General features: G+C 60.4%; 4 protein-coding genes across 7 annotated transcripts; 2 read left to right on the forward strand and 2 right to left on the reverse strand.

The window, feature by feature from the left end:
• Nucleotides 1-1,258: 1,258 nt before the first annotated feature.
• Nucleotides 1,259-8,891, forward strand: LOC128818938 (CYFIP-related Rac1 interactor A-like). Of its 4 annotated transcripts, XM_053998755.1 has the most exons (13): nucleotides 1,259-1,432; nucleotides 3,724-3,926; nucleotides 4,070-4,154; nucleotides 4,643-4,723; nucleotides 6,497-6,618; nucleotides 6,695-6,800; nucleotides 6,977-7,113; nucleotides 7,216-7,293; nucleotides 7,409-7,525; nucleotides 7,620-7,699; nucleotides 7,794-7,920; nucleotides 8,084-8,154; nucleotides 8,264-8,891. In XM_053998755.1, exons 4-13 carry the CDS (start codon nucleotides 4,654-4,656, stop codon nucleotides 8,325-8,327), a joined length of 972 nt encoding a protein of 323 aa, XP_053854730.1. In that variant the 5' UTR covers nucleotides 1,259-1,432; nucleotides 3,724-3,926; nucleotides 4,070-4,154; nucleotides 4,643-4,653; the 3' UTR covers nucleotides 8,328-8,891. The 4 variants fall into 4 exon arrangements, with proteins under 4 accessions (XP_053854730.1, XP_053854729.1, XP_053854728.1 ...); XM_053998754.1 differs by lacking the exon at nucleotides 3,724-3,926; XM_053998753.1 differs by lacking the exons at nucleotides 1,259-1,432; nucleotides 3,724-3,926; nucleotides 4,070-4,154 and adding an exon at nucleotides 5,928-6,007 and having other exon boundaries at nucleotides 4,638-4,723.
• Nucleotides 8,892-12,962: 4,071 nt separating this feature from the next.
• TRIT1 (tRNA isopentenyltransferase 1) lies at nucleotides 12,963-27,484 on the reverse strand. The gene is made up of 11 exons (XM_053998872.1): nucleotides 27,322-27,484; nucleotides 21,809-21,951; nucleotides 21,304-21,400; nucleotides 20,961-21,109; nucleotides 19,957-20,099; nucleotides 19,637-19,748; nucleotides 19,448-19,560; nucleotides 18,384-18,461; nucleotides 16,765-16,874; nucleotides 16,333-16,450; nucleotides 12,963-13,563 (listed from the first exon to the last, which is right to left on the reverse strand). Exons 1-11 carry the CDS (start codon nucleotides 27,475-27,477, stop codon nucleotides 13,424-13,426), a joined length of 1,359 nt encoding a protein of 452 aa, XP_053854847.1. The 5' UTR covers nucleotides 27,478-27,484; the 3' UTR covers nucleotides 12,963-13,423.
• A 1,995-nt stretch (nucleotides 27,485-29,479) lies between these two features.
• On the reverse strand, nucleotides 29,480-34,476 carry MYCL (MYCL proto-oncogene, bHLH transcription factor). Its single transcript, XM_053999094.1, has 2 exons — nucleotides 33,771-34,476; nucleotides 29,480-31,487 (listed from the first exon to the last, which is right to left on the reverse strand). Exons 1-2 carry the CDS (start codon nucleotides 34,273-34,275, stop codon nucleotides 30,922-30,924), a joined length of 1,071 nt encoding a protein of 356 aa, XP_053855069.1. The 5' UTR covers nucleotides 34,276-34,476; the 3' UTR covers nucleotides 29,480-30,921.
• A 4,750-nt stretch (nucleotides 34,477-39,226) lies between these two features.
• Nucleotides 39,227-47,922, forward strand: MFSD2A (MFSD2 lysolipid transporter A, lysophospholipid). Its single transcript, XM_053999019.1, has 14 exons — nucleotides 39,227-39,327; nucleotides 39,416-39,538; nucleotides 40,048-40,172; nucleotides 43,324-43,447; nucleotides 43,593-43,671; nucleotides 43,837-44,009; nucleotides 44,118-44,208; nucleotides 44,690-44,811; nucleotides 45,052-45,135; nucleotides 45,848-45,931; nucleotides 46,219-46,331; nucleotides 46,517-46,660; nucleotides 46,835-47,011; nucleotides 47,344-47,922. The coding sequence occupies exons 1-14, from the start codon at nucleotides 39,250-39,252 to the stop codon at nucleotides 47,399-47,401; spliced, it is 1,575 nt and encodes a 524-aa protein (XP_053854994.1). The 5' UTR covers nucleotides 39,227-39,249; the 3' UTR covers nucleotides 47,402-47,922.
• The last annotated feature ends 5,807 nt before the right edge of the window (nucleotides 47,923-53,729 follow it).

Consider the following 53,729-nt stretch of genomic DNA (forward strand, 5'->3'; position numbering starts at 1 on the left):
GCCGTGGTGCTGGGATGATGCCTGGGGGTCATGGAGGGCTGACCACACCGGCAGAGCACCCGCTGGAGCACCCAGCTGAGCCCAGCACCCAGAGAGAGGCACCCCCAAACCTGCATGAGCCCAGGTTCGAGTGGGATATTGGCCCTGGGTTTGCAGAGGGGACAACAGCGTGTCTGGGGAGGGACATCGCTGTGCAGGCAGCGCTGGCTCCGCCACAGCCTTTCCCTCCCCACTCCTGCAGCAGTCCCCCAACACCCACCCCCGGGGCGCAGAGCTGCCAGGGCGCTGCCGATTCCTGAAAACCTCCCTAGCCAGCGGCTCCAAGGAATGCAAAGGGCTGCAGCTTCCCCCAGCGGCTACGGGCTGCAGCAGCACGGCCCGGGGGGCTGCGCCCGACGGGGACGACCCCGCAGCCCCCTCTGCCTCGGGCTGCTGCAGCCGGGTCAGCCCCCCACAAACTGCGGGGGGCTTGGGGAGCAGGAGTCACGGCCGCTTATCCCAGAATCCCGACAGCTCTTGTCCCTCTGCACTGCCAGGTCACCCAGCGGTGACACTGCCGGTGCTCGGGGCACTGGTGGCTCAGCCAGCCCCTCTGAGACCCCCCCAGCACAAAAGCCGCTGTAAAGGGGTGAGGAGCTGCTGTCACGCACCCCGTGTCCCTGAGGGACAGCTCTGGGTGCCACTGGGCAAGCTGGACCTGGGGTGACCCTAACACTGTAGGGGGGGGGTCCCTTTTATTGTCCCCACTGTCAGCGCTGGCCTGGGAAAAGAGGGGAGTCGGGGTAGAAAAGCAGAAATAGCCCAATTTTGGGGTTCCCTTCCTCCTACATCACCCCTGCGGGAGCAGCTCTGGGCTGGTTCATGCCACCCAAACCCCTTTTGCCCCGTCCTGGGGGAGCTGATGAGGCACATAGGGTGCTGCCTGCCCAAAACAGGGGTTCCGGCACGTGGGTCTGGTTTGTCCTCGCTGCGGTGGCACCAGGTGGGGTCGGTGCTTGTCCCCCTCCCCCGAGAGGGGACCGGGGGAAGCGGTGCCACCCATGGGCTGGGGCAGCAGCAAAGGAATATCTGGGTTTCCCCTCGCCCTGCCGGGAGCTGGGGCTGGCTCTGACGGGGGTGGGGGCGACCTTCTCGATGTCCCCAAACCCAGGGAGCGGCAGCCAGAGCTCTCTCCCCGCCAGGCCGCAGAGCTTTGCCGGCCGGCACGCAGGGGGTTAAGCATCCCCGTCTCCCTCACACTTGAGACGTCACCGTCACCAGTGGCGTGGGGGGGCCGGGGGGCTATGGTGGTCTTTGTGGTGCATTCGGCAGCTGGCGCAGGGCGGCTCACGCACACGGCGGGCGGCTCGTCCCCGCACCCCGCGCTCGCCAGCATCCGCAGACTCCCGGCCGCCGCCACCGCCTGCCCACGCCGCGGGCTCCCACCGCCACGGTGAGCGCGGGCCGCCGCGGCCGCGGGGACAGGGCTGCCACCAGGCCTGAGAGCAGGGCGAGGGGTGTCCCCCCGGGACCCCGCCAGCAGCCCCTCGCAGCCGCCCCTCTCTCCTCTTTGCACCCCCGGCGCGGTGCTGGCCGGACCGGGGGTGCTGGGCTGGGTGCTGGTGGGGTGGGCGATGCTGGGGTGGGTTCGCCCCTCCTGGGGCTGCTGCAGCCCCGCGGTGGCCCCGGGTGGGTGCGGGCGCACGGGTGGGTGCCCGCCCGCGCCGGCGGGTGCTGCGGCTCGGCTCCCGGCAGCCCTGCGGTAAATCCGGCTGCTCAGCCGCAGCCGCAGCCAGGCACGGGGGAGCCCCCTGCACCCCCCGGCCCCACTCGAGGGGGGCTCAGCCCCATGGGGGGCTCACACATGCCGCCGGCCAGGGAGCTCCCCAAACCGGGGGGGGGGGGGTCAACGCGCCGAGACCCCCAACTCCACCCTGCTCAGGGCTGGGGGTGCCCCGGTTGATCCTGGGGTGGGATCTGGCCCCGGCACCCCGATTCCCAGGATAAGCTGTGCCCCCCATGGAAAATCCTTCAGGCACCGCGCGCCCGACCCTGCAGCGGCTGCGGCGGTGCCGGCGCGGCCATGGGCGGGGGGCAGCGGCAGGGGGGCAACGGCGGCGGGGGGCACCCAGCGGGCACCCGGCGGGCACCCGGCGGGCGGGGGGCTGCGGGGAGCGGCGCCAGGTCAAGGGGAAGGGGCAGGCAGCCCCCGGCCGGGGCTGCGGCGCTGCACCAGGCTGCGGTGCCCAGGGCGATGCTGCGCCGGCAGCAAAAGGGGCACAGCCCCAAACCGGCCTGAGCCCGGGGGCGTCGCTGCCCCTCCGGCGTGGCCAGCCCGGGCACTGCCGGCTCGGGAGAGGGATGCTCCTGGACGCAGGATTTGGTCCTGCCTGGAGCAGGAGTGGGGGTTCACCCCATCGGCTGGGTTGTCCCCATGGAGGTGACACCCGCCGTGGGTCCCCATGGGGCAGGGTGCTCGTGGGCAGCAGGGAGAGGCGGCGCTGCAGGAAGAGGTGCAGGTTCTGGAGCAGGGCTGAGGTGCAACGAGGCCACCGCAGGGAGGGACAGAACCCGGGGCCACCTCGGGTGTGGCTGGGGACAGGGAGCCTGCTGTTCCCAGCCCTCCTGTGTCAGCACGTTCCTCTGTGAGCACTGCTGGTTTGGGGGTGACTCTCCCAGCGGATTTGGGGCGCACAGTTCCCCCAGTTCAGCAGTGGGGGGAGCCCCTCGCCCTCCCTCACAGCCCCCCTGGGAGGGATGTGCTGTCCCCCCAGACCAAGTGTCACCGGGGGGTGTAAGCACCTGGGACCAAAGAAAAGGCATAAAACAAGGGCTGAACCCCAAGCGGAGCCGCTCCCCAGCCCAAGGGGCTGCAGCAATCCCCAAACCAGCACCTGGCACCAAACCCCTGCACCACGGCTCTGGAGTCACCCCAGGGTGTCCTCGCACTGGGAACCCATCCGTGCCCCTTCCCTGGGCACAGGCAGAGTTCAGCAGCGACAAATCCCAGCCCCAAGCTGCCCGTCAAGGACAACGGTGGCACGGGCACAAGGATGCCCACACCCTCGTCACAGCCTGTGTGCCAGTACCAGAGCAGAGCAGGTGCCGATCTCCCACCCCACCGACTGCCCCAGCACCCAGGGACCCCCCCAGCACCCAGCTATCCCCCTGGCACCCCAGGGACCCCCCCAACACCCCAGGGACCCCCCCCCCCCCCATCACCCTTCCAAAACACCCCAGTGCTCAGCAGGATGAACCTCGGGATCACTGCACCACAGCAGCTCTGAGTGTGTTCGGTGTACCCCAGTTACCCCAAAAAACAGCTGCATTTAGGGCTTGTGCAGCCCCAGTGCAAAGCCACCACTTACTGGCCCTGGGAGGAGGAAGAGGAGGAGGAAGGCAAAGCCCTCACTGTTGATGCCAAGGGTCTGTGCTGGGGCTGAGTGGGGAGCTCTGGGCTGGGGGGGGTCACAACCCCATTCCAGGCACGAAGCCACCCCATCCCTCCCCTGCTGCTCCAGCTCTCCCTCTCCCCTTCCCCAGCCTCATTAATTAAACCCAAGCGCTTAATTATGACCTGCTGATCCCCCGGCTGCTTCCCCCTGCCTGCTGACACCGTGGGGCCAGTCCTGACCCCCCCACATCCCTGTAGGAGAGGTGGGATGCAGGGAACTGGGGGAGCATCCCGTTGCCTGCAGGATTTGGGTTGTGGCTCATTGGCGGCATAAAGGGATCTTCACACAGCGCTCAGGAAAGAGCAAAACCCAACCACTGGAGCTGGGAAAGTTATCCCTGGGGATCTTGGCCTCTCCAAGGAGAGATGGGCACAGATGGCTCCACTCTGGGGTTATCCCCAAGCTGCAGCAGGTCCCACAAGGGGTGAAGAGGGATGGGGATGCTCAGCCCGATGCCTGCTGAGCTCCTGGTGGCAGTAAAAAATAATCAAGGTAAATAAGGCGAAGGCTGGGGGCAACACGAGATGGAGGGGAGATCCAGTGTCCCACCGTGCTTCCCCTCCGGGTCACCCACCCATGGGTCCCCAGGGCAGGGTCAGTGGGGTGCCCTGACCCTCTTGCCCTCCTGCCCACAGGTCCCCGCCGGCCCATGAAGTGAGGCAGGCGGGTGGCACAGCCCCTGCTCCTGCCGTAGCCACCGCTGCCACACCAGGCACTGAGGTAAGGACCTGAGGGCACGGCCGTGGGGTGGGTGGGATGCTCTGGTGCAGGCACCAGACCCCCAAACCGGGTCTGTGGGGCACAATTCCCACTTGGGGTCTTCCCCTGTCCATGGGGGATGCCCAAGCCCCATAACCCAGGGGAATGGCATGACACCATGGGGGTCACCTGGGGCTGCCCCCCATCCCTTGTGGATGCCAGGGTTGGGGAACTGGGGTGTCTCAGGGGTGGCAGCCTGGCCAGGGGTGCCCCAGGAGCACAAGGCTCCCAGACCCTCAGCCCTCTTCCCTTCCCACCTCTGGAACTGGCAGAAGTGCTGGGAGAGCTGTCACATTCCAGGGAATGCTCACAGCTGCGTGCCCAGCCAGGAGGGATCAGGGTGGGCACAGGGAGGTGCCGTGGTGGAGGCCCTTGGGGGCTCGGGGGTGCCAGGGTGTCTGGCTGGTGGCACCGGTGCTGTTCCACTCTGTTCTGTTTCTCTCGCTCAGGTCTGCTGGCCATGGGCAACCTGATAAAGGTATTGGGCAAAGATTTAGAAAACTGTCCTCATTTTTTCCTGGATTTTGAAAGTAAGTCCCATGAGCAGGGTGGGCATGGGGAGGGCGCCAGGGCTGCCACCGCAGCTGCTGTCCAGAGGATGGGGACAGGCACAGTGTCCCTGAGCAGCCCCGTGTCCCCAGCTGACTGAAAAAGTCTCCAAAATGGGTCAGGGGACCGGGACCCCAGGAGATGCCCCATCCCTCAAAGAGTGGGGCAGATGTCCTGGCAGAGTGGTGGGATGCAGCAGGACCTGGCCCGGGACCACCTCAGGCACACACCCACTGCTGTTAGCTGACGGCACTGGTGGCCGTGTGGCATATCTGGTGACACCGCCAGGACAGGGACAGCCTGCAGGCTGGGAAAGGAGGAGGGAATGATCCGTGCCACCTGCGCTGCTGGGGAAGGTCAGTGCGGTGGCTGCAGCCTGCACCGAGGGATGGGGAGCAGGGATCTGCCTCAGCTTCCCATGGATCTGGGCTAAGGGCCAGGAAAGGACAGCTCTCGGCCCCCCAGGCTGGACACGGGGGGTACAGGACACGGTGGCCATTGTGACAGGATGCCAGGCCGGGCACAGCCCCAGGGCTCTCCCGGCTCCCCCTCCCGCAATTCCTCCCAGGGCACAGCTCAGAGCAGGAGTGAGGAGAGTGAGAAGAGTGCAGTGGCATCTGCTCGCCCCAGCCCCTGCCCCAGTTCCATCCCCAGCGGGGGACAGGACGTGCACAGCTCCCCACACCACCTCTGACTCCGGGACCCCCCAAAATACCCAGGGCTGGGGTCACACAGCCCCCCACTCCCACGGCGAGGGACCTTCCTGCTCCTCCTGGCTCCTTTGAGGCGGCACAAACCTCTCCTGCCTCCAGTCCCCTCCACAGCCCCCTGGCACAGTTCTGGGGGCTCCCCAGGACCCCTCATTTCGGGGCTGGCTCTGCACTAGAGTAGGGGTTTGGCTGTAGCCAAGACTCCAGGGACTTCAGGGACTTCCCGGCGGCTTCTCCTCCCTTCGCTCCTCCCTCTCCATCACCCCATCCGCCAGCGCTCATCACCATCGGGGGGGAAGAGGCTGCACCCGGGGCCGGGAGCAGCCGCGGCGTCACCCCCGGAGCCCCCCGAGCCCCCGGGGAGCAGCGGGGGGAGGACGGGGCTCCGGCCACCGCCGCTGCCCGCAGCCCAGCACCTCTTCCCCGGGCTCCACCTCACCATCATGCTTTTTTCCTCTTGTTTCTTCTCTTGCAGGTTTCACATGGGGAACCTTCTAAAAGTGTTGACTTATAACGAACTTGACCAAGGCCCTAATTTTTTCCTTGACTTTGAAAGTGAGATGGGATTTTTATTTTCCGTTTTTGTTTCGTACTTATCCTGAGTTCCACATCCACACCATTTTGAGTTCTTTGTCCCCCGTCGCCCATCGCATCGCGCCCATCCCAGACGTCCTCCCCCCACCTTTGCCATCCGGGGGTGTCCCCGGGGAGGGGGGCCAGACCCGTGGCCGGGGGCTGTCGCTCCGCACCTCTCCCCCGGGGCACTTTGCAGCCTCTTGGGGCCGAGGGCTGCTCGGGGACCCCTCGCGGTGAGCAGGACCGCGGGCACAGGGCAGCCAGGACTCACCCCCACCCGCCCCCCGCTCCACGGCTTGAGCTGAGCTCGGGCAAGGAGAACGGAGCAGGGGGACAATCCGGCCAGGAAGGGCTGCGGGCCGGCGGGGGAGCCGTGGCGTGGGGTGCTGGCACCCCGCTCTGGCTCTCGCCGCCCCGGGCCCCGCTCAGAGCCCTCCGGGTTTCTCTCCCCGGGGCGCTGCCCTGCAGATGCGCAGCCGACGGAGGCCGAGACGGCGGTGTGGAACCAGGTGAACGCCGTGCTGGAGGAGGCACAGACCATCCTGGCCGAGCTGCAGTCCTACACGGGCGCCGGGCAGGAGATCCGAGAGGTGGGTGCAGCCCCGGCGGCCGCTGCTCGCCCACCCTCCGTGCCTTGGGGCAACCGCTGGCGCTCTCCCCTCCCAGGCCATCCAAAACCCCGGGGACCTGCGGCTGCAGGAGCGCGCCTGGAGCGCCGTGTGCCCCCTGGTCGCCAAGCTGAAACGCTTCTACGAGTTCTCCCTGCGGCTGGGTGAGTGCCTGAGCTCCCCTGCATCCCTCCCCGTGCATCCCGCATTCCCACCCCCCCGGAGGCTGCGGGAGTCCTGGCCCCGGAGTGTGTACTCAGCTCGGGATGCTGCGCTGTGCCTCAGTTTCCCCTCGGGGGTTTGGAGGTGCAGAGGGGGACCGGGAGTGCTCTGTCCCCAGAGAACGCCCTGCGGAGCCTGCTGGAGGCACTCACCAGCCCCCCCTACGCCCCGACCCAGCACCTGGAGCGGGAGCAAGCCCTGGCCAAGCAGTTTGCCGAGATCCTGCACTTCACCCTCAGCTTCGATGAGCTCAAGGTGCCTCCCTGTGCGGGGCAACAGCGAGGGGCGTCCCCACGCCGGGACCCTGTGAGCCAGCAGAGTCCCTTGGGACCCCTAACCCTGGTGTCCCCCCCTCAGATGACCAACCCCGCCATCCAGAACGACTTCAGCTACTACAGACGGACCATCAGCCGGAATCGCATCAACAACCTGCAGGTGGGAGGACTCTGCTGCTCCCCCGGCCAGGGGCAGCCTCCCCCAGGGGCTCACAGGGCTGGGAATGGCTTGGGGGGGCTCAGCCACCCCAGTGACCTCCATCACACCCCCCCAGCTGGATGCAGAGAGCGAGGTGAACAACGAGATGGCCAACAGGATGTCCCTGTTCTACGCCGAGGCCACCCCCATGCTGAAAACACTCAGCAATGCCACCACCAAGTTCGTTTCGGAGGTGAGGAGGGCTGGGGGGACCCTCAGGGTGGGCAGAAACCCCCTCCAGCCACCACACATGGGGGAAACAGCAGCTGGGACCTGTTGGGTTTCAGAACAAGACCCTCCCGATCGAGGACACGACCGACTGCCTGAGCACCATGGCCTGCGTGTGCAGGGTGATGCTGGAGACCCCGTGAGTGCCCCACTTTGGGGTTTGGGGGGACATCCCGGTCCTGGGGTCCCTCTGCCACCCCGCCCAGGCTCAGGCAGCCTCTCTCCTGGCCCAGGGAGTACCGGAGCCGCTTCACCAACACCGAGACCCTGCTCTTCTGCATGAGGGTGATGGTCGGCGTCATCATCCTCTACGACCACGTCCACCCCGTGGGGGCCTTCGCCAAGACCTCCAAGATCGACGTGAGTGGTCTTGGGGGTCACAGCTGTGGGGTCAGAGCCGTGCCACTCACCCCAGTGGCTGTGATCCCCGGGGTCCCTCTCCCTGGCTTGAGCAGTGAGGAGGAGGATGGGGAGGAAGGGGGAACCTCAGGGATCTCACAGCCCCTCTCTCTGCCCCCATCAGATGAAAGGCTGCATTAAAGTCTTGAAAGACCAACCCTCAACCAGCACCGAGGGGCTCCTGAACGCTCTGAGGTGAGACGGGGGCTTGGGGACACAGCGGGGAGGTGGCGTCCCCCGGCAGCGCTGTGGGGTGGCAGCAGAGCAGGTGGGGGGCTGTGACCTGTGTCCCCTCCCCGTCCAGGTACACCACTCGGCACCTCAACGACGACACCACGTCCAAACAGATCCGGGCCCTGCTGCAGTGAGCGCGGGGCGGCCGCCGGAGCCGCACGTCACCGTGTCACCGACGCCCATGACCATACAGCTCATTTTGTACAGAGGGAAAAGGGACAACGAGGAATACACAGAAATGTTAAAAGCAAATCAAGACGGCCCCGGGCCGCCCTCCCCCGCCACGCCCCCCCTTCCCACCCCCAAATCAGCACCCGCTCCTGGACACGAGGTGTGGGTGGCACCGTGGGGACACCGCGCCGGGGGGGCCGGGGCCGGGCAGGAGAGACCCGGGCAAGGGAAGTGCTGATGGGGCTGGCAGCAGGGTGCCCATGGCACGGGGGCACCTTGGGGAGGGGGCAGGCGGTGCCCCTGTCCCCATTCTGGTCCCCAAGCGGAGGAGGAGGGAGAGGATGAGGAGGAGGAGGAGAAGGAAGAAGTATCCCTGTGGATCTGCACTGACTCTGGAGGAAAAGGCTCAGTCTCACCTGGTAGATTTTTAATATGAGAAATTAAATCCACACTCACCTCTTCTTTTCTACATTTTTTTTTTTTTTGGGTGTGAAATAAAATGACATTTAATCTGTTCGTGGCCGGAGCGGGGCCGTCTCTGCTGTGTCCCATCCCGCGCCGCCCCAGGGACCGTGTCGCCTCTCTGTGACACCTGCGGGACAAACCCCACCTCCCACAGTGACCAGGAGGGACAACAGCCCAGGTGCCCCCCGAGTCAGCCCAGCCAGGACCCCCTCCTTCCCCGGTGCAGACTGGGAGGACTGGGGCTGCTGGAGGCCGGTCCCGGCTGCCAGGACCGGTGCCTTTGCCGGCAGGTGGCCCTGTGACACCGCGACAACGCAGCCACGCCGGCCCCACCCGTGCCAAGCCAGCCCTGGGGGCACCCACCGGGCATCGCACCCCCACCCGCAGCCCCCCGAGCTGGGGGAGACCCCCGCAGGGCAGGACGCCGTGCCAGCCCTTGGCTGGGTCTGTGTCACCCCCCAGGGGACCCCCAGGACTGTCCTCAGGGTGGCTCAGAGCCGAGTCCCCTGGGATTTGGTGTCCTGCCAGCCCGCTCCTTCCCGCCGCCTTTCCCGCCGGGCACACGGCAGCTACGGGCACCGTGCCCCCCCTCTGCCCTGCCCGTCCGGGGGGGTGACAATGGACACCCCACGGGTGGCACCACAGACCCAGAGCTTCGTGCAAGGCGGCTCTGGCAGGCTCTGCCTCAGTTTCCCCACTGCCCGCTGTGTGTGCTGGGGGGCACACGGGCAGTGTCCCCACGGCTCCCCGAGGTGGAATTCCTCGGGGTGCCACCATAGGGACACCCATCCCACCCACCTGCAGCCCCCATGTCCCCAAACCTCCATGGACCCCTTCCCCAGACCCAGGGCTGCCCAGAGGGGAGGGGGGGGAGGGGGGACAGCCCCCAGCCCTTTGGATTCTGGCATTTCCTGGGCCCGGTGCCAGGATCCCGCCGTGCCCGGCCGGGTTTGCCGCCAAATCCGCCGAACTCCCGCGCGGGGCGGGACGGGGACACGCTCTTGCACAACCCCGGCCAACAGCTCCTTTTATTTTTAGGCTCTTGCAACATTTGGCTTTGCCACAGCCACCTGAAGCGCTGCCAAGGCATCGGATGGGCCACAGGCTCCCCAGCGCCCTGCCCTGCTCCCGAGCCGCTGCACGCCCCAGCCGTGCCTCAGTTTCCCCATGAGTTCCTTTGACGCACTGGGGCTGCGATGGCAGCGGTGCCAGCCAGCCCTTCTGAGCCCAAATGGACCCCGAGGGCCCCGTTAAATCCCCCCGGTGCTCCACGGCACGAGGATCCCACCTGGGAGCTGAGGACGGGGCCAGGACACGGCTCAGTGCGTGGCTGCAGCTGCTGCGTGTCTGCAGGGGCTGGTGGCCCCGGGTGACACCGTCCCCCAGACGGTCCCTGGCCCGTCCGAGGAGCGTCCCTGCAGTGTGGGAACTGGGCTGGGAAGAGGCAGGACAGCGTCACCACCCGGGACTCTCCAACAGGAGTCAGGGGACAGCCGGATCCTTTAAAGCCACCAGTGAGCACGGGCACAGACACCAGCTGGTCACCGGTGCTGGGAGAGGTGGCAGCTGTGTCCGTGTCCCAGTGCCGGTCGGGTCCTGGCACAGAGCCCATAACATCCCCCCTGTGGTGCTTGTGAGGGGAGGGATGAGACCAAATTCGTGCCACATCCCAGCCCGGACTGTCCCCAGCGTGGCACTTTTCAGGGCAGAGCAGGTGGCACATGCCACCCTGGCAAAGGGCAGCACTGCATGGATGAGGCTTTTCCTGTCGGAGCATTTTGGAGCCAAAACCGGGTGAGACAAGGGAACCAAAAAGGGACGTACAACACCTTGATCATCACGGACACGTGAGCTCAGAGCTCTGGGGACAGTGCCACCCATGAGGGCAGCAATCAGGGGCAGCTCGGCGTGGAGCCCTGGCAGGGGCTGCTGGCGGCAGCACACAGCGGGATGCAGATGAGGAGGTGCTGCCCGTGCACCTCTCGCTGCTGGACACGAGGATTTGGGCTGCCACGGTGCCAGGGGGACCCCTGGATCTGCCTCTGCCAGCGGCCTGGGGCAGGAGCACACCGGCACCGTGTCAAAATGCCGGTGTCCAAGCGAGGGGACTGCCCCGGGGACAGGCAGTGCCACCGGGATGGTGCCCGGTCAGCGAGGACACGGAGCTCCCCCAGCTCGGGCTCTCAGCTCCATGCTCAGCCAGACCAGGGTGCCGAGGACTTTAATTGATGGCGAGCCAAGCCACGCCGGGCCTGTTTTCTAATCCCAGTGTAATTAATGACCTTATCTTTGGCCAAAGCCATTTAGATTAAGTGGCTGGTGTGATGGGCTCGGCGGCTCCGGCTGCACAGATGGAAGAGCCGCGTTTGTCTGGGGATTAGCGGAGGGCAGATGGAGTGAAGTGCCATTCCCCATCCCCAAACCTCCCGGCACTGACAGCAGCCTGAAACCTGAGACCACAACAACTTTCTCAGGGACTGGCGAGCGATTCCTGCATTGTTTGTCCTTTCTGCAGGGCCCAGAGCAGCAGGAGCTGCTGCCAGCACCAGGAACTGGTGTGACCCTGCCAGGAGCTCCCAGTCCCTGCCTGGAGACCTTAAAACAGCAGAGGTACAACACACCGAGAGTGACATCCTTTGGAGAGCAACCCCCGGCAGGAATGCTTACCTGGCTCTGCTCAAATAAAGTTCTCAGTGGCAGCCCACAGCTCTCCAAGGAAGAGAACCCACCTGTATCATGGTGCTGAGAGCATCAGGGCACGTGTCCTCCCTCCACTTCCCTCCACTGCACGGACAAGGAAGTGTGGCACTCCCTGTTCACCTGGAACACCTGGGAACCAAGGGGGAAAAGGCCTGGGAGCCCCTGCCCCCCCTGCTCAGCACAGCCCATCCCACTCAGGCTGCTGAAGAGAACAGGCTACTGTGGAAGAGAAATAACACGAATCCATGGGGATAACAAAGTTCATATTAAACCGATTAAGGATATTTAATCCACCTCTAACAGTATGGACATCTGACTGCACTCAGGAGCCCGAGCAGATAATCCTAGCCCTCCTTCCCAGTGCTACCCCAGTGATCCCAGCCTGGCCTGGGGAGATGACTCAACATCTCAGAGCTGTCTGTCACAAACCAGCTCAGCACAGGGGGCTCCATTCCCAGCTCACACTTGGTCCATCCAGGCTGGGAGAACACAATTCCACGGCCTCGTGGCCACGTGCTCCAGCACTGGGCCGAGCCCACATCCATGGGTTGAGTCAGCATGGATGGCAAACAAGTCTGGGCTGGAGAAGAGGCTCAGCTGGCACTACACAGACCCAGCAACACCGCAGTGCCCGGCATTCCAAAGCTGGTGCCCAGCTCTGCCCAGTGCCAAATTCCCAGCTCTTCCCTGCACATTCCCTTCAGTCCGAGCTCCCACACGCCATCACACAGCCCAAGGCAGCCGCCCCACGGGGCACTACAGGAATAATTCCACGCCGAGGAACACAAACTGGAGGTTTAATCTAATCCCCACCAAAGCAGGAATCTCCAGAGCCCGCGCCGGCAAATCCACCCACGCAGCTCTTCCCTGGCAGGATGAGTCCTGGCTCTTGCCACATGGCACAGCACAAGGCAAAACTTGTGTTCTACCAACCCTCAAACCCTCCCAGGTTTGCATTTGCCAGAATCCCAAACGGCCTGGAAAGGCTGTCCTGGTTTCACCAGAGCGGCATTCCAGGCACAAATGGCACTCTCATCCTCCAGGAACAACAATGGACACCAACTGCCTGGCGGACACAGCACCAGGAATTTGCTGCTCAGTAGCTTGGATTCAAATTCGGGGCCAGTTCCCAGTGCCAAACCACAGTGTAACCCCCCGGGAATTCTGCCTTAACTAGGACAGGCTCATCTGTTGCAAACTCGATGAGATCATTTCCAAGTTCCTGTTTAACAGGTGCCAGCTCCTCCTGCACCTGCTGTGTGCACAGGGCTCCCTGCCCCCACCACGCTGGGAACATCTGCTCAGCTCCCTCAGGAGCTGTGGAAAAGGTGACTGGGAGAAGGAACCAGATCTCCTGCCCTGTGCCCTGAGCAGGGAACTGGGGCCAGGTAGAATCAGAGAGCAAGGAAACCACGCTTTGTTAACAGGGAGGGGAACCCACAATAATCCTGCAACTTTATTTGCATGTAAAAGAACAAAAAAAAAAATATCCTCTCCACAATAAAGGCAGGCAGAGCTCGCTCGGCTCCGGAGCTTCGCTCCCGGCCAAGCTGGAGGAGTCGGGGTATTTCTGTCTCTGAGATCTACACAACCACATACCAGCAGCTCAGCCATTCCAAGGATGCACTCTGGCAGGAATTCACACTTTGCATGGGAGAAGCTCCCAGCAGCCTTGCCCCGGGGCCCAGCCCATTCCAGGCAGGGCTGGGGGAGCATGGGAACGCAGCGGGATGAGGCCACATGAAGAGGATCCGATACAGCCGGCGGCCTTTGCCGTCACACACCTGCCTCACCCAAAAAAAAAAAATGACTCAGCTCCTTGGTTCAAGGCTGCCCAGGACTAAGGAGCTTCCTCTCCATGCAGGTGGATGCACAGCTGCTCCCTCTTCCAGGCTTAAGGCAAAGGCAGGCTGCCATCCTCATCCGAGGTCTCTGCGTCCCCACTGTCCCCCAGGGTCCCTCTGGCCCGGCCGGGCTCCTCCAGCTTCCTCCTCTTCTTCAGGTGGTGCAGGTGGGATTTGGACCGTGTGTGAGCTAGAGGAAGAGGCAAACAGAGCATTTAATCTGTGGAATTTGGAGGAGGAAACAGCCAAACCTCCCACGCAGGGCAGAGCACCCTCCCTTCTCAGCCTCCCGTACAATTCACTCCCAAAGAAAAGTGAACTCCCAAAAACCCTGCCCTGGCTGCTCCTCTGGACACTTCCAGGGCAAACTATCAGGGCTCAGAGGAAGACAAAGCTCCCAAATCTCCTCAGGAAGAACTGAGAGAGGGAAAAATCCTGGTTCTGTGTAAGCAGAAGAATCCAGGTTGTCACTCCCAACAAGTCTGCTGCCAGCCTCCCCAGGGAAGAGGGAATGTGTTTCCCAAGAGGCGGCACTTTGCAGGCTGCAGGTGAGGTTGTGCAACTCCCTGCTCCCCATGGAGAGCTGCCAGGATCATTTGTAAGCCTGGATCACCACAGCACTGGGAATATCCTGTGCATCCTACAGGGCAGCCAGGGAAAAGCCTGGAGCAGAATTAAACTTCTGAATAACTGCAGGGCAGTGCCCCAGCCATGAAAGCACTGCAGCAGGAGTCAGATGGGAACAGAGGGGTAATCCCAGGGATTCGGCTTGGAGCAGCAGGAGCTGCATTTCTCGGTGAAATCACATCCTTAAGGACAGCCAAACCTCCTTATCAGCGGTTTTATCTCAGGGGAGGCTTTGTCTGACCATCTTGGTGGGGTGGTTTTGCCTTTTCCAAGAGATCAGAGCAGCAATTAAAGCACAAACTTTTCAAGCAGGGCCTTAATTAAACGAGGGTATGTGCTCTGCTGAATCAAGGCCCTCAGGTGTTTTCCAGCCATTCTTTTTCTGCCAAAGGATGAAATCACATGCAAAGCTGCTGCTTTATCACAATGCTGGAGGGTCACCCTCAGCCTGAGATAAAGTCTCACCTCCTGCAATTTGTCACAAGCAACACCAAAGCTACAGTGGCTGGCTGAGGAAGCGCCAATTGCTGCTGCTCGCTGGGGAGTTGTGCTCTTTTTACAATATAAATTGTAAAATCAGATACAATTTTAAAATCCCCCCGAGCCAGCAGGGCACTGGGAAGAAGTTCCCAAAACTCTCCATCACCTGACCTAAGAAAACAGACCACAGTACAGATCCACCCAGTTCCCACCACTGTTTTCACCTTCCTTTTCCATTTTGCAGGCACAAGTAAAACCCAGGATTTGGAGCAATTTTCTCCCACCATCTGGGGATCTGAGCCCAGTTCAGCTGGATACAGAGAATAACAGCTGGTCCTGGCTGAGGGAGGCATTGTCACCATCGAATGGTACCTGGGGTGACATCCCTAAAGACATGGAGGAATTTGGGGGGACCTCAAGGAGCTCCCACTCAGTCACAGAACTTTCTGGACCTCAAGGATGACAGGGGCCCTGAGAGTTTTCAGTTCTGGACAAACAGAGCTCCTTCAAAGCACCTCCTGAGACAGCTGGGACTAGATAAAATAACAACTGCACTTTACTGATCTCCTTGTGAAGAGCCTCCTACTCAGAGCAGCTCCAGTCTTTGCTTTCAGCACTTCCCCGCCTCAGTCAGGAATAAGCAACTCCTTCAAACCCAACAACCTGGGAAATTTATCTTTGGTTGTGTCTGCATCTGCTTGTTTTGGCTGGGGCAGAGTTGATTTCCCTCACAGTAGCTGCTCTGGGGCTGTGTTTGGATTCGTGCTGAGCACAGGGTTGATAACTTGGGGATGTTTTGTTGTTGCTGGGAGCTCTGGAACTGAGTCAAGGCCTTTTCTGCTCCTCACAGCAACACAGAGGGGGCTGGGGGTGCACAGGGGGTTGGAGGGGACACAGCTGGAGAGCTGACCCCAGCTTACCCCAGGCCACACAGCTCACACTTCCTGGGGGGAAGGAGGACAAAAAGGGGGGACATCAGGATGATGGCCAAAGTCATGTTAGATGTGATGGAGCCCAGTTTTCCTGAGGATGGCTGAGCATCTGCCCAACCATGGCAAGCAGTGAATTAATTCCTTGCTTTGCTTTGCTTTCTCTATTAAACTTTAACTCAACCCACCAATTTTCTCACTTTTACCCTTGCAAATCTCTCTCCCAGACACAGAGAGTGGGTGAGTGGCTGTGGGGGGCTCAGATGCTGGGGTTAAACCATGACCCTGCACATCCTGTGTTTGGGCAACAAGTGGAGATTTACCAGTTTCATTTCTGCAGCCAGTTTCTCCATGACTTTTTGTTTCTGGTTCTCAGCATGAGCCTCCCAGCACAGATAAATTCACTGACTTAATCTGATTCCAGCTGAGCTCTTTTAAAGTAAATCTATGGAAAATAGAAAATCCCTTTCTATTACTATTACAGCTAGGAGTAGTTTAAAAAGAAAAAAAAAACCAAATAAGTAGGAAATATTGGAGCAAAACGGAACTATTAAAAACATTAAGAAACTTTCACTTACACAACAGAATTTTAGAGGAGAGAGATTTGCTCTGTGCTTTTTGAGGAAGCATCCACAGTGTTGTGAAGGACCAGAAGCCCTGACTAAACACAGCAGCTCTGAGCTTGATGCCACCTATAGATCCCTGGTGTGACGCTCTCTGTGTTTTCTGCGTGCTGGGAAGGGAGGGAAGCCCAGGGAAGGGGGGAATCCTGACAGATGGCTCCTGTGGCACAGCTCCTGCAAACAACCCTTGAAAGGCCAGGATCACGAGCTGGGGGTCATCAGGCCACAGGGCAGCTGCTCCATCACCCCAGAGAAGCTCAGCCCTCCCAGGTGCCCCCCTGTGCCCAGTCTGGGCCCTACCTGCCCACTCCCTGTCCCCGATGATGAGTCTGTCACAGAGCTCACACACGCGATGGCTCCGCTTGTTCTCCTTCTCGTCGTGCTCCATCCTCAGGGGCTCTGCCGGGGGCTCACGGCCCTGCAGGTCAAATAATGCCTCAAATTGGGCTCTGCCACGAAAATTTGCCTGTGTTCACTTCCATAGAGTTTGGGATGGGAGCTTGCCAGACTCAGACGCTGAGGCTGGCAAGGCAGACAGTGGAGTTTTACCATGTGCAGCACTGGGCACTGGGGAAAATGTTCAGCTGAGACAATGAACTTCTACTACTGCAAGGAAATGCCAAGGTTGGGCATGTGAACAGCCAGGCCTGCTCCAGGGACAGACTGTGTGCCAAGTGAGAGGGCCTGGAGACCACAGAGAAGTCAGTCAGTCAAAGCCCAGCTCCCCAGTACCTGGATGAAGCTCTCCACGATCTCCAGGGCAGGTTTCAGCACATCCTCCTCCCACCGCTGGAGATCAGACACCTCCAAGCCATAAACTGGGGGCACATTGGGCCCAGGACCTACAGAAACACAACGAGGCAGGTCAGCACCAGAAACCCTCAGCACCCCCTCCTAGAAGCCAGGGGGAGCAGAGGAATCTGCTTTTTCTTATCAGCATTCAAAAGCCAACAGCACCAGGCTCTCCAGAGCCAAAATTCTCTCCTGCGAGCAGCAGGAACACCTCAGGACTCAGGGAAGCATCTTCACAGCCGGCTGCCCTTGGGAGAGTGTTCTGGAATCTGAGTGTGCCAACAGCCCATCACAACAACAAGCACCTCAGCCCAGCCCTGGTCCACAGGAGGCTGGGAGGATGAAAGAGCTGGATCCAGGCACAAAGCCACCACACCGCGCTTACAAGGAGATGCAGGCATGGAGCCTGGAGAGGGATCTGAGCGTGCAGATTCCCACTCAGAGCTGGAACTGATTGTACAGGAGCTGATGCTCCTGGTTCCTGGCAGGAGATGCTTTACTAATGATAAGGGACAGGTTCACAGCCACCCCTTTGGTCTCCCCTGGCCCAATGCCAGGGCACAGGGCACTTGCTGCAGCCTGGACAGGGTGAAAGAGCTGCCAGCAGAGAGCACCTGCTCCTGGGTGACCTGGCTGCTCTCCACGGCTCACCTGCCCTCCATGGGCACCTGGCTGTCCCTGCCTGGACAAAGCCATCAAAGGCTCCACGTGCCAGTCCCCAGCAGGTGCTGGTTTTATTGCTGTGCCCACAAACAAGCCCCTGACAGGCCCATCTGAAGCACACCTGCCACCAGAAAGGTGAGCCGAGCCGCCCAGCACACGGCTCTGCCAAAACTGCACCTCCTTCAAAGTCCGTCTTTTTTGACTCGAGTTTCTCCCTGCCTTCTCTCTTTTTTTTTTTATTTTTATTATTTATTTTATTGTTGTTTTGCCCCTGCTGAGCACCTTTCAACAAGTGCCCGGCTCCCAGCTGCTGCTGCTGGCCCTGCTCCAAGGCTGGGGCTGGGATGGGGAAGTCCTGCTGGCTCGCTGCCACTGCACAGAGCACGGAGCAGCCACAGGGCTCCTGCTCCTAATCTGCAGGGCAGCTGTCAAATGGGCTTTGCTCCCTGCCAGGAGCCTGTGTGGGTGCGTGGGGACCCCCTCCCTGAGCCCCTCAGGAGCATTTGGCAGGATAAGCTGCAGGGATGTTGTGACCATCATCATCATCATCTAGCGGCGCCTGACATGGGGCTGAGCCTCTGCTTAGGATTTTATCCCTCCTGATGGCACTGCTGCTGTGAGGGGATGGGGTACACAGGTACAGGAGGAGGAGCTGGCTCTTGAGTGTCTGTCCTATGAGCAGGACACTTCTCAGGAGGGGCAGGAGATCTGCTCTGCAGCCCAAACCAGCAGGAAGGAACTGGGGGAGGCAGAGCCTCGTGGGTGGATGGGGACACTGGGTGGCTCCTGGAGGGTCTGGGTGGGAGCAGACTCCCAAACACAGGCTGCCCCAAAGCACCAGAGTCCCCTCTGGAGCTGGAGTGGGGCATGAGGAGAGGTGGGAACAGAGGACTCACGTTTCAAGAAGCGGTTCCGGACCCATTTGTTCTGCTTCCGGGCATATCTCTTGGTCACCTGCTTGAGGGCCTGGATCCCTTTGGAACAGAGGGATTAAACAGAAGGAAAAACCCCAAGGGTCAGTGAGAAGAGGCTGTCGGCTCCAGGGGAGGGAAATCACACAAGAAAGAAGTTTGTGCTGGGTGGCACCATGAGAATTATTTTTACTGTCAGTCTGGGGGTCTGTGCCTGCACTGAGAAGAGGCTGGACAAGGTACCCCAAAGATCCCTGAATAAACAGAGGATACAAAGAGCCCAAACCCTCCACCCTGAAGCTTTTAGCAGGTAGGACAATCTGCTCAAGTGCTGCCCTGCTCTCATAATGTCCCATTTTCTGCACAAATGGAGCCCAGGACTGCTCATCTCACCCAGCAGAGGATGATTTACCACTCTACAACTGTTCAATATTTAGTACCAGGCTTATCAAATCCCTCCTAATCATCTCCCAAGCAGACACAACAAGCTCCTTCTGCATCAGACTTGTTTTCAAGCTTTTTATCATTTCTGTGATTTCTTCAGTCTCCACTTCCACACTGAACCCTCCTTGGCACTGATGGACTTTGCCTGGGTCCTCCCTGTGTGGAGAGCAGCTCCCCTCCAACATCAACCCAGACATTCCAGAATAACACACCACCAAAGGCTGCATCCCTGCTGACTGAGCCCCACATTCCTTGTCACCACAGAGCTGCTGACATGCTGAGTTCTGCTTCATTCCTCTTTTCTAGCCCTGCTCTCCACAGCACTCACACCCCAGCTGGGATCCCATCACCCAAGTGGACCTGCTCCAGATCCCAAGTCGTGCTGTAACCCTGTGCATCCTGCAAGGAGGTCTGAGGGGAGGGAGGGGCTGTTCTGGGTGTGCTCAGAGATGCTCTCCAATCACTGGAAAATGAGTCCCTGCCCCTCTGGGCTGGCAGAAGTGGGAAATGCAGAGAGAAAGGCGCAGCTGGGGCTGTGACCTTGGTTTAGAGCATCTTGTGGTGTCACCTGGAGCTTTGTGGGGCACACAGGGTTCTCCTCCCACCTTTTTCCAGCAGCAGGGCACTGGTCTCGGGTGAGCAATTCCCTTCACTGACGAGGTACTCGTGGAATTCCTTGAAGCCAATGGACTGGAAGATGCCGTGCTGGTAATCCTGCCTGGAGAACCAAAGGCAGGGGTCACAGTGGGAGACCTCCAGAGGGAGGAGCAGAGAGGATTTGGCTGCTCACCCACCGGTTCTCTGCCACCTTCTCCTGGTTGTAGCGGCGGTGGAAGTCCCGCAGCTCCTCCAGCAGCCCCGCAGCCACCATGTCATCCACCCGCTTCTCCAGCCGTGCATCCAGAGCTGCAGGAGGAGAGCAGGACACGCTGAGCCGCAGGGAGCCGTGTCCTGGGGGCTGCACAGCCTGCCAGGACAGGAGTCAGCACTGCCAGGCTGCTGCTGCAGCTGAGGAAGGCAGAGCCTGGCAGGTCAGGGAGTTCTCTGTCACACCCACTGATGCCAGAGGAACACCCACTGATGCCAAGGGAGTCAGCCCTTCCTCAGCTCTCACCTGCCTGGTCTGCATGGAGCCACAAGATGCAGGAATGTGGGTATTTCAGAGGCCCACCTAAGGGCCCCCCGCCTTCCTCCTCCTGCTGCTGGTGCAAGATTTCACTGTGGGGGATCCCTGTCTCTTCAAACACTTGGAGGCTCCTGGAAGCAGAGACACACAGAGCTCAGAGGCTGGGTGAGAATGAGCGTTCCCATTCCTCCAGCAGCCCCGGGGGCTCCAGCAAAGGGAACCGCAGACACTCGCCGAGATCCAACCCTCTCATGTGGGGGGAGGGCAGGTTCCAGCCCCGTCCCGTGCCCGGCATCCACGCACACCCAGGTCCTGGGGGTGCAGTGCTGGCACCTAAGGAGCCCAGAGCACAGCCACCCACTCCTGCCTGGCAGTGGGACAAGTCCTGCAGGGGACAGGCATCTGGCTCCAGCCCTGCCCTTTCCAGCCAGGCAGGGCTGCAGGGAAGGGACCAGCACTGAGATGCTGCTGTGGAGTTTTACCACCAGCCCAGCCCGGCTCAGGCAGGGGGGAGGGAGCCCAGCCCGGCTCAGGCAGGAGGGAGGGAGCTGGAGGAGCTGCGCTGGTGCCCCACCCTCCATCCCCCTGCACCGTGCGAATGGGGTGGGCGGTGTTCTGCTCCCCGGGGCCAGGGCTCGGCTGGGACCGAGCAGCAAGCCTGGTCTTGCTGCCGTGCTGTTCCCACAGAGCTCAGCTATGCTACTCAGCCAGCAGGGCAGCTTGCTCTTTAAATAGCTCCAGACAAACCCTGCTGCTGCTGGGGCACGGAGCGGGAGCAGCCCCAGAGCACAGCCCAGCACCCCAGAGGCAGCCTAGGCTGGGGCTGTGTGGCCAAAGGGCTCAGATCCCAGCGAGTCCCCAGCACCGGCTAAGAACCCAAGAGCATCCACCTGGGGTGGGAATGCTCATCCTGCCGTGCTCCCAGGCACACAGTTCCCTCGGGAAGGGGTGCTGGGCCCTGGCACCTCCTGTCCCTGGCACGCCAGGCTCACCTGGCCACCTTGCGCTTGTCGTGGGGGTGCAGCTTGGCCGCCATCTCTGGGTCCACCTGGCTCAGGCGCCGATGGAGCTCAGCGCTGTCCAGCTGCTCCAGCTCCACTTTCCTGTCACTGTCTGGCCTGGGGGCACTGCTGGGCTTCTCCTGTGGGGCACAGGACAGCCCTGAACCAAACCCTGTGTAAGCAACAAGATCCCCCAGAGCCATGGGGTGAAGGAGGGGTTTTAGGTTCTCCTTGCCCCTCTCTAGCAGGGACAGCACCGTGCCAAATTGCAGGAAGTCTGCCCTAAACATGGGATTCATCCTTTCCTGAAGGGATTCACAGCCCCCCACAGTACCTTGGTGTTGATAAGGACCTTCCAGAGCAGGGACTCGATGTAGTAGTTGGTTCCTCCCACAACAATGGGGATCTTGTCCCGGGCAAAGATATCTTCAATGTGCCAGAGTCAAGGAGCGTAAGCAGAGATGCAGAGCAGGGGTAGGATGTGGGAGCAGCAGGCTGGGGCTCAGATCCCACTCTCCCAGCCCCACGGAACCAGTAAGGCTGCAGGACAGGGTTAGAGGTGTCCCTCATCTCTCATTACTCTCTGTCACCTCTGCCAGCCACCACCAAAACTCAGGGACACCCCAGGACTCTGAGGGAGAGCAACCCTCAGCACAGATCTTCCCTGGGCTGTCCTGAGGGTTAGCTGGGTAAAAGAAGCCCCAAGCCCCTCTCACCAGCAGAATCTTCTGGAAAAATAGAGTCAGTTGGGATGTGGAGAGCCCAAACATTGATCCCTCTGGCCATGGAGGGGGGAAGCCCATTCCTGCTCAGCCAGGCAGGCTGCAGCATGATAGGATATCAGAGGCACAGCTTTGTCCCTGAAATCCACCACAGTGTAGTTGGAGACAAGGGGATCCACAAAGCTGATCATGTGGTGTCTGCAGAGACGCTGCTCCTGCGGGGAAACCTTGTTGGTGATGATGTCCAAGCCCTTGTACACCTGGGGAAGAGAAGAGCCTGTCCTTCACCTCTGTGTCCCCTGAGACCTGCGCTGACCACTTCCCCCTGTCCCAGTCACCCCTCCCAGCCCCTGCTGGTGCCTGGGGCAGGCAGCACAGGCAGGGCACAGGCAGGGGCACGGCAGGGGCACGTGCCACGTTCAGGCAGGGCAGCAGGAATCCTGCCAACACCTGCTCCTGCCAGGGCCAAGCCTCCTCTCTCTGCTGTTTGTTCCTGCCCACGGGAGATGAACCGTGGAGTCCAACCGCTTGTGACTGCTTTCCTGCTTATTGATACAACCCTGTAATTAGGGGTGGGAGGGCTGACTGAGCTCTTGGACAGTGCAGTCAGAGCCTGGACAGTGTCACCAGCCCAGCACAGAGCTCCAAAATTAGGGCCTCCAAGCTGCCACCTCCTCATCTGCTGCTGCAGCAAAAAGCTCAGGTGTGCTGTTCTCCAAATGCTTCCAGCACAGCACAGAGTCCCACGTGGGGACAGGGATCACTGCTTCCTGCAACACACAGAGATCTCTGTGGATGCAACACACAGCTCCATGGAGCCTCCTAAACACACACAAACAGTCTCAAAAAAGCCTGTAACATGCTGCCTGCTCTCCCTGAGCCTCACGGATACAGAAGGCAGCAGGTCAGTGATCCCAGGGGAATGAGGCACTGTCCTGGCCAAGGTACCAGGAGACATTGGTGAGCGCAACCAGCAGCATCTCACACGTCTTCATCCTCAAAATGGGGATACACAACCTGTGAGAGCACTGCTGAGAGATGCTGGCCCTCAGCTGAGAGCAGAGCAGGGAGAAAAGCCACCCAAACCAACTCCTCTGCAGCGTTCCTGGTAAAGAGCCAAGGCAACCTGGATCCCAGCAGATGCACCAAATCCACCCTCCAGGTTGTGTAAAGCACTGGCCACAGCTCAGCCTGCAGATCCAGGGGCTGCAAGGGCTGGAGCTGCCTCAGCTGGGTGTTCCACCAGCAGAGTCCTTCCCAGTGAGAGCAGATTCCAGGCAGGAGAAGGGAGCTCCTCACGCTGCTTCCCATGCAAACACAACCCTCCTTAGCATGGGGAGCTGGCAGCTCACAGTGGGGCACATAAAGCCTCTCTGTCCAGCCCAGCTCTGTGCTGTGCCCAGGATTGAGCAGGAGGTGGCAAAGGAGGTGCTTTGGAAGGATGTGTTTAGTTCTCAGAGCCTTCCTGCTTAAGAGAAGTCTCCCAGCATGGGATAAACCAGGATGATGGGGAAAAGGACTGGAAATGGCTATACTCATTTCCTCCTCCATCCCCCCTCAGAAACCACCCCAGCCAGACTACAAGAAATAAATTTCCCCTTAATCCCCTCTGAGAAGCTGCCAAGCCTCCTGCTGCAGCACGGCCTCCACCCACTGCTCCCCTGGTCGCAGACAGGAGGACAAGGTGACACAGAGGTGACCCACGGGCACCAGGCACAGAGAGGCAGCGAGGGACGACTCGAGGTTAGTGGAGCAGGGAAGCCCAAGCCCTGCCTGGAGCAGTCATGCGAGCTGCTGGAGCTGCCGGGGCGGCTGAACCAGCTCTGCTCCCACCTTGCTTAACTCCAGCCCTGGGAGAGCCAGGGCTGGCTCCTGCTCCCATCCCAAAAGGCTCGCCCGGGGGGCAGGAAGCGAGGGGGAGAGGGAGGGCAAGCAAAGCCTGCAGAAAGGCAGCTGCCCCAGGGGACGCTGAGCAGGCAGGACGGGCCCACAGGCAGCTCTGCCAACGTGCCCCGTGGCTGCAGGCAGCTTATTGATCCCTGGGCTGGCAGCTCCATTCAACACGGGCTCCAGCCGGCACAGAAAGGCTTTGAATTCAGCGAGCTTTGGCTCCGTGCCTGCTCTCCCCATTTCCAACCCTCCAGCTCCTCCAGTTCCCACTGCCTGCCTGAAATCACAGTGAGCACAGAGGGCTGACGGAGCAGCTCCCAGTGCCCTGCACTGGCACACCCAGGACACACAGCCCAGGCTGCTATCCTCGGCTTCTCCCAGAGATTAAACACCGAGAGCCTCCCCGAATATCTGGCAACAAGGGGAGGAATGCGGTGTCAGTGTGTGGGCTGGGAGGAAACAAAGGCAGCCTTTTACACACAGGCAGTAAGCCCCGAGAAGGTTTCCACCAGCTGGCTGTCGGCAGGGCCTCGCACCGAGACGTCCTCCTGACACTCATTTCTATTTTCAGCCAGCGGCTCAGATAAGCCTTTGTTGCTTTCTAAGGCCCCAAAACAGATTAGCAGCAGCCTGGAGCAGCCGGGCTCCGAGACACGGAGCACAAGCCAGCACTAAAGATGCTTAGCCTTGGCGGCGTCCTCCCACCTCTGCGCTGAGCCCCCGCGCCGGGCTGGAAGGTCAGCGCTGCCCCTTTGGAAAAAGTGGGGAAATTGAGGCAGGACACACAAACCCCCGTGATTTTCAGGATCTGCAGGCTGGGAAGGCCAGGCTCCCCCAAGTCTTTGTTCCGTCACTAGTTCTGTACATCATTCCAAACTCTGTCACCATGCTCACCCTGAGTGCAACAGACCCCAAACACATCCAGGCCATCCACATCCAGGAAAGCATCAGGATTTCACAGGGGCCAGGCTGGAGAGGGGCGTGGAGGACCCAAACCAAGAGAGGGTGCAAGGAGAGCACGATTGACTCCCTACCCTGACCCCTGCAAAGGCTCTGGAGATGTCCTGACTCCACACACTGAGTGGCAAATGTGTGCTACAGCAACTGCATCACCACTCCCAAGGGAGAAATCCAAAAGGGGCAGTGGAATCCAGAAGGGACAGTGGGACTGTGACTGGATGGGGCCCTCATCAAGCTAGCACAGGGATCCCTGCATGTTCACTGCCAGGAATGAAGAAACAGCACTGGCTTCACCCTGCCCAGCTCTCCAAGGAATTATTTACTCCTCAACCAAACTCACTGGGATGACAAACAGCAACAGAAAGGACAAAAAGAAAGATTAAGAGGCCAGCAGATTAACCAGAGCTCCTGAGCTGCAAGCAGGCAGCAGTTAAGTCTGTAATTTGAGCACAGCCATGACGAAAACACCCTGGAGATGGATAGAGGGGTGCCTGTGTGTGGGAACAGGTGGGCTCAGGGCTCCCCAGCCCCTTCCCCAGCCTGGCTCCCGCTCCAGCAGCTGCCCAAAACACTGCCAGCATTTGTCAGCGCTGCTCGGAGCCCAGCAATGAATGCACAGAGGGGGCTGAGGGTCGCTGGCAGCTGTCAATCCCCAGTGAGCAACGGGATTTCCAAACCCCGGCAAGTGTCCCGCGAGGACAGCAGAGCCAGCCCTGCGTGGCAGGGGGACACGCCACGGGGAACAAAGGCAGCGGGAAAGGAGCCCCGGCTGGGGGGCTCCGGGGGTCGGTGGAGCGTGGTGGGGGCCACGCCGGGGGCTGCCCCGCCTCGCCAGCACGCTGCATTACGGGATAAAGCAGCCGAGCTGCTCGGCCCTGGCTCCACAGTCACGCTAGAATGAGATTAAAAGGAAAGCAGGACAAGAGCCACCGGAGCCTGGATGCCTTCGGGCGCCTGCAGCAGGGTCCTCCCCGCGCCGCCTGCATTCCCATGGTGGGGCCTGAAAGGAGCAGAGCACAGAACGCACGCTTCAAAATGTTCACCAGCGGGGATTCAGCTCTGCAACGTCCACCAGTGGGGATCCAGCTCCAAAACCTCCGGCAGCAGGGACTCACGGCGTGCCAGGAGGCTCCAAAGGCGCCTGCAGAGCTCGGGATGCAGCAGCAGCCTCGTGGCCACAGCATGGTTCAAGCCAGCAGCCACTTCCCCAGTGTTAAAGATGGGCAAAGCTCCCGCCCTTCACGTTTTGCCCTCTCAGGATTTCAGTTCAGCTCAAGCCTCACTCCTTCCCCAAGAGCTTAAGGGAAATATTCCATGAAATTAGTTTCTGATTGCTTGCCCCAAATTCAGGAGACTGAGGTTTTAAATTTAGCTCAGTGGGACACAAACAGTGACCAGGTAACAGGGAGGTGGGCACAGGACAGCAGGAGTTGATCTCTGAGCAGCACAAAGGGTGTTGCTGGCAGAAAACACCATTTTACGTAGAATAATAAACATATTTATCATTCAACTTGATGGAAAGTTCAGGCACTGTTCACATAGGAAGTGAACAGTGAAAGTGTGGATCAGTAAGGAAAATATTTTGCTAAACAACAGCTAAATTGTTATTCTTGTGGAGGCTGAAATGTCCATCCTGTGACAAAGCTCTCGTAGCTGAACAAAATTAAGACCAAAAAAAAGAGTTTTAGCTCCTCGCTGTTGACTTATCCCAACCACACAACTGATATATTCCACACTGCTGCCTGCAGTGAGAGATGAGACAACAGACACTGTCACTGGCAAGTAGAAAGTAAAAATTTTAACACTCTTCCCCAAATCTCCTGGTGTCCCTTTGCTGATGCCAGAGGATACCACCCTGTGTGTTGCTCACTACCAAGTTACTCCAGCTGCTGCCTTCCCTTACTCAAACCTTTACATCTCTCTGTAGCTTCTGGTGGGTTAAAATTAAAACACCTTCACTCTGGTTTCATTCCAAAAGGTGAATTTATTGGGGATGAGGGGCTTAAACAAACACTTTGAACAAACTCCGCAGTTTTTGGTTGTTGAGAGCCCAGAGGGCAGGGAGGGGACACAGAGGCACTGTCACACGAACCAAACAACTGCCCAGCGGGATGGGCACTGGGACTGGGGAACTGGGGACAGGACAGGGACACTGGGACAGGGACACTGGAGCCGGCACAGGGGCAGCAGGATGGGCTCCAGGGCCGGGACAGGGGCACCGGGACCGCATTCAGCGGCAGGATCCATCCCATGGGCTCTCCCCTGCACGCACCCGGACAGGGGCCCGGGGGAACCGGAGGGAACCTGCCCGGAGCCTCCGGGGCTGAGCCTCTGCAGGCCCCGACCGGGCCCTGCCGCCCCTCCAGGCCCAGCTCGGACTTTCCGCGGCACAGCCCAGGCCGCCCCTGGTACAGGCCGGACCTCCGCCGGTACAGCTCAGAGCCCGCCCGGTGCAGCCCAGGCCTTCCCCGGTACAGGCCGGACCTCCGCCGGTACAGCTCAGAGCCCGCCCGGTGCAGCCCAGGCCGCCCCCGGTACAGGCCGGACCTCCCCCGGTACAGCTCAGAGCCCGCCCGGTGCAGCCCAGGCCGCCCCCGGTACAGGCCGGACCTCCCCCGGTACAGCTCAGAGCCCGCCCGGTGCAGCCCAGGCCGCCCCCGGTACAGGCCGAGCCGCCTCCCAGCGCCCCGGCCCAGGCCCGGGCCCCGCCGGGGCTCCGGGCGCGGCTCCTCCCGGCCCAGGCCCGGCCGCGGCCTCCCCGTGCCCGGCGCCGGCCGTACCTGCATGGAGTCGGCGCTGACGATCTCCCCGCCGAGGCGCAGCCCGAGCTGCAGCGCCAGCGCCGATTTCCCGGTGCCGGTGGCGCCCAGGATCACCACGAGCGGCCGCGGCGGCCGCGGGGCCCGGCCCAGGCACAGCGCGGCCGCCGCCGCCATGGCCCGGCCGCGGACGGGCGGGCGGGACGGGGGCGGGCCGGGGCCGGGGCCGGGGCCGGGGCCGGGGCCGCCCGCGGGGAGGACGGGGCCGGGCCCCGAGCTCCGTGTGCCCCTGCCCGCCGGGGCTCCCCTCCGCAGCCCCGGCCCCCTCCGTGCCCCTTTGTCCCCCCCCTCGGTGCCCCGGGTCCCCCCAGCCAGCCCGGTCCCCTCCCGGTGTCCCGGGTGCCCAAACCCATCCCCGCTCCCGCGGGCCCTTTTCGGGTCCCCCGTTACCCCCCCAAGCCCCTCACGCCCTTGCCCACACGTGGGGCTCTGCCCCGTGGTCCCTTTCTCAGGACCGGGTGGGAAGGATGCTGTTGCCGTAGCAACGGGGCAAAGCGATGAGCAGCGGGGCTGTTGCCATAGCAACGGGGCAGAGTGGGATGATGCGCGGGGCTGCTGCCATAGCAACGGAGAGGAGCATGTTGCCGTGGCGACCGCAGCTTCCACTGAGGCTCGTCCTTCCCCTCTCCATGGCAACAGGAGGAGATGGGGAGCGGGCCGCTGTCTCCGTGGCAACAGAGGGGAGGGAAAAGGGGAGGCCGTTGCCATGGCACCTCCGCGGTGCTGCTCTCCCTGGCAACACACATCCCTCGCCATGGCAACAGGGAGAGGGAGGCTGCGGGCCAGGGGGGTGCGGGCAGCCGGCCCCCCTCGGCAGGGAAGGGATTATCGCCGCCGCGGGAAACTGTCCTAAAAATTTGCCAGCCCAGGCGTGAAGGCGGCATCGTGCCCACAACACCCCCGGGCCAGCGTGGGGACGGGAGGGAAGATGTGGTGGGCAAGCAGAAGTGGCTTGGGGGGGTACAGCAAAGAGCAGGGCTTTAGCAGGGCTGTGTGTATTAAAAAATAACTAATTCAGGCCCTGGCAGTGCCGACTTGTGATGATTGCAGCTGACACTCACAAACTGTAGTGCTGAACAAGCGAGAAGGAAAGCCCTGTGTGCTTATTTTCTTCACTTCATAGCACTGTCAGTCTCCTTCCCTCATCCTGACCATGACGATATGAGAGGAGACACGTGCTCCAGTAACCAGGGAAGTTTCAGGTAGATACATATGAATGCAGGCTTTGGGCAGGAGAACTCAAAGGTGTTTACAAGCTGCAACTCAGTTCCTCAGTTTGATTTGGGCTTTGGGGACATCTCCCACTGGTGACGGTCTCAGCTCAGTCCATGGATCTGCTCATCACTTCCAAGAAAGATAATTAATGTTTTAAACTTCCTACGTTCAGCACAAAAAGAAAAAACCCAATTTGCTAAAACCCTCTTCTCGGGAGGGTCACCATGAGTGAGAAAAGACACCAGACTGGGAGGGTGACTGTCACAAAACCACAACAAAAACAACCGTTTGAGGGGCTGGCACATCTGGGCTGTGTCTCCTGCGCATGGGCGAGGTGTCAGATTTAGGTCACCCCGCTCTCTGGTTAAGCTGTGGGTCATGGGAGCACCCTTTAATGCAGCTCTGAAAGGCTGTGACACCGTGTGATGCAACACAGAGCGTGAAACGCTGCTGGAACCGAAGGGATGGGTGTTTTTGTGTGTGCCACCGTTGTTTAAGGCTGGTTTCTCCCAGGTGATCGAGGCTCCAGCAGCAGCTCCTGGCTCCTGACTCCTCAGCAGTAACATAATCCCACACCCCTCCTGCATTTAGAGTAAGACTTTTGCTGCCAGGACAAAGGAAACCCAAACGTGTCAGGTTTGGGGGCAGCAGGGAGAACACACGTATATATCATTTCATCCACTTGGCAGCTCTGGGATGTGGAGCTCTCGGCAAGCCGGTGGATTGCATTCCCCCCTCCCTATAGGGTTACTGCCAGACACAGCCCCTGACCTGTGGGGCAGCGATCACCCCACACCCCCTGCCCCAAAACCCCATTAGTGGGGTTTACAGTTACATCAAAGCCTTCTCCCAGCCCAGCCTGGGCTCTCTGCCCTTCCTTGCCACTAAAACCACTTAAAAGGAGGAAAAATAATCCAGGTGATTCATTTCCCTGGCCCCACCACCACCACCACTTCTTCGAGCACTGGGAGAAAATCAGGACAAAGAGCTCAGTCTTGGTGCAGCTGAGCCCTGGGGCAAAATAGGTTAATTAATTAATTTTTATTCATGCCCAGGATACCCCAAAACCCAGAGCAGCCCCCCCAGGAGCACCAAGGTGATGCATGGAAACCCACAGCCAACTGCATGGAAAAAGCCAACCCAGGCTGTTGCAAACTTATTTATTTATGAAGTATGAGGTAATGAAGAAAGTGCTAAATCCAACCAGTGTTAACTCTAACGGTTCTCAGCAGGTCAGCAGGGACCCCAGGGTGCCATCCTGCAGGACCACCCCTGCCAGCACCCCTGGGAGGGGACAGGGGACTCTGCCACCCACACACCCCTACCACAGACAGGGCAGCAGGAGGGCACAGACAGGGAAGGCAGAGCAGCCCCCTGCAAAACCCAAAGCTTCGCTGGGGATTTTAAGTGGCTGCTGGAAGGAGAGCCCACAAGGGTGGGAAAAGGGGTCACAAAGATGGGAAAAGGGATAAAATTCCCTGTTATTGCAAATGGGCAGTTTGGAGAGCTGCAAAGGGGTGAATGGCCTCTGCGAGGACTCAGCTCAAGGGTCCAGCAGGAGCCAGCCCCTTCCTGATCTCCCTAAAGTGCAGCAGGACTGAGCCCTCCCCCACAGCAGGAAATCCCCCTTAAAAAAAAAAGTTTTTATATATTTATATATGTATATAAAAAAGCAAACTCTTTACCAATACTTCTCAAAAAGTGGTACAAAAATACAGTATAAAAACACAGGCTCCAGTATAAGACTCGCAGTTACAGCAGCAGTTTCTAGAACATAAAATCCAGGACCAGCTACTGCGTGAAGTGACACGAGGAAGTGAGGTACGGTCCAGCCGAGCAAGGGGATTGCCCACGGGGTGCTGTTCATCCCAGTGAGAGGCACATCCTGCCATCACCACCTCCATGGATCTATCCAGAGGTGAGCCCCGTGCTGGGCTCTGAGCCTGCCTGCTTCCAGGGGCCGAGGCAGATGTGGCTGCTTGGGATTTTTAGGGCGAGGTGGATGCCCAGGGGTAGCTCCCAGCGATGCTGTCGGTGGCAAATGGCAGAGAGGGGTGCAGGGGCTGCTGGGGAGGGGCAATAAATTTGAGCTCTTGAACTGGAGCAGTCACTAAGGAAGCTTCACAGCCGGGACAAGGCAAATTTTGGAATACCCAGTGCCAGGAACCAACCCCAGGTGGGTGATGCCATTGGGGTCTCTGCTCCGGACCCATTCCCACAGCCACTGCCACGTGCTCCAGCCCCCGGGGGCCAACAGTTCGACAAGCAACCAAAAAATAAAAAAAATGTGCAAATTGAGAAGGAGCTGGGGGTTTGTGGGGACCAGGGTGGGGGGCACACCGGGTGCTAGTGCCCCTTAAGGTGAGCAATCCGTTTGAGCAGCTGGGTCTGGCGCAGCTGCAGCTGCCGCTTCTCGGCCGCCATCCTCCTCTCGGCGCTGATGAGGGACTGCAGGTACTCGGAGGATTTGCTCAGGATCACCACTTTGGGGGTCTTGGGGCAGCTGGCGAGCCCGGGCACCTGGTCCCGCAGGGCCAGGAAGCGCGAGCGCAGGTCGTTGCGCCGCTTGCGCTCCAGGAAGTTGTGGTTTTTCCTCTTGGCCAGGTCCTCGCTGTCCGAGCCGGGGTTGCTGCTGGGTTTTGGCAAGCCAGGCTCAGGCGGGGTCACGGCAGGGGCCGGCTCCACAGCGCTGGGTGGCTCGTCCTCCTCCTGGTCCTGCTGGGGTGACTCGGGCTGGGGACAGGAGTCTGGCGGCGAGCGGGCGGCGTAGTTGTGCTGCTGCTGGTGGACAGAGATGTGGAAGCGCTTCATGCAGGGGTCCAGGGGGTCGGCACGGAGCGTGATGGTGACCGGCTTCCTCAGGCCGAGAGATTGTCTCTTGTCCACGGTCACCACGTCAATCTCTTCACCTTCTGCTCTCATGGAAAAGAAAGAACAAATCCCCATCAGCTGGGAATGCCCAGTCACACTTTGTCACCTCTCTGGGGGTTCCCACAGCTCCCTGGAAAACGTCCCCACTAAAGATTGCTCATGCACTGCAAACTCTGCGACCTCCAAAAGGGATTGAGCGATTTAAGTGCCCCTTCAATACCATCACGTGTGAAGGAGTGGAATTCCGGATCTCCCTGTTTCCTGGGCCTGGTCCCCCCAAAATGGACTGGGAGGCTTTACTTCCGCCTCACTTCAGCACCAGGAGCAACATGTGTTCATCATAAAGGATCATCAGGAAAGAAACACCGAGCCCTCCTGCGAGGTGGGGGGGAGCTGGAGGAGCAGGATGCTGGGACAGCCTAGTTCCAAAGTTCATCCCGGTCGGGTGCTTTCATGGCCCATTGGAATTGTAAATGAGGGATATAAGGGCAGAAGTACCCTTTGTTCCCCTTGGCTGCAGCTTCCCACCTCGGTGACTTGTTACTTTTCACAAGTGATAAAGCCCATTCAGCCCTGGCTTCCCGGGGACAGAGGGGACAATCCCCCACTGTGCAGGGAGGGAGGGAGAGGTGAAGAGGTCCCTACAGCAGACTCTGAACCTCAAAGGCATCTCAAGCCCAGAAACAGAAAGACCTAAATAAAGCATAATTGGCCCCATTCTGCCTGCTGGCACTGCAGTTGTCCCATCCCAGCAAAGCCCAGTGGCAGGGAGCTGGCTTTGGGGACAGCGAGGTGAGCAGACTACAGACACATCCGCCACGATCGCTCTCACTTTAGAGGACGGGCCTCCAACTTTTTTCCTAAGCTTTGGGAGAAAACACAGCCACTTGCTAAAGGTCCCTCGAGATGCTCAAACCGCCACCAGCATCGTGAGCCTGGGGTGGCCTGAGGGGGCCAGTGGTGAGCTTCTGATAGCGGCCCCAGCCGATACCCCAAACCCTCCAGGCTCTGGGGTTCAGCCCAGGAAGCCCAAACCCCCCCGACAGCGGAGCTCGTGGGCGGGGGGACACTCATCAATCAGTGTCACAGCCCGCGCGGTCTCAGCCCCGCACACACACACGCTCATTAATAAACTCAGACCGCCTAGCCCCGCCCCCCGCAGGCGCCCATTGGCTGTCTCACGGGGCCGGCCGGCTGCTCGGCCATCCCATTGGTCTGTGCTGCTGTCCATCAGCGCGGCCCCTCTCATTGTTTGCAATCTGTTGCTTTTTGTTCGGCGCCCACGTGGCGCGGCCGGACCCCTCCGGGACCCCCGCGGCACCGGGACCCCACCGGCATCCCCGCGGCCCCCGCAACTTTGGCTTAAGCCTCTTAAAGCCCGCGACCTGGCTTATAGTCAGACCTGGCTACTAATGGCATTTAAGCCCCGCGCCGTGACTCACCGGCGCAGGTGGCGGCCACCGGCAGATTTATTAACGGGGTCACGGAACCGCGTCAGCGCTCCCACGGCAGCCGAGTCAGCCCGGCCTCCGCGGGAGCGAGGGAAACGAGGCACGGGCCCCGGCGGGGCTGCGGGGCGGGGGGGTTGTGCAGAGCCGCAGGGTGTTTGCCAATAACACCGAAAATTGGCGTGAGATTGGAGAGATGCGGGGCAGCGGCACCGCTCTGCCCTTGGCTGGGGGGTGTCGGAGGTATCCCCGTCCAAACACCCGCACACACCCCACGCGGGACAGGCAGACGTGCCCCGCGGCTGGGCTGGGACACGCCACAGCCGGGGCGGCTGTTCCTGCCCGTCCTACCGAGCCAGCGCCTCGGGGGACACGCCGCTGATCCCAAACCTGCTGTCCCCAGGGCGTATTTTGCCTTTTGTCCCGAGGGAAGCCCGTCCCGGGTGGGCCGTGGGAGGAAGAACGGGGAGCAGCCGAATTCGCGAGCCGGCGGCAGAGCGCGGTGCAGCGCTCAAACCCCCAAACTTCGCAAGGTGAGCTGCAAACTTGCCCTTCAACCTTCCCACGAGGTTTCCGTGAGGCCGGGATGAGGGAAAGGGACCACCAGAGTCCCACGCAACAGCCGGAGAGAGCCCCACGCACCCTCCCGAGAGGGACAGGGGCTTCCCGAGCAGAAACCCCGCGGGAAAGGGGGACAGCCGAGCCCGCTTTGTTCGTGGGGCCGGGACCGGGGCTCGCTTGGAGTCTCAACAAAGGCGCAGCCCGGCTGGGAGGCTCCCTGCACACACGTGTGTGGACACGCGTGTTCCCCACGCCGGGCTCCAGCCGCGCTGGGGGCAGCTGGCAGCTCGGCGGCGGAGCGGCTCCATCCCTTACCGGAATCGCTCTGGCCCTCGGATCCCGAGGATGCGGGGATCTTGCTCTCGGCCAGCGGGCAAAGGAACACGGCAGCAGGATCCACGCACTCGCTGACGGAGCTGCTGAACCCAAAATCCTGCGCGAAGGACGGTTTGTGCGGGGTGGCTCTCTGCGTGCCCGTGGAAAGTTTCTCTGTCATCGCCTTCTCCAGTCTCTCCCGCGCCGAAAAACCGCTCCACATGCAATCCTTGAGGATGAAAGCGCTCAGGTTCCCGAAGATCTGCCCCGTCCCTATGAGATACTCCGGCTCTTCCCCGGCGAGGCAGTACCGGGAGAGCCATCCCGGGCGCTCCTCCGCCGCCGAGCAGCCTCCCTTCTCCCCGGGGGTGCCCAGCGGGGACAGCGGGGGCGTGGGGACCAGCTCGAACTTCTTCCAGATGTCCTCGCTGGGCGCCGTGGAGCGGTGGAAATCCTCCTGGGCGTCGTGATCGTAGAAGTAATGCTGGTACGAGTCAAACTCCATCTCGGCACGGGGAAGGGGGCGGCCGAGACAAGAACGGGCGCTCAGGAGAGGGGCAGCCCCAGGGATGAGGGGGGACCCCCACCCCGGCGCCAGCCCCCGAGCCGGGACCGCGGGCGCATTGTTCCCCCGCTCTTATAGCCCGGCCGCGGAGCCCGGCCCCGCCCCCGCCAATCGCCGCGCGAAGATTTGCATAAAGGGCGTGGTCACGCTCCGCGCCCCGCCTACCTGGGGACACGGTGAGGGGGGTGCGCAGCCCCCCGAGGGTCCCCGGTGTCGCTACCGGGGATGCTCACCGGGTTCTGGACCAGCAGCCCCGCCGTGCTCTAGGCTGGGGGCTCCTCGCTGTCCCCAGGAGCGCCCCGGGGGCTCCCAGCGCTGTCCTTGACCCCCCGGGAGGGGCAGGGTTGGGGGGGGTCCCCCTCTGCAAGCACTGAGGAGGGACACGCAGCTGTGCCGCCAGCCTGGGGGCGAGGGCAAAGCCAACTGGAGAACAGGGGACAAGACACGAGGAGGCATCATCTGCTGCCAGATGATTTCTGAGGGCTCTCTCTCATCTGCTGGGCTGTCACCCCAGCTCCTGTTGGGCTGCCCAGCTCACACCGGACGCTGACACCACAGGCAGGAGAGTGGCTCCGGCACTGGGCAGCAGTGGGGTCACTTGGTGTTTGTGTCCAGCTCAGGGTGCCACCCTGGATGCCACCTGGAGACATCCCCACTCCTTCCCAAAGCCCTCACAGGCCCAGCTGGGAGCATTTCCCTCCGAAAGACACCAACTCCAGCAAAAAGCTGGCTGAAACAGGGAGGGGCTGTGGGGACACCAGAAAAACAGAGCTGGGGGACACAGTGCTCATGAGGAACAAGGTCTGTGCACAGAGGAAGGGACGTGGAAGGGTTGGGAGCCCCTGGGGATGTCAGGAACCACGGGCTGGAGGGAAGCTGGGGTGTCTGGGACACACACAGCTCCCACCAGCAGCATTTTGCCCATGCAGCACAGGATGCTGCATCTCTCCAACAGCAAGTTCCACCTAGAAAGGGCAATAAATGATGTGAAAACACAGTGAGGCTTTCCCTCCTGCACTTCATCGTTACACACACACACACACACACAGAGAGGTACAAAGTCCACCCTGAACCAACAGATTCTCCCCACAGTGTGTGTGAACCCACTTCAGCCCCAGCACCCTCCTTTCTTCACTCGGTGTGGATGAGCCACGGGATCTGCCCCGGCCGGCAGCCCCGGGGGGACTGGGAGCTGGTGGCCGGGGTGCAGCAGCGGCCCTGGAGGGACGAAACTGTCCCAGTCCAGCGACCAGTACAGCCCAGTGCAGCCCAGTGCAGCCCAGTGCAGCCCAGTGCAGCCCAGCACTGCAATGCTCTTCATGGACCAGCACAGCCCAGTAAAGGCCAGCGCAGTCAGTCCAGCACAAACAAGCCCAGTCCAGCCCGGTCCGGTCCAGCACAGCTCCCCCCGCTCCCCCCGGTTCCCCCCGGTCCCGGTCCCCGTCCGCCGCCACCGGCGGGCGCGGGGCGCCACCTGCTGGGCCCCGGGAGCAGCGTCCGTGGGCGGCTGGGACGGGGACGCGCAGGTGACACCGCAGCGGGCACCTCCCGCCCGAGGGACAGCTCTGCCCATCACTCCGTGCCTCAGTTTCCCCATTGCCAGCGGGCACCGGGCAAGCAGAGGAGCAGGGCTGGGAGCGGGCGCTGGGCTGGCGGCTGTCCCGCGGTCCCCAAGCGGATGACGTATCCCGGTGTGTCTTTCTCCTTCCCTGGGAAGCACGGGTGAAGCCCTCTCTCCCCCCTTAGGAAACAAATCGCCCTGCACTGAGGGCAGAGACCGAGCCGCCACACAGCTTTGTGCTGTCCCAGCACCTGCAGTGACAAGTGGCCATGGCTGGGGACACGGCTGGCACTGCCCCCGGCCGCCTGTTCCAACAGGAGCGCGCCTTCCTCCAGCCTATAGCGCCCGGCCACGTCTCCTTCCGCCCTTCTTTCCTTCCTCCCCGTGCTCTCTGGGACGGCCGCAGCTTTTCCCAGGGCGAGGCAAGGGCTTGTCCGGGCTCCAAGGGGCTCCGGATGCTTTGAAGGTGCAGCAGCAGCGCCGGGGAGGGTCGGGGGGGCCACGCAGCCCTTTGATCCCGGCCTCTCCAGGCGCTGGACAAACAGCACCCGAGAGCCACCGGCTGTGCAAACAGGGTGGGTGGCTGCCCCGGGGCTGCGGTGACAGTGACAGAGGGACAGGATAACCCTGGCCGTGCCCCACAGCTGCAGGGTGCTGGCACAGGTCCCCAGCCAGCGCCGAGTGAGTGCCCTGGGTGCTGGCACAGCCCCACGGGAGCTGCCGTGGCCCTGCTGGCGGCTGGCACGGCTCCACACATGATGTAAGGGCAGCTCCTGGTGGCCCTGTGCCCTTTGGATCCCCACTTCCAGCAGGGCTGGGCTTTGAAGCTCCAGACCCCAGAGCGCTTCCCCACAGTGGGCAGCCGCCCCCAGAGCCTGGCAGGTGTCTCAGGGGTGTCCTGGGCTCTGCCTCTGGCTGTCCCCATCCCACCGCAGCCTTCGAGCCACTCTGCCATGCCCATGGGAGCCTTGGATGCTCAGAGAGGGAGCAGAGGTTGTGCCAACGCATCCTGGCCCCATCTTGTCCCCTCTGCCTTGTGACACGCCACGTGTAACCCTGCAATGAGTCCCCTTTGTCCCCAAGAAGCTGTTGGGCAGCAGGCACAGAGTCTGGCTGGAGGTTTGCAGAATGCCATCCCAAACCCCTTTGGGCTGCAGGAACAGCACTAAAAGCTGCCCAGCCTGACAGGGAGGGAGACAGTGCCCACAGCCCCGGGGTCACACCAGCCCCAGCTCCGTGGGTGTGCAGCCACCCACTCAGAGTGCAGAGAAAAGGAGAGGAAAACGCACCATTGGTTCCTGCCCTGCCGCCTCCTCACTCCCTCCACTCGTTTTGTCACCGTCACTCCTTGCCCGACAGCAGGAGGTGCCCTGAGCCCTGGAGAAGCTCTGTGCTGTCAGGCACCGCTATCCCCACGCTCAGGCAGGTCTGTGGCCCCCCAGAAGGTCTGGGATCGCCTCTCTGCTGTTTGTCCCCGAGCCCACGCTCCCTGTCTGGGCTGACCCAGCCGGGCAGGGCTGTCTGGTTTCGGGTGCTCTCACACTTGCTCAGATCCTGCTCCAGGCTGTGCCGGATGTGTGACAGTGGGAGGTGTGGGTGGCAGGAGGGGTGGCATCCTGCACTGGAGTCCCCATCCTTCCATGTCCCCAGGGCCAGCATTTGGGTCCCATCCCCCAAGAGGCCCCAGTGGTGTCCCCAGCTGGGGGATGTGGAGGCCAGGCTGGTGTAGTGTCACCGAAGTGGTTCTGGTGACGAGGGTGACCCTGTGAGTGGCCCAATCCCAACCACCTGTGTGTCCCTGAAGTCCCCAGGCTTGGCAGGAGCTGCTGCATGGACATCCCCGCTGGGATCAGCCCTTGGTGGGTCATTCATCGCCATGAGGATCCCCCAGAGCAGGAAGGGCTCAAATCCCCCAGCGGAAATTTTGCAACACCAGATCTGGGGGAGAAAATCCTCCTAATCCAGGGAAATCCCGGTCTGTCTACTTCTCTTCATATGCAGGGTTGGGTTCCCCTATCTGAGGTCTTTCTGCACAATCTCGGTCTCAAAGGCCTCTCTTTGTTCCCCTAAAGCCCTGTTTGCCCAGGAGGCAGCTCTGCTCAAGGACAGGAATGCCAAAAGCATTCCCAGGAGCTGAGGAGCCCCTGGGACAAAGGGAACAGAGTAATGGTGCTGGGGTCACACACAGTGGGGAGTCTGGTCCCTAGAACATGGTCAAGTGCCACCACAGGAGTCCCCTCTGCTCCTGGGCAAGAGATTTTCCCTGAGGAAAAGGGAGACTTTATCCACGCGGTCCTCTCCTGTTTCGAGGTATTTTGTGTCACTGATTTCACACCCTGAAGCCTCACACAGGGCTCCATCCCTAGGGGGTGGCATCCCTGTGACACAAGGCAGTGCCAGGAGAACCCACTGCAGGTGTATGAGGGGCCAGAAACTGTGAGTCAGTGGTGACACCAGCTCAGTGCTCCCAAAAACTGGGAGTGCCTGGAGCTGCTGGGCCACCCACCCTGCTCACCTCTCAGGTTCTGCTGCATCCCAGGTCCTGTTCCCACCCCCATGCCCAGCTCCAGGTGGCACTCAGGGCATGGCACTGGTGCCACGCTGGCCCCCTTGGCTCAGCCCTGCTCCACAGCCTCGTCTCAGGGCAATCTTTGAACCCTGGTGACCTGAGCCAAGGGCAGCTGGTGGCTGTCACTGCGGTGACAGGACACTGATACAGGTCTGGTGTGCTCACGTGGCCAAACAGCACCCAGAGCAGCTGAGAGGGGCTGGGATCGAGGTCCATGTGGCCATCCAGCAAGGGGGACACTACGAGTGTCCCCTGCATCCTTTTTAGCAGGGCCTGTTGTGACAGGACACGGGGTGATGGTTTAAACTGAAAGAGGGGAGATTTCGGCGAGATATAAAGAAAGTTTTTAACGATGAGGGCAGTGGGGCACTGGCACAGGTTGCCCAGTGAGGTGCTGGATGCTCCATTCCTGGAAGTGCTCAAGGCCAGGGAGGACGAGGCTCAGAGCAACCTGGCTGGGAGGTGGCAGGGAGGTGGCATGAGATGGGCTGTAAGGCCTCTTCCAACCCCAGCCGTTCTGCGATTCTGAGGGATGAAGGGCTGGGATGGAGGGCAGGGATGGAGTGGGGGGCTGAGAATGGGAGAATGGAGGGATGTGCGACAGAGAAGAGGTGAGGAAAGCACCGGGACACAGGGAGAGGAGCGCCGGGGGGAAGGGCCGGGACAGAAGGAGGGAAGGAGGAGGAGGAGGCGGAGGCGGGTGGGGGCGGTGCGGCCGAGCTCGGGGCGGGTCTCCCGGTACAAGGGCGAGCGGCGGCGGCTCGGCCCATTCATCGCGCAAGGCATGGCCGGGGGCGGCGGCGCGGAGCGGGCCGGGGCCGGGGGGCTCCTGCCGCCCGCGCTCCGCCAGCACCGCCGCAAGGTGAGCCCCGGGGCACGCGGAAGGGGGTCCGGGCCGCTTCGGGGCGGGGGGCGCTTCCCGGGGTCGCTAACGCCCATCCCGGTCGCAGGAGAGCCGCGAGCGGCTGTCGGTGTGCAGCAAGCTGTGCTACGCCGTCGGGGGGGCTCCGTACCAGATCACGGGCTGCGCCCTCGGCTTCTTCCTCCAGATCTACCTCCTGGACGTGGCGCAGGTACGGCCGGGCTGGGGGGCGGGATTGGCGGTGGGGCTGCGGGTCCCGGAGCTCCCGGTGCCGCTTTGCCCGGGGGATGGAGCTGCGCGGGGTTTGGCAGTGCCCCGACCCCCGGGGGCTGCGGCTTTCACCCGGGCCGGTCCCACGCGTGTTGTGCGGGACAAAGTGGGGTCGTGGTGGCTGTTTTTGGGGAGCACAGGACCCGTCCTACAGACCCTCAGCGTGCTGGGTCGGTGTGAAACACGGAGGGAAGGAAACTGTGGGAGAAGAGCCCCTGGGCTCCCTTGTGCTGGATTTGGAGGCTCTGAGATATGGGAATTCCATGGTGGGGCAGCGCTCAGAAGTACTGGGAGCCTCAAATCCCTCTGAACGAGGGGGAGAGACCGAGGGACTGCTCCTAGATGGTTGTGGGGTCACACTATGTAGGGTTGGGATGGTCCTGAGGGGCTCAGGAAGGGCGGCTGGGAGTGCCGGGGGTTTGCATTTCCTGACACAAGTTCCTCCTGCAGGTGGACGCTTTCTATGCCTCCATCATCCTATTTGCTGGACGAGTGTGGGATGCCATCACAGACCCCATGGTGGGATTCTTCATCAGCAAAACCTCTTGGACCCGCTTTGGCCGCCTGATGCCCTGGTAAGAGCTGCTGGTAGCACCCTGCATTCCCTGCCTGATGTGGCACAGCTCTTCCAGCCCGCTTTGGGTATCCCCTGGCATGAGGCGTGCAGGGCGGGATGTGCTGATGTCCTGCCTGGTGCCAAGAGCTCCAAAAAGCCCCAGGTGCCACCAACAGCTGGGTGACCTCAAGTTTGTGCCTGTTGCTCTTGCTGTTCCTAAGCTGGGCCTGGCTGACCTCAATATTACTGCACCTGCAAACTCCAACGTCCCTGCCAGCGATGGTGGACTTTGCTCCTCTGGTGGCTGCAGAGCCCTGGCTGGTGGCAGGGCCATGGTGACAGCCAGAGCAGGTGGCATCACAGCCACAGGGAGGAGGGTCGGGGGTGTGCGTGTGGCAGATCTGTGGTGGAGGAAGCGCTGGCTGACAGTCACGAGGATGCTCCCTGGGCAGGGAAACAGCTGTCCTGGATCTGGGTGTCTGCACACGGGTGCTCCCTCCGCCCTCGGGAGCGGATGGGATGGGCTTTGCGAGCCCCGAAATGGCTCGTGCCTGCACCCGGGGCAGGCTTAGGACATCCCTGAACACCTGTTCCTGCACAGGATGTGCAGCATTAATGCCTGAGCGGGGACGGGGATGGCTAAAATAACCTCATGTGCCTGTGGGATGGCTGAAATACAGACAGGGTGGGCACGGGGGGAGTGGAGCTGGAGGGACGCAGTGCTTTACCCCACAGAATTATACCCTCTGCTTCCTGGCTTTCCTGGAATAGCTCTGGGCAGCAGCAGCAGGCAGTTGTTGAAGGCCGGCTCCACACACACACGTGGCCTGAAATAGCTTCTCCCCGCCTGCAGCAGGGTCTGGGGTCCGGAGATTAGCGCGGGGCTGGCTGGGCGTGCGGCAGGGCTGTGTGGGACGGCCACGGGGATGGCTCCGCTCGCCCTAATCTCCAGGCAGGGGGTGGGACTGAAGTGGCCGCATTCCTCCGAGCAGCTCCTGCTTCGTTAAAATTAGCCAGAGTTTCTGCTCGTGCTGGGCCCCTCGGCAGCCGCAGCTCGCTGCTATTGTGCATGGCTCAAGGGCTGCCCGCTGAGCCCAATTTGGATGGAGTTGAGCTGATTTTAAACCTCTTAAACCCAGGTTTTTCTGGCTCTGCGGGGCTGCGCAGCCCCAGGCTGGTGTTGCTGCTGGCGCTGCCTCAGTTTCCCTGCATGCAAAGCCAGGAGCTGCAGGCACTGGGGTGGTCTCAAGGCTGCTGCCTGACCCCAACCCTCAACACCTGCGAGGTGACCCCGCCGTGTCTGAGGGTTTGTTGCCAGGCTGTTCTGTGGGACCAAGCCCAGCTGGCTCCAGCACAAAGCTTGTGGCTATTCCAGTTCCTCAGAAGGGAGAGGACACCTCCCCTGAGGGCCACCACCTCTCCCCCTTTCAGTCCTCTCTCTTTGAAACACCTTTTTGGCGCATTTCCTTACACCAGCTCATCCACTGTCTGCTTCCTCCTTTCCCACCAGCCTCGTGGACGTCACTCTGTCCCCATCTCTGAGCTGGGATCCGCATTTCCTTGACCACAGCGGACTTCCCGCTGACTGAACTTTTCCTTGAGGTGTCTGTGAGTGAGAAACCCCTGGCTTTGACCTCCTCCGGGGGCAGCAGCCGTTTGCCAGCAGCTCAAGCCGGCTGGGAAGGGGTGTGCACAAAGGAACACACCATCGAGCGGGGCCAATGAGCACTGGGGCACGTCACAGCCGCCACCGTGCTCCTTAATCACCTCGCCCTGGGTCAGGGGTTACTGTCAGTCACTCCTGCCTGCCAGGAGCTGTGGTCAGCCCTGGCCGAGGCTCAGCTGCCCGATGCTGGGAGGAATTGGTACATCTGACGCTCATGCGATGGCGAGAGCGTGACGCTGTTCTGTTGCTTTCATTCAACATTTGGCTCCACGTTTCCCTCGGCTCCGCGTATGGGCGCGCAGATAAGCGGCAGAGAGGAGGGGCTGGAGCTGCTTGGCGCTTTCCTCCCCCCTCCTTCCCCAATGGGGTGACGTTGGTGCAGAAAAATGTGCATGTGTTGGGTCCTGTGCAGCCTCTGTCGCTGTTCTCCATCCACGGAGTTTCTGTTTCTTGCTCTCCCCGCTCCTTCCCCGACTTCAATTTAAGCTTTGCGTCCTGTAAGTCAGCCCAGATGGAAAGATCTCGCTGTACCCTGGCAGGGGAGGGCCAGCCCGGGCCGTGAGTGGCTCTGTCCCATGTCCAGTTCTGCTGGACTCACCCCAGGACCTCACAGCCTCTGTCCTGGGGTTTGTGGAGCTCAGGGTGTTCACAAATCCCCAGCAAAATCCGTCTCCTGAACGGATGTGGGTCTAACCTCAACACCTGGCTCGCTTCCCTCCTCCCCTCCTCCCCTGGGTGATGGGGGGCTCTGGGTGTCTGTGGTGTCCCCGGGGTGCTGGAGCAGGGCAGAGCTGTGCCCTGGCTGTCCTGCAGCAGGACAGGGGTTATGAGATCCACGGGATGAAGAGGGCAGATGCCCTTGCTGGCAGATCCTGCAGGAATTGCTGCCAAGGCCCAGCACTTGAGCAGTCCCCTCTGATCCTCTGTTGCATTTTGCATCCCATGTCCCTGCTCCCGCAGCTCTGGAAGGCTGGGCAGAGGTGGAGGAAGGAGCCAGCCTGCTGTTGGCCTCTGATGTGCTCCACTGCTGCCAGCAGAGCAGGGCTGACCCCAGGACCAGGGCTTGGGGGGGCCTTGGCAGCAAAGCCAAGCTGGTGAGAGGTTTTTGGCTGCTGGGGAGCACGGCTGAGCTGCCTGGCTGTTCCCCAGCTGCTCCCCAGCCCTTGCCAGCATGAGGGGGGTGATTACATCCTGCTGAACACAGCAGTGCTGCCCGGGGGAGAGGTCGGGACTGGGGGTGGAAGCCCAAGGCAGGAGCAGATCAATCATGTCTGTGGAATGAAACACCTCTGTTAGTGTAAGGAAAGCTCTTCCCTGGAACTCTGAGTCAGCTCTTCCTACTCTGTAACACCTGAGCTGCTGCCTCCAGGCTGGTTTGGATCAGCCTTGGGGCAGCTCAGGAGCCCCCAGATCAGATGCATGAAGCCCCTCAGGATGTGTGGGAGCAGGGAGAGCTGGGCTGTTCAGGCCGTGCCCACAAGGCTGACACTTTGTTCTCTCAAAGGATCATGTTCTCCACCCCTTTCGCCATCATCTCCTACTTCCTCATCTGGTTTGTGCCAGACATCTCCACAGGACAAGTGATGTGGTATCTTGTCTTCTACTGTGCCTTCCAGACCCTCGTGACGGTGAGTCAGGCTCTGCTCACACCTGGCATGGAGGCTGCCAATCCCTGCCAATCCCTGAGCTGCACAGACAGGCAGAAACCACCCTGCCCCAGGTCCCTTGGGCTGTGACATCCTCCCTGAGCCAATTCTCCTTGTGCCATTGCAGTGCTTCCACGTGCCTTACTCAGCACTGACCATGTTCATCAGCAGGGAGCAGAGCGAGCGGGACTCGGCCACTGCCTACCGTAAGAGCTGCTCCTCCCCTTTTCCTCCCCTTTATCCCTTGGGGATTTGGAGGCATCTGTAGCACAGCTGGCTCATTTCTCCCCGGGAAGGGCAGTGACTCCCAGCTGGGGATGCTCTGCTGTGGACACGGGCTGTGCTCAGCCCTGCTTGGCCTCTCCCTCCAGGAATGACCGTGGAGGTGCTGGGCACCGTGCTGGGCACTGCCATCCAGGGCCAGATCGTTGGCAAAGTGGACACTCCCTGCGTTGGGAGCCCCTTCTTCTTTGGCTTGACCAACTCCTCGGTGGCCATGGAGGAGCTGAACATGACCCACGACACCGGGTCTCTCACAGACACCGTAAGCTGGGGGTCCCCTGATGTGTGCCACCCTCAGGGCAGGGACGAGCCCCTTCCCTGACTGCAGGGACGAGCCCCTTCCCTGACTGCTGCTCCCTCTCTTGCACAGAGGAACGCCTACATGATCGCTGCGGGGGTCATCGGGGGGCTCTACCTCCTCTGTGCCCTCATCCTGCTGCTGGGCGTGAGGGAGAAGAGAGGTGAGGCTGGAGAGGGGCTGCAATGCTCGGGAATGCTTGTGGAAATGCTGCTGTTCCTTCCTCTCCTGGAGCCTGGCCGAGCTTTTGGCCCCTCATTCGTGGGTCTCCCCGAGGAGAGGGGCAGGTGGAGCTGAGCTCTGGGTCTGGGGAGGTGCTGCAGGAGGCCAGAGCACCTCTGGGGTCTGTTAGATAACCTTTATCTCGCCCATTTTTGGCTGGCCAAGGTTGCCAGTGCCAACCAGGGCATCCCGGGGGAACGTGATATCCAAACTTCTGTCCTTCCCTCTCCCTGCTTATCCTGGGGGAATCAGCTGCTCCATGGGGCTGAGGCACCCCCGGGTGAGGGCAGGGCTGCCCTGACTCCCTTGGCTGGGATGCTGTGGGTGGGCAGGGGTTGTGGAGGGTGCTGAGCAGCGGGATGGGGCACCCATGGGTGCTGTTCTGGGGGGGCTCTAACGCTGGGCTGATCTCTGCTCCCCAGAGTCCTCTGAGCTCCAGTCGGACGAGCCTGTCTCCTTCTTCCAGGGGCTGAAGCTGGTGATGAACCACGGGCCCTACATCAAGCTCATCGCCGGCTTCCTCTTCACCTCGCTGGCCTTCATGGTGAGCTGGGGACAGGGAGCAGCAGTGGGGGTGGCTGTGGGGACGATCCCAGGGGCTGGCAGCACGTGGTGGATGAGCCGGAGCTGCCCCAGGCGGAGGGAGGAGGATGTGGCCTCATGCCCTCGGTCAATGGCCGCTTTCTTCCCCTGCCTGCGCTGGGGGTGCGGCCGTGTGAGGACAGACGTGTCCCCACGGGGTGGCTGGCTGTCCCCCCCTGACCCCTGCCTGCCTTTTCCACAGCTGCTGGAGGGAAACTTTGCCCTCTTCTGCACCTACACCCTGGGCTTTCGCAACGAGTTCCAGAACATTCTCCTGGCCATCATGGTGGGTACGGCCCTGTCCTGCAGCCCTCGGGGGGCTGGGGCTGTGGTGGGGTCCAGGGGGTGCTGGCATGGGCTGAGGGGAGGGACAGGCACACGGGGACAGTGATCAGGGGTCCCCTGGGACAAGGGGAGGGAGAAGAAGCTGCCAAATGTCCTGCAAAGGCCGGGTGGGTTGGCAGGAACAGCGGGGCCTTTGTTCCTGTGTGAACAAGGCCACAGATGGGGGACACCAGGAGCCATGGGGGCCTTTTGTCCAAATCCTTCCACTTGTCTCCCTCCCCTCCCTGCTTTGAGAAAAGGATCTCAGTGTTTACTGCCAGGAACATGGAGCAAAACAGCTCCCTGAGAGCTCTTTGCAGCTTGCCTCATTCCTGGAAGCACTTCCCACCCTCTCCTCAATGGGGTGGAAAGGCCCAAGGTGCCGTGGTGCCCGCAGAGCCTGGCTCCTGCTCACACTGTGGGCAGGTGACAAGACCAGGTCCCTTCCCAGCACCAGATCCTCCCTCTGTCATGTCAGGTGTGGTGCCAGGGCTCTGCTCAGGGGGAGGAGGTGGCCCCACACACCACGTGTGGCTTTGTGCCAGCCCTGGGAGCATGTGGCAATCACAGGTGCTGGAACTGGGATGGGAGGAGGCCGCACCAGGAGCTGTTCCTTGCTGGGAGGGCCTTTCCAGCAGACAAGAGCCAACACCACAACCCTTCTCTTCCCACAGCTCTCAGCCACCTTGACCATTCCCTTCTGGCAGTGGTTCCTGACCCGTTTTGGGAAGAAGACAGCTGTCTACGTGGGCATCTCAGTGAGTGTCCCCTCAGGTGTGGGGTGCATGTGGGGATGGTCTTTACCACATGGCATGAGCAGAGTTCCCCCAAAAGAGCACAGAGCTGGGCAGGGGCTGCTGCTAATGACAACTTGGTGTCTGTCCCTCCTGCTGCTGTTTGTGCTGTCCTGGGTGTGTCGTGGGGCTCAGGGAGGGACATTGCACCTCTGGTTCCCTGGAGGGCTGGGATATGTGGGAGGAGACAAAAACCAGGGGGTCTAGGCCAGGCCCTGGGGATGCCAACCTGGTCTCTGTCCCCTCTGCAGTCTGCCATCCCCTTCCTCATCGCCGTGGTTGTCCTGGACAGTAACCTCTTTGTCACCTACGTCGTGGCTGTCGCCGCCGGCATCAGCGTGGCAGCCGCCTTCCTCCTGCCCTGGTGAGTGTGAGGGGCTGGGCAGGGGGCTTCCAGAGCCTGCCAGAGGGGTTAAAAAAACCCCAGAAGGTTTTTTTTCTTGCAGTGTTTGCAGCCCCAGGTGGGGCTCCTGAGGGAAATGCTCTCAGCAGAGAGGAGGTGGCTTTGTTGTGCCAGTCCTGGTGGTCACCATCCCTCTCTCTATACAGGTCCATGCTGCCAGATGTCATCGATGACTTCAAGCTGCAGCACCCCAGCTCCCATGGCCACGAGGCCATCTTCTTCTCCTTCTATGTCTTCTTCACCAAGTTCACTGCTGGGGTCTCCCTGGGCATCTCCACGCTCAGCCTAGAGTGAGTTCCTGCGTGGGAGCTGAGGGGAGGCCAGGGAGGGAGGCACTTCCCAACCTCTGGAATGGGGCTGAAGGGCTCTAAATCTGGTTATTGCCCCAAAACTCTCCCCACAGGGAGCAGTTCAGCCCCTGCAAACCCTGTCTCCTTTGTCTGAAGGTGCCTTTCTGCCCACAGCTTCGCAGGGTACCAGACCCGGGGCTGCTCCCAGCCTGGCCAGGTGAACTTCACCCTGAAGATGTTGGTGTCTGCTGTGCCCGTGGGGCTGATCCTGCTGAGCCTGCTGCTGTTCAAGCTGTATCCCATCGACGAGGAGAAGCGGAGCAAAAACAAGAAAGCCCTGCAGGATTTAAGGTGAGTGTCAGGCAGCAAACACGGCCTGAGGGGGTGTGTGTGGGGGCAGGATCAGACGGGTTGGGACACACTGGGACTCGTCCAGGAATCCTCCAGGACTCGTGGGTGGTGGCGTGAGGAAAAGGCTGACTTGTTTTCCCAATCCCAGCTTCCAAAGGGATGGTGTGAAGTGTTGGGAGATCAGCAGGAACCCGCCCCAGCTGCTTGTGTGGGGGCAGCACAAGGTGCTGATATCCCTCTGGAAGCTCCTGTTCCCTAAGGAAGATATTACTGGGATGCAGACCTTGCTCCTGTGGATTAATCCATGCCTCATTCCCAACTCTCTCCCCCAGGGCGGAGAGCAACAGCAGCTCGGAGTCGGACAACACAGAACTGGCCAGCATCGTGTGACCCGGGCTGGGTGTGTCTGCTCACACTGGGGCTCCCCAGGGGCTCGTCCCCTCCGGGCTGCCTCAGCCTGGTGCCACTGGAGGTGCTGGAGGAGCCGTGTGGAGCATCCACTGCCTCGAACTCGGGATCTGTGCCCGTCCCGTGCCTTGCACGGGGCCCACAGAGCACTGGTAGTGTACATTACACACATGGTGGTGCCTCACCAGGGACAAGCACTCTCCCTGCCGGGCTCTGGAGGGCAGGGAAACCCAGACTGGGATGGTTTTGCCTGGATCAGCTGTGCCCAGTGCCCTGCCTGGGGGTGATTGTTAGTGTACATTACACTGTCAGTGTGCCTGCGCCCAGGACGTGAGCTCACCTCTGCTGTCTCTAGAGAGGGCACTAATGTGGGACCTGTGCTTTTTTTTACAGAGCCTAATTAACTTAATGATGTAAATATGGAGCCGTTTCCTGTTTGTATATATCTGTATAGAACCCAAACCCGAGGACCTGTTAATATTAATTTACATAAAAGTGGGGGAAGTCGGCAGCGGGTGTGAAGAGTTTTTTTTTTCACTCATCTGGGATTTTTCACGGCTGTCAGCAAGCCCTGGGTCCCTTTAGACACCACGGGGTGCAGGATTGACTTTTCCTGAGCCGTGGTGCAGGAATGCCATAATCCAGGCAGGAGGCTGTGCTCAGCCCCTTGCCCCCGTGCAGCTCCTTGCTCGGTGCCTGTGTCGCAGCCACCCAACAAAGGCTCCATTATTTCCTCCTTTTCAAGAGGGGAGCGGGGAGGGGGTGGAGGGAGGAATGAAATCAAAGTGCTGCCAGCAGAGATGGTGAACTCGAGGCTGGAAACAGGAGAGGCAGCTGGGGAGCGGAGAGAAAGGGAATGTGGGCTGTGGGTGACACTCAACACTGGCTGCCGGGGCAGAGTGCTGGGGAGCACTAATCTCCCTGGATATTTATACCCCCCTCTCGCATTCCCTGCTCCCACAGCAAAAAGGGGGAGAGCCCTGCCCTCCCCAACGCCTCCAGCAGCAAGTGGAACAGAGAAAAGGGGCTGGAAGCAGCCACCCCCATGGATGGGGTGAATTCCCAGCCTGTGCTGGCTCTGCTCTGTCCCCAAGGCCACTGCAGCAGGGGACAGGACTGCTGCCTTTTGTTGAGCCCACTGAGAAGTTGGTGGGGCCAGGGCTGAGCTGAGAGTGGGGGGTTTGGGGGGAAGGATGTGGCTCATCCTTTGTTCCACATTTGGGTACAAAGGACAGGAATGAGGATGGGGTTTAAAAATAGAGGGATCAGCTGGGAATGCTCCAGCGGGCCCCGCTCTGCCCCTGCGGCCAGGGAAAGAAGGCAGAGGGATGGGATGGGATGGGATGGGATGGGATGGGATGGGATGGGATGGGATGGGATGGGATGGGAGCTGGTTTTGTGCTCAAAAACAGCTCCCAAGGGCAGGACACACCAGGGGGACAAAGCCAGTGCTCTCTACAGCCCCTGTGGTGGGACAGGTGGGTGTCAGGAGCACCCTCTGCAAGAGGAGGAGGAGGAGGAAGGCTCCAGCCAACACAGAGCTCAGGGTTGTTGGGAATGTTCTGACCCCTGCACTGGTCCTGGCCAGGAGTTATCCCAGCCATGGCCAGACCTGGCTGCCTCTGAGGGGTGTGGGCAGTGCTGCTGCCCCCAAGGCTTTGAAAGATTCTGCGAGCCTTTGTTTTTTCTCAAAGAGTTTCAACAGAAATCAGGGACACTTTATTCTTTGCTTCCTTGTTTTTTTGGCTCAGTGGAGTTCACGAGGAGTCATCTCTGGGTTTTTTTGCAGCCAGCCCAAGAGACTAAAACCTTCCAGAGGAGCTTGAACTGGGGGTTGGATATTCCTCACTAAGCATGCCTCCCGTGTTTGAGGCTTTAAAGAAAATGAGATGTGTGGGGGGAAAGTGACCATGAGAGCTGATAACACTCGAGCCCTGGGCAGAGCTCCGGCCTGGGAGCTGGGATTGGGCTCCAGTTTGGCTACAGAGGGTTTCACTCCAAGCATGGAAAAGAAATGGGTGCCAAAAAACACACAGAGAGGTGTTGCCTGGACCTACAGCTCTGGCTTAATCCCCACACACCTTGGATGTAGAGAAAATGCATCCAAGTGCTGGGAAGCACCTCCCTGCAGAGCTGGGCTGGCAGGGCTGCTGTGTCCTCCAGGTGAGGGGCAGGGAATCAGAGGCAGGAGGTGGAAAAGGCAGGGTGCATTTTCGGCTGTGTGTTCTCACCTGCAGAGCTGCTGCCTCTCAGGGCAGATGGGCTGGGCTGTGCCTGCCAGGAACCAGCTGCTGCCAGGGCTGGGGATTAGCCCTGAATCCCAGCTGAGGGGTCCCACAGGCTCCTGGGCCAGCCCTGAACTTGGGGGGCCTGTGCAGGAGGGGAGCAGAGGGCTTCTGGTCTGCTCTGGGGACCAGATGACTGCAAAGGGGACAAAATCAAACAAACAAAAGGCAGCACACGAACCTCAGGACTCCATCCTCTGGCACCAAGGGGCAGGACCGCAGTGGCTCAGGCAGGAGAAGTGACTGCAGGGACAACTCCAGAGGTGACAGCAGCCATGCTGAGTCTATTTACCCTGCAGGGGAAAAGTGGAAGTGTGAAGAGTCTCTTCTTGCAGAGGGTGAGGAATAAACCCCCTCCTTATCAGTAGGAAAAGGGCAAAAAGCCTCGGGTTTATCTGGCAGCAGGGTTTGTGAAACATTCCAGTGGAGAGGATGGATTTCTCTGGGCTGGAAGGAGCCAGGAGCAGCAGGAATCGCCCAGGGCTGGCTTCAAACACCTGAAGCTGAACCAAGCCCACAGGAAGGGGTGTCACCCCAGAGTCCCCAGGGAGGCTGGATCAGGGGGCAGATCCGGCTGGAAGTTAGCTCAGCCTGGGAAGGAGCAGCAGGAATGCTGGAGCAGGGCTGTGCTCAGGACAAGGGCTGGGCTCTGTCACCACCTGGGGACAGCAGAGTTAAGCCAGGCCAGCTGTGCAGGATGGGTGTCACAGCTGTCCCCAGGGGTCACCCTGTCTGTGCCACCAGGCTGATGTCATCTGCAAACACAGGCTGGCGTGTTTTTGGTGGGCTTTGGTTAATATTTTGCAGAAGCCACTGTTGCCAAGTTTGTTAGCAGCCCCAGGGCTACTGCACATGGACAGAAATAACGGGGCAGTGACGTGGTTTCCGGCTGAAAAAAAACAAAACAAACCCATAAATCCATTTTCCCAGGAATGAAGCTGGGCTGCAGTGTCCTCCTCACCCCACAACAAGGGACAAGTGCTCTCCTGTGGCTGCAAAAACCCAAAGACTGCTTGTCTGAGGGACGCAGAGACGTCTTAGACAGAACATGGCTGAAACATGAAGCAAATATCCCCATGGTGCTTGCAGAAAAGGGGGATGAGGCAGCAGACACGGGACAGGCATGGAGCAGGTCAGGTCGCTGACTCTCCAGACTTTAAACACACCCAGCCATACCAGGAACTCGATTTTTATTCCTCCAGGACCCGCGTTCAGCTGAACAGACCCACCCCAGGAGCAAACACTGCGGCTGGGGCTGGGCTGGGCCATCCCCAGGCAGCCCTACTCTCCTCTTCCCCATTCTCAGGTTACTTTTTATTCCTCTCCGGGTTCTCTGGGATTTTTCCTTCCTCCCCCCATGGATGCTGCCCACCTGGATTCCCCCTGCCCTGCCCTGCTGAGGCAGGACCTGGCTGGTTCTTCCCTGCAGTGCCTTTTAGGATGCTGTAAAACACGAGGCAGTGGTGCTGTCTGATTTTTCTATTTGGCATCACGTCTGATGGTGACAGAAACAGGGAGAGGGGCACAGAGGGTGTGGGCAAGGTGGAGAACGGGCCGAGAAAACCACAAAGCAGCCTGGGTGAGTGCAGGAGCTGCAGCCTGGCTGGGACCTCATTGCTCTCCACAACTCCCTGAAGGGAGGTGCAGACAGGTGGGGTCGGTCTCTTCCACCGGGCAGCGCTGACAGAACAAGAGGACACAGCCTCAAGCTACGTCAGAGAAGGTACAGGTTGGACATTAGGAAAAAAAAAATTCAGAAAGAATAATAAAGTTCTGGAATTGTTTTCCCAGGGAGGTGGTGGAATCACCATCTCTGGATGTGTTTAAAAAAAGACTGGACATGGCACTTGGTGCTGTAGTCTAGTTGAGGTGTTAGGGCATGGGTTGGACTTGATGATCTTAGAGGTCTCTTCCAAGCTCATTATTCCGTGATTCAAGAAGGACGGGCTGAGGGCAGTGCGGATCTGCCGGGCTCCGTGCAGAGGGGAGCTGCGGGGATGCTCCGAGGGGAGCTGAAAGGGGATAACCGAGCTGGGTGTTCCCCCATGCCGCACACGCTGCTCGCAGGGAGCTCGGAGCCACGCAGGGTTTGGATGTCCCGTACGCTGGGCGCCAATCTGCGGGGAACGCTGGGCTCCGGGACGGTTTGGACGGGTGGTGATGAAAGATCTCTGAAATCAGGTCTTTAGAAAATGGGGTTTAATATAAAGGGTGAAGGGCCCTGCTTGGAGTTGCTAGCTGCAACTCGTGGCAGGCCCAGGGAGAGGAGGGAGAGAGGGCGCCAGGTGAGGGTCCCAAGAGGAAGTTCCAAGAGAGCGTCCGGTCCCTCAGGGTGAAAAATGCCAATCACTTGGTTTTTAAAATTTTTAAAGTTTAATAATAATAAAATTGTTATAAAAATAGTAATACAATTAGAGTAATAAAAATGTAGAGTTAGGACAATTACAAGACAATAAAAAGCAAAGAATTACGGATGTCCAGATGCTCTTAAGCCACGACAAGCATGCCTTGTGAACAAAGGAATAACCTTAAAAGCAACAGCCTGTTGCACATGCAAAACACTTCATGATTATGCATATATTTTATTTAAAACAAGAAATTCATACGGTACTTGTCAAAAAGTTTCTGTTAATCCCCAGGTGCCTTTGAGTCTAAGTCAGGCTTGAAGAAGTTCGTTTCTGTTGATAAGGAAAACCATAAATTCCTCTTCTCTGGAAAATTTAGGGGTTTCTGTAATTGTTATCTCTGTGTGAAGAATTCCTTGATTATCTTCTCCTTTTCTAATAAAAAGAATATCTCACACACATAGTTTCTATTTTAACTACTAACACTTAATTTTGATTACAAAACTACATTTACTATTATTATTAAAATGTTAATACAGCATAACTTTCAGCATAATACATATAGTAAATATCTGTGTAGAGCCATATAATATGCATTTTTCACACTCGGCCACACCTTATCAGGGGCTTCAAGGCGGGCTGGAACAGGACTTGGGCCAATGGGGTTACAGGTACCTGATACTTCAGGGGAGGGTTACAGGTGTGGGATGAACCATGCACTGGGGGGTGAGACACAGCATTCCATTGGACCTTTGGGTTTATCTGTAGGTAAAGGGCATTGTTTAATCAGAAGGGGGGATTGCTTTCAATTTGGCTGTACTATTGTTTTCGAGTTGTTCAGTAATTAAGGTTTGGTATCTCAAATCTTGTTCTCATCTCAGTATCTGTATTTTCTAACTCTTTTGCCAGGCCCATCATATCTATAGGGCTTTCCTGTTTCCTCTTCCCCAAGAGTCCCGCAGCGGGAGCCGGGGAGCCGCGCTAGGTGTCAGCAGAGCCCCGCCGCCGGCTCGGGCCGAGCCGTGACCATCTTTGGTAGCGCAGCCGGGCAGGAAGCGGCGGCCGGGGCTTCTCCTCCTCCTCCTCCCCAGGCTGACAACGTGTCCCAGCCATTAGTGTCCCGTTCCTCACCGGGACACTGTCCCAGCCATTACCGGACAGTGTCCCGTTCCTCCCGCGGACAGTGTCCCAGTCCTCACCGGACAGTGTTCCATTCCTTCCCGGGATAGTTTCCCGTTTCTTCCCGGGACAGTGTCCCAGTCCTGCCCGGAAAGTGTCCCGTTCCTCCACCGCTCAGCGTCCCACAGGACCTTTCTCCCACCCTGCCCCCACCAGGCTCAGAGGGGCCTTGACCTCCGCCCCCGCGGTTGCAGCCAGGTTTCGGGGGGACCCGGTGATCCCTTCGGCCTCCTCCCAACCCCAACAGAGCCCACCCCCCCCCAAACAAACCCTATCGCTGCAGGAGAGGGACAGACCCCTCCCCAAGGGGGTCTCCTCCCCCCTAACCCCACCCTGGCGGCATCTCAAGACCCCAACCTTCAGCCTTGCCCCTCTCCCAGAGGCTTCATCCCAAAGCACCCCTAATCCTTTCGGGGGTCCCAAACCTCCTGAGGACCCCACTACCCCGACAGCCCACCCCGCGGGGTCCCAGCTGGCCCTGCAGGGGCTCTCGAACCCCCC

This window comes from Vidua macroura, chromosome 25 (assembly GCF_024509145.1).
Source record: "Vidua macroura isolate BioBank_ID:100142 chromosome 25, ASM2450914v1, whole genome shotgun sequence".
Classification (NCBI taxonomy): Eukaryota; Metazoa; Chordata; class Aves; order Passeriformes; family Viduidae; genus Vidua; species Vidua macroura.

Bases quoted from the DNA above. Each gene is read 5' to 3' on its own strand.
- LOC128818938 (XM_053998752.1), top strand. From the start codon at position 5,896: ATGCTTTTTTCCTCTTGTTTCTTCTCTTGCAGGTTTCACATGGGGAAC. The intron at 6,619-6,694 runs GTGGGTGCAGCC...CTCCCCTCCCAG, and splicing joins CCGGGCAGGAGATCCGAGAG to GCCATCCAAAACCCCGGGGA. The intron at 7,526-7,619 runs GTGAGGAGGGCT...GTTGGGTTTCAG, and splicing joins CCACCAAGTTCGTTTCGGAG to AACAAGACCCTCCCGATCGA.
- TRIT1 (XM_053998872.1), bottom strand. From the start codon at position 27,477: ATGGCGGCGGCGGCCGCGCTGTGCCTGGGCCGGGCCCCGCGGCCGCCG. The intron at 19,749-19,956 runs GTGAGAGCTGAG...CTCCTCCTGCAG, and splicing joins GCTCCATGCAGACCAGGCAG to CTCTGGATGCACGGCTGGAG. The intron at 13,564-16,332 runs GTAGGGCCCAGA...CTCTTCCTCTAG, and splicing joins CGGGGACAGGGAGTGGGCAG to CTCACACACGGTCCAAATCC.
- MYCL (XM_053999094.1), bottom strand. From the start codon at position 34,275: ATGGAGTTTGACTCGTACCAGCATTACTTCTACGATCACGACGCCCAG. The intron at 31,488-33,770 runs GTAAGGGATGGA...CCATGAGAGCAG, and splicing joins CGAGGGCCAGAGCGATTCCG to AAGGTGAAGAGATTGACGTG.
- MFSD2A (XM_053999019.1), top strand. From the start codon at position 39,250: ATGGCCGGGGGCGGCGGCGCGGAGCGGGCCGGGGCCGGGGGGCTCCTG. The intron at 44,010-44,117 runs GTAAGCTGGGGG...TCTCTTGCACAG, and splicing joins CCGGGTCTCTCACAGACACC to AGGAACGCCTACATGATCGC. The intron at 44,209-44,689 runs GTGAGGCTGGAG...TCTGCTCCCCAG, and splicing joins GGGCGTGAGGGAGAAGAGAG to AGTCCTCTGAGCTCCAGTCG.